A 53,643-nucleotide genomic window follows, 5' to 3' on the forward strand; every position below is an offset into this window, starting at 1 on the left:
GTGCGGCACCTTATGGCGTCACATCCTTTTTTCTTCTCTGTTAAAAAATATTTTTATTCTATATGTCTTGCAAGTTGTGTGTCTTGGTGTCACCCCCTAAATGGTTTCATCCGGTGCGGTTCACATAATATAGAATTTCTGAAATTTTTAACATAGTTGTCAATTGTATCATTTTTTCGATATATATATATATATATATATATATATATATATATATATATATATATATATATATATATATATATATATATATATATATATATGTGTATATATGGAAAAATAGTAAAGTAAATATTATTAAAAAATATAAATAATTAAAATTGCCACAGGCCCTATTAGGCCTACACTACTTAGGGGTCATCCATAAATGACGTCACACTCGTAGGGGGGAGGGGGGGTCCGTAATTTTGTGACGATGTGTGATGAGGGGGAGGGGGGGGGGGGGTCAGATGTTGCGACGTCACATTTTTGCATTATAAAAAAGCAATGTTAGAAAACGAATTTTAGACGTTATTTCGCGTTTTAGATAACTGTTTTAATAAATTGTAATAGTTTAGACAAGATTTTGGAAAAATATCGATGTTTTTAAAAAATTCAACTGCAATTTTGAGGGGGGTTGTAGGTTGAGGTGTGACGTCATTTTAGGGGGGGGTCTGGCTTTTGTGACGACGTGTGACGGAGAGGAGGGGGGGGAGGTAAAAATCGTCAAAAAAAGCGTGACGTCATTTATGGATGACCCCATATGTCATACCCCTCCCCATCTACCGTCCGCTCAACCCATGATATATAATGAACACCAAAATAGTATGCTTAAAGCAACAAACAAAAATATTATTTATTTATAGTAGATTGTAGAAAGGGGAAAAACACTTTTTAATTATACATTCAGATGTTTACAAAATAACAGAATTGGCCTTTCCTTCGATTTAGATAATGTTCATTTATTTGTTGATTGCCTAGCCTAAAGAATCAGAGACCAATGCGCATTCATCAACATCCGGGTGTTATCTACTTTGAAAACATGGATGCCGTCCCATCCTCTTCCTGAAACCATATCCTTGACTAATGCACAATGTAGTCGGCTTCTAATTAGCTAATTTAATTTAATGTTTAAAACGCTGAAAACACATTGATAGCCTTAGTTAACAATGAGTATGCTTATAATATATATTATCCTTAGATTTATAAACCTCTTTTGAAAGTATTGATCTAGATCTATCTGTATTTATTTAATATTTATTAATTCTAAATCTTACTTTTATGATACTTCTGGGCTGGGCCCTTTCTTTACTAAACTGAGTAAAACTAAAACTAAAAACTTGACTTGTGTGTAGTTACTGTGTAGGCCTACTAGAATCTAGATCTAGATTCTCTAGATCTACAACAGTACGCGAGAGTACTGCTAGTAGATGTAGATCTCTAGATAGTACTATTCTAGTCTATTAACTTCTATTAAGTTAGGTCCAGCTACACTACTTTTTAAAACTTTTACTTTAACTTTTAGTAGATCTACTTACTTACTCATTACTTAGATCTATTACTTAGGTAATCTATTGCTGATATAGGATAGGTAGTAGGTAGGCCTATGTATGTAAAATCGCCCACGACTAGTAATGTGAAAAACAGGTGACTCCTTACATTTTAATAATTATTTCACATTTTGAGGAGGTATTATGTTTTGAAAAATACAAAAATGTTTCCTTGTTACTTAATTAATTAGGCCTACCTACTTTATTAATATTTTATTTATATTAGTTATTCACCAAATAACTAATTCTACATGTCACTCTACTTAGCAGTAAATTCTAAGACTAGCTATTAGAGCCTAGTTTTATCTAGAATCTATAGGGCCTATATTTTATTGAAATTATTTTTATTAAGCCTTAATCTAGTAGATAGATCAAGAAGGGTTCTAGATTCTAAGATTAGATATAGGTAAAGGTATCACTGGAGTTTGAGATGATCATGCTCAGAGAAGCGTAAAAGAATTAAATTTACACTAAATGTAGGCCTTAGGCTGAATAAATAATAAATAGATCTATCCCATTATTTAGGCTAGTAATATTATTTAGTACATGTATAATCAGCAACTGTGGTATGGTGTGGTCTAAGCCATAGAGTGCGAGGCTTCTCACTAGCAAGTACCGAGTTTGAATCTGGGTCCAAGTCTGTAAAACTAGAACATTACATTCCTAAGTCCACCCAGCTCTGATGGGTACCTAACTCATGTTAGGAAAAGTAAAGGTGGCTGTTATAGTGCTGACCACACCTTCCCTTGATATGCTGAGGTCAAGAAACACTAACTCTACTTCATCTGCTCAATGGATCTATAGTTCTAAAGAGGATTCTTTACTATAATCAGTATTTAAATACTGGAGTTTTAGTGCTACCAGTACAAAAGACAAATAGGTGTGTTCGTTTGTTGTTAGGGCCTAATAAATTATTAGTGTCTGAGTTAAAAAAACACTTAATAGTATTTTCTGTAGAATACTAACAACAGCATTTAAATTGTAGAGTAGATATTGGTGAATGCAATCATGATTGCAATAATGGCATTCAGTATCAACTCTATAGGCCCTGTAAATTATCCTTTTTTACTTTTTTTTTACAGGTTTAGATTTACAGATTCCAATATAGAAATACTACTGATATGCTAAAGAGCTTTTCCAGCTTTGAAAAATAATAGTGACAGACTATTCAAACCTTGTTTAGCTGTTAATCCTTGAATTTAATCAACTCTAATTAAGATGAGTTCACAGTCTGCTGGGCGTAGAAGAAGCAATATGCGGCAGCAGTATTCAGCTGAAGATCAGGCTTTAAATATGATTTCAAAAGAAGTAAGCAATCATTTATTGAAAGCTGTTGCAAACTAGTATTCTATTTCTGTTAGTAAAATGAATAAAGGCTACATGTAGTGTATAAAAATATTCTATGCTCAAATTTGCTGAATTAGGTTCTTTCTTTTAAAAATTGTTTTTATAGTTTTTATTAGGCTCTCATATTATTAGTTATTGAATTAAAAAATTTTCAGTTCTACATATACACCATCCTAGGACATCTTAATCAGTTATTTTTAGGCACATCATAATTTGTCATAGGGATATTAGAAGAAAATAAGCAAGGGGATACATGTTTTTAAAAGTATTTTTTTTTGTTAAGCTACTGAGTTATCCATGTGAAACTATACAACATAACTAGTTTAAAACATATATACCCTAATAACATGATTGATTTTAAACTTTTGATTGATTTCTCTTAAATAAAAAAAAAAATCTATTGTAGGCAGAAGCACGTCTTGCGGCAAAACGGGCAGCTAGAGCAGAAGCTCGAGAAATAAGGATGAAAGAAATTGAAAAACAAGAGAAAGAAGTAAGAACAGAAATTAAACATATTTCAACCAAGAATTTTCTATTTAAACACATTGGTTCTTGGTTGATTATATCTGTGCATTCATGTATCCACCACATTAATGTATTTACAACAGAGATTATTTTTTAATAATTAATGTTGTTTGAACAAAATTATGGTTCTAAGCTAAAACGTAATTTTACATTTTTACTAAATGAATCATTTAAAATTCTTTTTCCAGTCTGAAGGCAAGCAAGATAGAGTATATGAGCTAACAAATGAACATGTATCTTCAAAGGTAATAATATCATTAATATTGAAAATAATAGCAGATGATAAGAATTCTGGTGTAGGAAGGCTTTTAAAAGTGATCTGTTTTACGTTCTCAGATGAGGCAGTTGTCAGGTTCTAGGTCAGGCTCCAGACGGGGGAGTACAGAGTCAAATGATTCTGATGTTAAAGATGTGGATTTTAAGGTAAAGTAAATAAGCTACAATCTGTACAGCCTACATGGCATGAAATAAGAAGAGCATGTCTTTATGCTGTTTATGGAAGTTTTTTTTTTTGTATTTCTGTTCATTATTAAATCATCATCTTTAAGGTGTTTATTTAAACTACAGTTGTTGGAGTATTCATTAGAGAATATACCTATAATTGTAATTAATAATTAAGGCTGTAACATTATCTTCTTATTACAATTTCTATAGCTTTTACCTCGCTACATGGGTAGTAGTTTCACTGCAGATGCAAATTAAATTTTACAGAGTTAATTATAAATATCTTTAAAAATAGGAAATCAATAAGCAGACATTAACAAAAAGTTATAAGTAGCAAGTAATAGAAAAAGTACAACTTGAAAACTATTTTTTAAACCAATCCCAAATTTGTTGGAACAACAAATTAAATATAGTTGCAGCATAAAAGGTTTACGGTATATCATCACTTAACAATAACATTGATCAAGGAGCGAAATAATGTATCCTAGATTTACACTTATTTTAAATTCTAACATTCAGAATAGAGGCAGGGGGTGGGTGTGGTTGAGTCGGTAAAGCTCATGGTTGCTAAACTAATAAGTCTCAAGTTCGAACCCTCGGGCAATGAGGCTAGTTAGCTGGGGACAGCCACTCTTCTAGGAGTGACAACTTCAAAATCAAACAACTGCTGCCTTGTAGTTTGTTTTTGTTTGGACAAAAGCTATGGAAGCAAATCCAAAAAGAAAAGCAGATAAGAAGAATTATCATTCATAGTTGTCTGAATTAATAAAAAAAAATGTATCAGAAAGAATAAAACTAGCATTAACATCTTTATAGTTCTTATTTTAAACTACATTTTAATTCTATTAGACTTTGTGTTTCTTCTAATTTTTATTTTATTTTTATAGTTACAATTTTATTTTACATTTAATTTAAACTATCATTAGGATCAATTGTGTTTTAGTGAAATTAATTATCTTTCTTGTCTCAACTCTTTTAAATGCATTGTTTTTGTACTAGTTTCTCTCCTGGTACTGACTTGTTTATATTACATGGTCAAAGTAGAGATGTTTTGTTTTTATTTATAGTGACCAATTAAACAAGTAGCTCTTAAAAATAAATCATGGAGTTATTGTCAGCTTTATGTTTTGATGTTTCAATTTATCTTTAATTTTATGATTTATTTATGTGTCTTTTTGTTTTGACATGACAACAGAAAAGAAGTGCTAAACTGGTAAGTGGTATGTGTGAAACTAGCAAACCCATGATTTTTCTAATCATGTGCATGAGCCAGCAGCCACACAGATGGATTTGTCAATGCATGTTCAAGTAGTGTTTCTCCTGTGCTTTAATATAATAATCTTTTTGTTGAACTACTAGATTTTTAAGTTGCATTTAGAGTTAAGTAGAATTTAAAACAAAAAATCATCAGTGTAAAAAATATAGAATATAATTTTCTATGTTCATGGTCCTGTCAATAAGCCAGGGTCAAATATTTTTAGCTTTTATTTCGACTGCAGAGTTGCCTTAGTTGAAATTTCAATATTTGCTGTTTATTTCCCTTATTATCACAGCTTCAAGTTTTAGTTAAAGTGAATTGTACTTTGATTTATACATCTTATTTATTTACAAACAATTTGAGTGTGTTGTTATCATAATACATTTTGATGTTAAATTCTACATATTACATTTTGGTATCAATTTTCTAATTGTTTTTTTTTTTAATTTGAAGTGAATTTATTTTGGAATGTAAATTTGTAAATGCATATTTTTAAAATTGACTGAAATTGATACAGAGAAATGTTTTTTTCCTAAACTAATAAAGTCAATAAATTTGTTAGACTGTTGAAACTATATGATTGTTATATTCTAGCAGTGGTTATAAAAACAAAATATAAAAAAAAATTCAGTGTCCCATATTTTTAAGTTGTGATACAAGATGGTTGAAGCAGGTGCTGTGGCAGAGAGCTCTTTTAAAACTCAAAATGACAGTCCTTAGGGCAAGGAAATAACATTCTCTTTGTCTTATCTTTGCTATTAAGCCAGTAGTTTTATTGTGAATGTATTCCATTACATTAAGTGCGCCTTGCAACCTTGTGACTCCTAAAATTTGCTCTTGTGTTCACTATTAGCATCTGCTTGTGATGTTCTTCCAGATGAGGGTTTATGGACTGCCAGTTTTCTGCTCTGGAATGTTACTTTTGTTTGCTTCTCCTTATGTCTTCCCTTTAGAGCAGGATATTTTCCAGCATTAGTCTGGCAAATTTCTTAAGAAAATGTACATTATTTTCAGTAAGATCAAGTCTTGACGTCAAGTTTTTGTCTAGTTAGATGATGTAACATGAAATGCTGTGTTTTCAGGCAGAAATTAGAGAACTGGAAGAGAAATACAAAGCAGCCATGATGACCAGCGCCCAGCTGGATAATGAGAAGCAATCCCTGGTGTATCAGGTGGAGCTTTTAAAAGATCAGCTAGAGGAGCAAGATGAGGGTTACACTGAGCTGCAGAGAGAATACAAAGAAAAAAGCAGGGTAAGATTTGTTGCACCTTAAGTTCAACAGAATGTTTAGACACACACATTTAGTAAATGACATTTATAATTATTAATATATTCATATGTAGAAACAAACCTTTAATTATACAAGGAGAGAGTAAATACTTTATTTACTTATTTTCACAACAAGCAGTTCTGGGAAAATTAGACCATTTAAAGTTTAATGCATTATAAAGCTAAATTTTCTCTCAGCCATAAATTTAACTATATCTGTTATTTTTATTAGGTTCCAACACTATTATCAATTTCACAGATCATTATTATACGCTTCACAGATCATCTAATTTTAGAATACAATGAATTTAGATCTACTCATAAATTAGATTTAAGCTATTTTTAGCTCTGTAGGAGAACAAGTAGATCTAGAATCTAGGGAAATCTAGGCCAAACCAAAATTAATTAGTTAAAAACAAAAAGTATAAAACACAATAATTGAGTTCTTTACTCAACTATTTTAGGCCTTATATATTGTATATCAATCTTTGTTTCATAGCAATAGAATAGGTTAAGTTAGGATTTAATTTAATTTAAAATATTTTGTGTAATTTTACTCAATGGCAAAGAGTGGCTTTGGAGAGTAAACTAAATAATACAAAATATTTTCACCAAAATGTATATGACTTGCTTGTCAAGATGACAGTGCATTAGTGAGCCTGTAAGTGGTATGGGTTTAAAGCACTTGTCAGTGTTGATTTTTTTGTTTTAATTTTACCACATAGAAATTGTAAAGTTGGAAATCACGGTGCACCAGAAACACTATGTAAAAGCAAATGCAAAAAAAAAAAAAACAACTAAAACACAAGCACAAATGCAACACACATCATTCAAACACAAACCTAAACACAAAAGAAAATGCAAAAACAAATATAATGCAAATGCAAAAAACGCAAAAGCAAACCTAATCTTAAACAATAATACATAATAACACATTACATGAACACAAACTTAAATGCAAACATAAACGCATAGTGGTCACAGTCTAACATGGGGTTCCAAATCACACCCTCACGGGTCACTGGCGGAACCGCCTGGTGCAACTTAGTAAACGATTATAATACCCCAACTTATCATAGTCTATTGCACTCACATAAACGAACGTGTGCGCCATAGCACTCACGGGGAGGTCCGAGGCGCCAAATAGCACTCTTTTGGGGCGCCAGAGGACGCCCTGGATTCTTCTTTCTTCTTCTGCGTTCTTAATTTTAGTATTGGAATGGATCCTCTCCAGCACAATTAAGTATACGTGTCAACTGGTTATGTGCCATTGAGGCCATTGACTCTGATTTCAGCCTGTTCTTTTTGGATTTACTTCCATAGCCTTTGTCCAACCAAGAACAAACTGCAAGGCAGCAGTTGTTTGATTTTGGAGTTGTCTCTCTTAGAAGAGTGGCTTTCCCCAGCTAACAAGGCTCATCTGCTTGAGGGTTCAAACTCTAGACTTTTCAGTTTAGCAACCATAAGCTTTACCGACTCAACCACTCCGACCCCCTGGATCGCACTGTTAAAATGAAAGTATGCACCATAGCGCTCACAGGATAGCCCAGGGCGCCAAAACAAGCCCTTCCCGGGCACCTGCGGACACACCTGATTCAATTTAGTGACCGACTATAAAACCGAAAGATAGTAGTAAACATTGTTATTAGGAGCGGGGTCTAAACTTTTATTGGTTAAAAATAATAGTTTGTAAACAGTACGTCAGTGTATAAAATAAATAAAACGTGATGAGTATGATAAAGTTGCCTATTGGACCTGGCGATACACTGGGCAGGTGAAGTAGAGTTCATCTGCTTCTGAAGGGATAGTGTGGTCAGCACCATGCTCAACAGAAATCTGTGTTTTTAAAAGATTAAAAGATGGTGGCTGATATGTGACATTTTTTTCAGATGTGGGGGTCTGGATTTTTGTGATGTGTGTGACAGTGGGGAATGGTAGGGGGGAAGAAAAAGTTTAAAACAGGCATGACATCTATTATGAACGACACCTAAACTCAGTTATGAATGACACCTAAACTCAGTTATGAATGACACCAAAACTCAGTTATACAAAGAATTATGGGTGTTCTAGAGTGTGTGTGTGTGTGTGTATATATATATATATATATATATATATATATATATATATATATATATATATATATATATATATATATATCTACCTTTATATATATATATATATATATATATATATATATATATATATATATATATATATATATATATATATATATATATATATATAAAGGTAGATATATATATATAGATAGATGTATACCTGTATAGATGGGAATAAAGGTTGAAAATAAAATACATTAGTAAAAAAAATAATATTTAATCAGAATTCATGCTTATTTTTAAAGTAGGAAATTCTAAAGTTAAATATTGCACTTACTTTTCTGTTTCCAGGAGTATGATTTCATGAAGAGGGATCTTAAAGCTATGGAACATGAATTAGGCATTCTGAAACAACAATTAGAAATTAAAGATCGGTTAATAGAGGTAAGTACACTTTAGTAGATAGGATTGTAGTGGTTGTTTGTGACAAGACCTACATACTCACATTGTGTTTAGTTTAACTGTCACAGGGTTTGTTTACCTAATAGTGAGTGTATTATTGCAACATACCTGTTTTGCCTTTTAAGTACTTAGATAAACAAGTCTATATAAAAACTAATATCTTTATGAATACAAATGACACAGATGGGCATACTATTTTATGTATTAACTAGAAATGTGCCTAGACAATGTGCTGTTCAGATTATATTTTACACTATATTTTACCCAACAATTCTGACACTTAATCCATGCTTCTCCATAACACAAACTTCCCTTGCTAAACATGGTTACTCTGGTGGTGTGGCCTACAAAATATGGTTAAGCAAGCAAGCACAGTTGAGTCCAAGTTGTTTCAACTCTACAAGCACTTTTAGTTAAATATATTATTTAACATGTTTATTTTTAACTGATAAAAAACATAAATAGTCTTAGCTTGAGGAAAATGAAATGGAGTTAGTAAAAGCTTAAGGAAGTGTAAGATTAAGATGATCATAAGACTGTAGGTGTACTGTGAATTGGTTACCACAGTTTATCAGAGCTAGAATATGGGATGTGACTTTTCCGATTTTTTGTGTGCAGAAATCTGATTTTTCCTTTTCAGTTGCAATTTTCCTCCGATAATTCCATTTTCAAAATCAAACCTAAGTCAAGCTTTTGAATTTTGGGGGGATTTTCGAATTTTGCAGATCTTAAATTTTTAATTTCTCTTATACGAAGTATAGAGGAAGTATTGTGATCGTGCAAAAAATTGAAATCAAGATTTTCACAAATCTCAATGTACAACTCTAAGTCGGAAAAACTTAGTTTTGCAATTTTGTCCGTATGTGTGTGTATGTCTGTGAGCACAGTAACTTGAGTACTGTTACAGCTAGGTAGATGAAATTTCATATTTGAGTATTATATCAGACGAGCCGACCCACGACGCATCATACGCCGCTATCCAGTTGTTTTATTCTCTACTTTTAAGTAATTCATAATTTGTGAATTCGACAGTACCAATGCTGCCACTGAAAATATTTGCTTTAAAATACTATCAGTAGGTTGTTAAGGACGATAGCCCCCCCCTCCTTTCCCCTACCCTACCCCCCCCCCCGGTGAAAGCAGCCTCCTTTTAGTTACCTCCCCTAAGTTTAAAATCATTTCAAACTAAATTATCTGCCCCTGATAGCCGTCACTAAACCCGGCTCTACGATTGTAAACATTTTGCGTGAACCAAAGCTCACCAGACCATGTAGGGGTGGGGTGATAGGGAGCGCGCTTACAGCTTGGTGTTTTCTAGCGGCTCCAAGAAGAGAATTATATATATAGATTTGTAGTTCTGTATCATTTTTTCAGCAATTTCCGGTAGCCTATAAATTGAGTACAGTTTCAGATAGATAAATGAAATTTCGCATTTAAGTAAATGATCTTATTCTCTGCCTTCTTTCAAATTTGAGTAATTTTTGTGTACTGGAAGTAGTACCTTAACTATTTCCCATTTCTCAAAAAGAGCATATGAATTTTTTAAAGTACCAATATTCAGCACATTATATTATACACAATGTTTGCTGTTCACTTGGTATGCGATTCTTTTTTCTACGAGATTCTATTCTATTTTTAAAAGTTTAAGTAATTAAAAATTGATTAAAAATCATGTCTATATCCAGAGTTGCATTCCTTGTAGTTTTATATAAGAAATTTCGAGAAAGTTTAGAGGAGACCAGTCCCACTTTATTTAGTCAGAATTTTCCGCTGATATATATTTTATTATTAAAAATATGGAAATGTAATCTAAACTGTTGCTGCTTTTCAAATGAAAAGTACATCTCCCGAGCCTGATTTCCTTACCATTTTTCTTGCATGACTGCTGGTCTAATGGAAGCCCAATTTATCTACCAGTATTTTAATTTACCCTCTGTTTTTAAATCTACCCCATCTACTGTTTCTTTCTGCCTTCATTTTTTTTCACAACTTCAAAGTAAAAATGAAGTCATGGTCAATCTCAAATAGTTATGTTCCTCCTATGAAGTATACTATAATGATTTCAAAACTAATGTGAATTCACTGTGACCCCAACCGCCTTGTTTGTTGAAGAAAAATATACCCACTATTTTTAATAACAGTCTATGGCTGGCTATTCCAAAAGCATAAATAACAATGCAACTTGGCTATCAAAATATTTTTTTTGTTTAAAAGTTTTTACAAGTATTAGATCTAATTCCAAAACCCTTTTAAAATTAAATATCAGACCCTTTAAAAATATCAGATCCTTTCTAATTTCAGCTGATCTAGTAGATTTCATACCATCTCATGAACTAAAACTTTCAAATTACAAGTGGTCTAAAACTAGATCTAGGCTCTTCACTGTTGAAGACTTACATATTTACCATGCCCATCATAAGGTGTAATTTAAAATAAAAAACAATAGTACAACTAGATAATTACAATTAAAATTAGCTTAATGCTGAAATAATTTTTTTTCCATGTTTGTGAAATTATAAAATAAAATTTTTAAAAAGTTATCTATAAGGGAAACCATTAAATTGCAGTAGACAGGTCTTCATTTAGAGCATGGGTTCCCAAACTGGGGGTCGTGACCCCAGGGTAGTCGCGAAGGGCTTTCTGGGGGGGTCGCCAACTGGTAGACTAAATTCGGCTTTACTAACATTACTGGAGATGAAATAGAGAAACAGTAGCACGGTGCAAAGTTGTTCTCAGTAACGAGTCTATAAAACCTTCAAACCTAAAATGTCATTTTGAGACGAGTCATTCGGAACACACCTACAAAGATGTTGAGTTCTTTCGTCTGCATGAAGCTATTAGCAAACGCCAGAGATTTGATCGAAAAGGGAAGTTATCACCAAGGAAACACTGCATTAGTACAAGCATCATATGAAATAGCCAAGCAAAAAAAAACTAAAAAAAAAACCTCACACACAGTAGGATAAAACCTCACCAAACAATGCGTGATGAAGATGGTGAAAAACTGGGGATTCCAGTGCGGCAAAGATGCAACAACTATCTTCCTAATAATACTATTCAGCGGTTTATAACAGGCTTGTCCGTAGATGTTAAAGAACAAATTTTGAATGAAATCAAGTTTTCACCGCTGTTTGCTTTTCAAGTTAAAGAATCAACAGACTTGAGTTCATGCTAGCAGTTGCTTGTCTTTGTGAAATATATTCATTCAGGTATGTTAGCAAAGAAGAGTTGCTATTTTGTGAAGATATAATGGAGAAAATAAATACGTTTTTTGAAACTGGAGGATTAAAATGGGAAAACGGCTGTGGTGCTTTTACGGATGGTGAGGTGCGTCATCTATGTTTGGGTCAAAATAAGACTTTCAGAAAAACGTAAAAGATTTAGCTCCCTAACCAAAGGGAATCCATTGCATGATTCACCGGTATGCCATCACCAGCAAGACTCTTCCGACTCCATTGCTAATAAAAGTCGTAAATTATATTAAAACTGGAGTCCTAAACAGTCATCTGTTTAAAGAACTGTGCAAAGACATGAATAACGATCACGAGGTTCTGCTTTTCTACACAACAGTACTCTGCTGCCAAAAGGAAATGTTGTGATCCAATTATTGAATTGAAAGATGAAATCAAGATGATCTTGGAAGTGAAAGGAAAACATGACCTTTTAATATACTTTAACGACAAAGAGTGGTTGGGGAGAGTATCATACCAAGCAGATATATTTGAACACTAACATAAGTTTAACCTGAAGTTTCATGGAAAATGAACGAATATTATCTTTTTTCGTGATAATCGCGGGGCATATGTATCTAAGCTGCTAAATTAGCAAAGAAAAATAAACCTTGGAAATATTGCCATGTTTGAGAAACTCTGCAGTGTGGTAGATAAATCAGAATGTGAAATAAATAAAAATTTGAAACTGCGACATTATTTTCCTCTGAGCTGAAAGAAGAAGTCTGCATTGACCCACTCTCTGCATCCCTTAAGTTTGCCAGCATTCCCGATGAATTGAAAGATGAAATCTTGGATTTGCAAAATGAATCCGCGTCATGTACACACTCAATTTTGGTGTAATATGCGCAATTCATACCCCAACGTGTAATTGATTGCCTTTCGAGTTTTAGTTCCTTTTGTGTCTACATATCTTCGTGAGAATAGATTTTCAAAACTTCCCCAATTAAAACAAAACAAAGAAATGAGTAAAATGCTGAGACATGAGGTTGGCTTTATCATAAACTCAACGGCAAATGTTGAGTCTAGATAATATCATGCAATTTCCTCATCGTATTAAAACAGTTATAAAAAATAATTCATATTGAAAGTCTACTAGAAAATCTTATTTTAGTGTGTATTAATTTCCTTACTAATATCGACTTTTTAATTCTTTGGGGGTCGCGGGTCACTTACTTTTTATAAAAGAGGGTCAACACTCGAAAAAGTTAGGGAACCACTGATTTAGAGTAACAGAATTTTTTAAAATATTTAAACAAAAAATATTAGCTATATTAAACTATAAATGAGTACCAAACAGTGTGAGACTGCTTTAACTGCAGTAAATCTTATTGATTTCCTATCTGTAAAAAAATGTCCTATTATTTTCCATGGCCAAATCACATCCCTGTAGAATGTTTTAAAATTTGTTTTAATTCTTACTAAAATATTTCCTTGAAATGTTACAAAAAAATGGGCAATCTGTGAATAAAGCTATTTATTTGTCTAATGAATATCATTTGTTTTTCTGTGTAGTAAATGCCCATTACATTTTTCAGGAGAGTGGCTTTGTTATAATGGCCAATGACAAGGGTGAGCCAGTCCTGGAGAAACAGTCTACAACTACCAATGGTCCACTACCTACCGGTGCTTTCTTGGTATCTTCTGAAACAAAAGATTTCTTGGAGAAGTCACCTGGTGTAACTTTAGGTACAACAGTCAGTGGCAGTCATTTTATTTCCAGTAGTGTTGTTGGTGTTGCCTCCTCTTGTCCTGTTGATGCTGTCCACCCATCTGAAAATGAAACTGATCCAGCTCTGACCTCAGGTTGCAGAGTTGGAGAGAAAGTTTCATCCTCAGGTGCTTGCAGAGACCGGGCGTTAGATGAGGCGGTGCATGTTAGTTGTTTAAACAGCATGGAATTGTTAGCAAGTGAGCATGAGAAAGGTAGTGCAGAGGCTTGTCCAGGAACAGGTCCTGATATGGTGGACTCAGTGGGAAGCTCCTTCTTACAACTTCCATCAGAACTTTCCTCTAGGCCTCGCAAATCAGGAGAGGAAGAGTCTGATGCTGAAGAATTTTATGATGCTATAAGTACTCCCTCCCCATTTGAAAAAGTTTCTACTGACTTTGGTTCAGATCCCGTAAAGAACAAAATAAATATTAGCTTAGAAGGGGGCCTGGAAAGTACTGAATCCTGTCAGTCTGCACTGGAGCTAGCTAGTCATAGTTCACTCAATGGAAATGATGACCACAACAAAGATGTTAAAAGCAAAATGGACAAATCTGAGCAAGCCATAGAAAGTTCAGAAACAGTGGCTGAAAATGAAAACAAAATGGACAAAACTGATGTTGAGCAAGCCATAGAAAGTTCAGAAACAGTGGCTGAAAATGAAAACAAAAAGGACAAAACTGATGTTGAGCAAGCCATAGAAAGTTCAGAAACATTGGCTGGAAATGAAAACAAAATGGACAAATCCGAGCAAGCCATAGAAAGTTCAGAAACAGTGGCTGAAAATGAAAACAAAATGGACACATCTGAGCAAGCCATAGAAAGTTCAGAAACAGTGGCTGAAAATGAAAACAAAAAGGACAAAACTGAGCAAGCCATAGAAAGTTCAGAAACAGTGGCTGAAAATGAAAACAAAATGGACAAAACTGATGTTGAGCAAGCCATAGAAGGTTCAGAAACAGTGGCTGAAAATGAAAACAAAATGGACACATCTGAGCAAGCCATAGAAAGTTCAGAAACAGTGGCTGAAAATGATAAAATGGACAAGTCTGAGCAAGCCATACAAAGTTCAGAAGCATTGGCTGGAAATGAAAACAAAATGGACAAATCTGAGCAAGCCATAGAAAGTTCAGAAACAGTGGCTGAAAATGAAAACAAAATGGACACATCTGAGCAAGCCATAGAAAGTTCAGAAACAGTGGCTGAAAATGATAAAATGGACAAGTCTGAGCAAGCCATACAAAGTTCAGAAACAGTGGCTGAAAATGAAAACAAAATGGACAAAACTGATGTTGAGCAAGCCATAGAAAGTTCAGAAACAGTGGCTGAAAATGAAAACAAAATGTACACATCTGAGCAAGCCATAGAAAGTTCAGAAACAGTGGCTGAAAATGAAAACAAAAAGGATAAAACTGATGTTGAGCAAGCCATAGAAAGTTCAGAAATAGTGGCTGAAAATGATAAAATGGACAAGTCTGAGCAAGCCATACAAAGTTCAGAAACAGTGGCTGAAAATGAAAACAAAATGGACAAAACTGATGTTGAGCAAGCCATAGAAAGTTCAGAAACAGTGGCTGAAAATGAAAGCAAAATGGACAAAACTGATGTTGAGCAAGCCATAGAAAGTTCAGAAACAGTGGCTGAAAATGAAAACAAAATGGACAAAACTGATGTTGAGCAAGCCATAGAAAGTTCAGAAACAGTGGCTGAAAATGAAAACAAAATGGACAAAACTGATGTTGAGCAAGCCATAGAAAGTTCAGAAACAGTGGCTGAAAATGAAAACAAAATGGACAAAACTGATGTTGAGCAAGCCATAGAAAGTTCAGAAACAGTGGCTGAAAATGAAAACAAAATGGACACATCTGAGCAAGCCATAGAAAGTTCAGAAACAGTGGCTGAAAATGAAAACAAAATGGATAAAACTGATGTTGAGCAAGCCATAGAAAATTCAGAAACAGTGGCTGAAAATGAAAACAAAAAGGACAAATCTGATGTTGAGCTACCAACAGAGAACTCTGTTGTTGAATCTGATGTTCAAACAGAGAAGAAATGTGAAAAAGTTGTCCTAGAAGAAACTGAAACATTAGATCCAAATGATAATATTAAGGCCACTGCCTTTGATGAGGAAATAACTGTAGAACAGCTGAGAGAAAAATACCCTGAGGTTGAAAGCCCCAGTACAGGGCAAGATCTAGTGAGATCACTGAGTCATGGAGAGTCTGAGACATCAGAAGCTCCAGATGATTATAACCTAGATGACATTGATGACATACTTGACACACCACTCACAGATGATGCTGCAAAGGAGGTTGATCTTGATGCATCCACTGTATCTGAAGATGCTCAGAAGGGTCATGTTGATGCTTCAACTTCAGTTCAACAATGCACTAGACCTTCAGAGGTTGTTCCTGAAAAAGTAGCATCTGTTGAAATGAAACCAGTCAAGCTAGAAACACCAGAAAAAAATGGGGCTGATAAAAAAGAAAAGCCTTCAAAGGGCAAAGGGAGTACAAAGGAAAGTAAAAAAAGTAAAGAATCAAAATCTAAAAGTAAATCAGAGAAAAGAGAATCTCAGGCTTCACTTGAAGATGATTTAGAAGGAACTTTAGAAAAACAACTTAGTGAAGCAGGCATATCAAAATCTCATAAGAAATCTAAAAAGTTCAGCTTGTTAAAAAAAGTTTTCAAGTAATGACTTAGCCTTAGCTATAAGATGTCATTTCTGATATTTTGCTCTACTTACTGCTTGTTGTAGTGTTTGCTATCTCATGTTGCTGTGATTTTTACTCATTCTTTTTGTGCATAGTCTTTCATATCCTTATTATACTATTATATTTGTAAGATATAAAATCATGTTTCCTAGATTTTACTTAATCAAAAGCTGTATTTTCCATTTTTAATCTAAAGATAACACTTCAACAAATGTTCTTCATATCAATCAGTTTGATTCTAGTTTTTACAAAAATAACTTGTGTCAGTAGATGCGTATCAAATACTCCACCCTTTAAAAAAATTTTCATAATGGTTTTAAAAATGTAAATGTAACAAATGTAAAATTTCATCTTGAACCAAGTTTGATAAATACTAGTAGATTATTGCTTGCTGCTCATGTAATAACCATGTGTGTAGTTTATTTTGCTGTGATTTCATTTTTTTGTATTTTATATTTACTTTTGAGGTATGTGCTGTATGGGTGAAAAAAAATTGAAATAGTTGTGGCGAGTCAATTGTTTAGGAACAATCACTGGATACATTCCCTCAGATTTTGTACTAGAAGATTTTACATTGCCATATATTTTGTTTTCATATATGGGATTTATTTTTATGTATATATTTTCCTGGAAAATGTAGTATTATCAGGGTTGGATTTCTGTGTTGCAATAAATCTGTCAGGCAGAGTCAAGTTAAAACCAGTTTTTAAATACTTTAGTCCATTCTTTTTATAGCAGTACTGAGAGTGTAATTTATCTCTCGAAGCACTTAAAACCAGTTTTTCAAGTATACTCTAGAAGCATTAATGCAAGTATACATTAACTCTAGAAGCATAAATTCATGTATACATTTGCTCTGATAGTTACAAAGACAACTAATTGGAATTCAAAATGAAGTTTTTGAAACTGTTCATGCTATATATTATAATCTTAATAATCTTAAATGACTTCTGTATCACTTAATTTTGTATCTGGATTTTGAAGTATATTTTAAATGTTTATATAAACATTTATATATTAATTGCTTTCACTAGCTGCATATGCTTTTGGCAATATTTTTTATACCAAGTTAAATGTCTTATATTGATGATTTCTATGTTAATATCAGTAAATTAAAAGCATGCTACTTAACCAAATCAAAAATTTCTCAATTACTGTCAAACTAGTGCATGAAGAATTAGGGCTCAATTTTTGTTTGTTTGTTGCATAATATTGTTTTATCCTGATTGACATATTCAAAAGTTTGAATTGGAGGGTAGATAACTTTTAAAAGACAGTGTATATTTTACTCTGATTTTGAATAAAGAAAATAATGGTATATATTACTACTGGTTTCAGTAATTATTTTCTGACTGGAGCTCCCATGTCACATGTAACAAGTGTTTAACTTGACTCTGGTTTGAACAGTGCATGTCTAGTGTTTAGTACTGCATGTCTTGGTGCTTGTAGTCTTGGACTGGAAGTCTTGATTTTAGAATGTGCTGCTACTTTAAACAATTTTTGTTTCCTCAAAAATGAAATGTTAATTTTTTTGTTTAGTTTTAGACTACTTGAAAACTGAGCTTAGTACTAGAAATCCCCAGCCAACATCAGAGTTAACTAGATTTATCTGCCAACAGTGCTGAATCTTTATTAAAATGTTGTAACAAGTAGGGCAGATGATCTCTCAAGATGTACACAAGTCAGCAGTTCTCAGAAATGGCTTGTTTACTTTTCTTAACATCCCCTTGATATGTCTGTCTTATGCTATCTTTGAAAATAGCCAAGAAAAACTTTTTTGTGTTCCCCAGATGATAAGGTGAAAAGTTATGCTGCAGAAAAAGCTTCCCTGTTAAAAGAGGTACTGTCATGTGAACTAGTTGACCTGAGCTATTCTTACTTGTGTCTAAAATATGTAAAGCCAGTCTCTAATGAAGAAATTCTGTTGTCGGATGCTGCCCTCAGACAGAGTGGGTCTCAAAACATGCCTTTACTACCCCATGGTTTTTGGGAAGGCTGGGCTTAGGTTAAAGCTCTTTCATGTGTCATTGCCAGAAAAACAGGTGAACTCTATTTTAGATGTGCAAACTTCAATCTAATCACAGTGACCGCTATTGTTTTACTAAGCTGCTGAAATAATTTTGAGCATGTGAATGAGTGATGTCAGTTGTTGGTTACATAGAATGATGAAAGCCTCATACACAGGAAGGGAGGAAACACACAAACATCATTGCTCTGCTGTGGTTAAGGCTGAGATTATCTGCAAGTGCTAAATTACTTGAGCAAGGTTTTATTTTCTGGGCTGCCTGAGCTCGTGAAATTTCCCCTGCCTGTTTGTAGTCTTCTAATAAACAACTTCCATTTTTATTGTATTCATAAGGTAGATAAATGGTACGGTAAAAAAGCTTTTGAGTCCAGTTGTCTTGCAACTGACCTGAAACTAATATTATTATAACTAATTTTTATTAATGGAGATAACAGTAGGATGTCATTGTATTTCTTTAGTGAAAGCGGGTCAGTAAGAAAGTATTATGCCTGAGATTGTAAAAGGCAAGTTTGGTAGCTAGTGATAAGTTGGCTAGTGACAAACTGTTGACTAGCTAGTGACAAGTTGGTAGCTAGTGAAATAAGTGCTTGTGATGGCTAGTGACAAGTTTGGTAGCTAGTGACAAGTTGGGTAGCTATTGAAATTAATTTGTGTCTGTGATGGCTGTGACAAGTTGGGTAGCTAGTGACAAGTTGGGTAGCTATTGAAATTAATTTGTTTCTGTGATGGCTGTGACAAGTTGGGTAGCTATTGACAAGTTGGGTAGCTATTGAAATTAATTTGTTTCTGTGATGGCTGTGACAAGTTGGGTAGCTAGTGACAAGTTGGGTAGCTAGTGACAAGTTGGGTAGCTATTGAAATTAATTTGTTTCTGTGATGGCTGTGACAAGTTGGGTAGCTAGTGACAAGTTGGGTAGCTATTGACAAGTTGGGTAGCTATTGAAATTAATTTGTTTCTGTGATGGCTGTGACAAGTTGGGTAGCTAGTGACAAGTTGGGTAGCTAGTGACAAGTTGGGTAGCTATTGAAATTAATTTGTTTCTGTGATGGCTGTGACAAGTTGGGTAGCTAGTGACAAGTTGGGTAGCTAGTGACAAGTTGGGTAGCTATTGAAATTAATTTGTGTCTGTGATGGCTGTGACAAGTTGGGTAGCTAGTGACAAGTTGGGTAGCTAGTGACAAGTTGGGTAGCTATTGAAATTAATTTGTGTCTGTGATGGCTGTGACAAGTTGGGTAGCTAGTGACAAGTTGGGTAGCTAGTGACAAGTTGGGTAGCTATTGAAATTAATTTGTGTCTGTGATGGCTGTGACAAGTTGGGTAGCTAGTGACAAGTTGGGTAGCTAGTGACAAGTTGGGTAGCTATTGAAATTAATTTGTGTCTGTGATGGCTGTGACAAGTTGGGTAGCTAGTGACAAGTTGTGTAGCTAGTGACAAGTTGGGTAGCTATTGAAATTAATTTGTGTCTGTGATGGCTGTGACAAGTTGGGTAGCTAGTGACAAGTTGGGTAGCTAGTGACAAGTTGGGTAGCTAGTGACAAGTTGGGTAGCTATTGAAATTAATTTGTGTCTGTGATGGCTGTGACAAGTTGGGTAGCTAGTGACAAGTTGGGTAGCTAGTGACAAGTTGGGTAGCTATTGAAATGAATTTGTGTCTGTGATGGCTGTGACAAGTTGGGTAGCTAGTGACAAGTTGTGTAGCTAGTGACAAGTTGGGTAGCTATTGAAATTAATTTGTGTCTGTGATGGCTGTGACAAGTTGGGTAGCTAGTGACAAGTTGGGTAGCTATTGAAATTAATTTGTGTCTGTGATGGCTGTGACAAGTTGGGTAGCTAGGGACAAGTTGGGTAGCTAGTGACAAGTTGGGTAGCTAGTGACAAGTTGGGTAGCTATTGAAATTAATTTGTGTCTGTGATGGCTGTGACAAGTTGGGTAGCTAGGGACAAGTTGGGTAGCTAGTGACAAGTTGGGTAGCTAGTGACAAGTTGGGTAGCTATTGAAATTAATTTGTGTCTGTGATGGCTGTGACAAGTTGGGTAGCTAGGGACAAGTTGGGTAGCTAGTGACAAGTTGGGTAGCTAGTGACAAGTTGGGTAGCTATTGAAATTAATTTGTGTCTGTGATGGCTGTGACAAGTTGGGTAGCTAGTGACAAGTTGGGTAGCTAGTGACAAGTTGGGTAGCTATTGAAATTAATTTGTGTCTGTGATGGCTGTGACAAGTTGGGTAGCTAGTGACAAGTTGGGTAGCTAGTGACAAGTTGGGTAGCTATTGAAATTAATTTGTGTCTGTGATGGCTGTGACAAGTTGGCTAGCTATTAAAATAGAGAACACAGGAATGGGCAGGAAACCAGAGGTGTGGCTAAAAGCTTAGTGCTCTGGTTACAAACATTTCTTTCAGATTAAGGCATTGAAGACTGAATTGGAAGATCATCAGTATAGTGCACGTAAAGGTGAATCCTCATCCAGTATACCACAAATGAATGGACCAGAAATGCAGCTTTATGAAATTCAGCGTAAGTTTAATACAGTTTCCTTAAACTATTCCCTTGATTTTGAATAAAATAATTTTTAAAAAATGATAACTTTAAAATGTTGACATTTACAATCTCCTGTCTCAGGCCAGTCCGACTATGAAAGAGGTAACGAGAGGCATGGGGTGTACAAACCAACACATTTTTCTTTGGTTCTGTTCAATACTGTACATTATTCATTACTTTGGAGTTACATGTTTGGATATTAGAATCACATGTGAATAATGTACATGTCATTTTTGTTTTTTCTTAGAGTATCACTTCTAGTGAACAGTTTCTTGGTTAAGTGACTAAAACTTCTGCATGCTTTTCCCCACAAAAGCTGACTTCTACTTTCATAAGTGCACCTTTTCTTTTTCTTCTGATTTTTTAAAAAGCAATAACACTTTGTTTTCCTTAGTGTGATTAGAACACAACTCGCACGGATGTTATTCTTCCTGTGTTACTTGGTTTATGTGCAAAGATTGTCAGTGTTTTCATGTCTCTTCTTGAAGCCTCCATGCAGTAGAGAGCAGAGATACCAACTTCCTGTTTGCATTGATTATACTGTAAATGTTGAAGTTTGAATCCAGAGCCTAGTAGAAATTAACATGTTATCACATCATGTGGTTTAAAGAGCAGGAGGCTCAGATCAGCAACAGACATTGTGACCTTTGATTTTTTTAGTTCTCAATGCAAGTTTGTGTTTCAGACAGATGTCTATCTTAGAAAATTTTAAAAAAGGGGTAAAAAATAATGAAGTTTATATCAAATCTTGCAGTAAAATTTTATTATCATTGTACTTAAATCAATTCATTTGACATTTAGTCATGTTTTATACAAGTGTTAGCAGTTGCATGAACTATTTGTTGCATGTACTAAATGATTGTGTCTATCTTGAAGGTGAAGCCAGTAAACAAATTCATGATTACAAATTCAAGCTTCAAAAAGCAGAGCAAGATATAGCAACTTTAGAGGGAATGGTAAACATTCAATTTTATACAAGCTTTTTCTTAACTCACTTTGTCAGTGGGTGGGTTTGTGCTCAAATTGTGCAGCTCAGTTTCTCATGCAGCATTTCAATTTAAAAAACTTATTTTCTATAACAATGAAAGAAAATCTTATTTTCTATCTAATCTATATGTATTAAAATGAAAGTATGCCTGCATGGATTTGCTGTCACAGGTTTTCATTCATTTTAAAAAGTGCGGTACACTACGAATAGGATAGGCTACTATAATAATTAACTAAATTGAATCAGGAGTGTCCTCTGGGCCCCAGGATCCCCTGTGAGCACTATGACGCCTACTTTTGTTTTAAAGAGTGCAATACACTATGGATAGGATGGGCTGCATGCAGATACTCTGAGGCCCTAGCTGGGTGCTATTTGGCACACCAGGTTCCTCCATGAGCACTATGGCACTTATGTTTGTTTTTAAGAGTGTGATACACTATGGATACGATTAGCTTCTATAATCATTCACTAAATTGAATCTGGCAAATCTGCCTCCGGTCTGGTGACCTGCAGAGACACGAGCTCCACCATGAGCACTATGGCGCCTACATTCATTATAAAGAGCATCGTATAATAGGGACACCGCACAAACATTCTGTGATTAAACAAAACTACGGGCTGTAACAGCGCCCCTGCGGTAGTGTAACTGGTGGCTCCCGAGAGTGCCCTGCTATGCCCCTGACTTATAGTTCGGGGTGATAAATGTACACTCAAGGCTTTTAAACAGCACGGCGTGGGGCATCTGGGGCGCTAGTGTGGACAAACCTGTACCATAACAACTCAGATCCAAGACATGATGAAATCCTCTTAAACATTGCATCAGCCAGTTAAATATCAAATGAGTCATTAAAACAATAACTATATTCAATAATGAAAGTATATGAACAATTAGTAGCAAACATTTGATCATTTGGGTGACTTGTGTTCATGGTTTTCAATTTGAAACCTGAGAACCTACTGCCAATTTTTATTAGGGACAAATAATAGTTGTTTAGAATTAAAATTGCAATCTTTTTAACTGTGTTTGAAAGAAATATTTTTAGTGATGAATCAATAAAGTATTAATTACTAATAGTTTTTAAAATCTAAATGTTATTTAAAAAAATTTGCCTGGTTTTAAAAAAATAAAAGCCACATATATAATAACAAGCCTTTAGATGCACTAAAAATAAGAAAATAAAAGAAGCTTACTCAATTTAGAGATAAAAGCATTGGTGGCTCATAAAATGTCTAACACATTTAGGCAATCAGTGCTTTTACTATATTATATAAAAGTTTTATACTGTTTTTTTTGGGACAAACTGAAAATAGTACATCAATGCTTTATCAAATTTTTTCTTCCATCTATAAATATAAAAATGAAAGTATGTTTGTGGGTTTGTCTTTTATGCATTACTACACCTTTCATACTATCACCATGAAACTTTTGCAAGTTGTTGAAAATACTCAAGGGGAGGTTTCTGCTAAAACTTTTAATTTTGCAATGGCTGTGCCTCGGGTTGGTGTGATTTTTCTCTGTACATGGTAAAAATTCAGATTTGACGCCGTTCATCCGAGTGCCATGTAACTTTGGGGAGTTGATGAGAATATTCCTGAGAAGGTTTCTGCTGGGAAAAATTAAAATTTCTTATGATTTTTGCTATCTTAGCACTTGGTATCCGTTAATTGGGCATCCTGCATAGCGGCCAAGGAATACTAATATATTCAGCTGTTAAACCAGCGATTGTGTGATCAACGCGCCCCAAGCTCCCCTGTGAGCACTATGGCGCCTACGTCATTTAAAAAAAAAAGGCTATACACTAAAGACATGATGGGCAACAATAATCATTGATTATATTTTAATCAGGCGTGTCCTCTGGCGCCCCAGCAGGGTTGATTTGCCGCTCTGGGCTTTACCGCCAACATTAGCTTTAAAGAGCACCCTACAATATTTACAAAGTGGCACACGACATCTTATGATTAAACCGAACCAGGAGCCGTACGCGGTGCCCCTGCAGTGGTGTAATGTGGCTCTCGAGAGCGCCTCTCTCCCTGACACCTGAGATGTTGCCGAAGTGTGTCCTAACTCACTATTAATGAGAGTGATGAACGTACACTCAAGGCTTTCATCACCCAGCATGCCCTGAGGCGTGCTGGGCGGTAGTGTGGGCAAACCCGCACCCGACAAATAAGATCCAAGAAATATAGTGCCGGCATTATTTACTTTTAAATAACTCAGTTTTAGAAAACAAATTCATGCGTCTAAGAACAAAGAATTGGTAACACTTTGATGAAACCCTCTTAAAATATTTCATCAACCAGTCATGCTAGTAGTAAATCAACACTTCACTAGGACTGGATAATGCAGTACACTTCTTTGAAGAGCTCTGTTGATTAGTTACAAGCTAGGATTGTCCTTGTCACTAGATTAGTAAAATCAAGCAGTTAGTCCTATGTTTGTGTATTAAAGAGTCCATTTCTTGAGCTTTGTTGACTGTGTCCTGCAGGTGACTAGACTAGAGACTCAGGTCAAGAGATATAAAACAGATGCTGAAAGAGCTGAAGGGGTGGAAGATGAATTAAAGCAAGAAAAAAGAAAATTACAGAAAGAGGTCTGCATTTTGTCTGATATATTTGTCAAATAAGATCACAACAATTTCTTAGATTTCAACAGTAAAGAAAAAAATAAAACTAAAATTATGTGTGCACTAAACTCAACCAATTAAAAAAATGATTTGTTCTATTTTTCAGTTACGAGAAGCTTTAACCCAAATAGAGGAGCTTCAAAACCAAAACAAGCATTTGACAGCTAGACTAGAGCGCATCAAGCAGACCCGGACAGCTTTAGGCATCCAATGATTCCCTGATCTCTGTGTGACTGCTTGCCCCTGTATTATCTGTGATTAGCCTTCCTGTGTGAAGGTCAAGTTGACCAGAACTCTGTGCCAGGGTTGGATTGTAAACTCTTTGAATTTCTTGATACTTTCTAATGCTGGCAGATACAACTAGATCTTTCACTAGTTTTAAACCTAGTTTTTATTTGGAATACATAGAGGAAATTAGTAAAAAAAAATGAATTAAAAATGAGAATTGAAATGCCATTATCATTAGCCAGCTTGTGCTAACCAACCCTTTTATTTTCTGTCCTTGATGTGTGACATGGGCTGGAACTCCTGACCATTTGTACTGAAGTGGTGCCTTGCTGTCCCATTGCCATGACAGCTTTCTTTGTGTGGATGGAGCTCCCCCTTGGGTGTGAAGATTTGAGTGCAGGGTGAAACCTGTAGTTAGTGTTGCTTGAAATGTGACATAGGTTGTGAGTTAGGCTGCAGTTGTAGAGTGCATGCTCAGAAACTTTGTAGATAACATTGTATGGAAACTTACCCTATACTTATTACTGTGTGATTCTGTTTGGTAAATAACTCAGCACATTAGTTGTAGAAAGTCTGCACTTGCTTAACCCATTCAAGTTGTGTGAGGTGTATTTTGGTTTGTTCATTCAGCCAGCCACCCCTTCCCCACACCTAACTACCAGTTCTGACTTGAGGAATGTATAGAATAGTCAGTTGCCTTCAGAGTGGCAACTCCACTAGGCAGTTGATGTTGTTCCCCACTGGCTGACCATTTCTTCCTATAATATGGAGTTGGGGGATCACATGGACCCCATTACAATTTGATGTAAACATGTTAGAAATATTATAATGTTATGTTTTTGTGATGTGAACACCACTGAGAAATATTTTTAGTTTTCTCCCCATGTTTCAATCTAACAATTATAGGTCCATTATAATATTTAGATGCAAAATGTGATGAATATTTCATAGTCCTTCTGTTTAGCTAAATTGATTACCTTTGTAATAATAATATATTTATGGTAGCCGAACCATTTCCTGGTTTGGTTACAGTTATTCAGTGGAAAAAAATGGTATATCATCCAGCGAACATTTGTTTTTCTATAGAATGTTTTCACCTCCATTGTGCTTTCAAGAGTTATCTCAACTACTTTTCACAGGGAATAACAAAAATTGGTAGACTGATTGATCTGGCTAATGAGGCAGTCATTAGAGCAACATGATGACTATATTTTGTCTAACATTGAAATGTGGTCAGACAAGATATGATGCACAGGTCTTGAGACACAGTCTCTGCTCTTTATAAATCAATTGTGCCATTGTAGACAACTCAGCAGAAGTATGTAAGAGGCTTTGAAAAATTACCTTTCCTTACTGATATTCTCACACATAGATCTATGTTTTATACATTTGGAATTGTGTCAAAACAAAACTCAAATAGTTTAAGGTCATAAAGGAAATGTTTATTGCAGTAGAATTGTATAGATCCAACCACCAAGTGCTCTTCATCTCTCTGCTTTGTGCAATGAATGTTATTGCTATATAATGTAATTGAAGCTTGAATCACTAAACATAGATACAATAGCTGAACACTATTGTTATGAAGGCCTCATAAAGAAAACAAAAGTATTGTAATGTTTAAAGTGATTCTTTCTCCAGTATCAGTTACAGTCAGTTCCAAATTAAATCCTGCACATTTAGTTTCAAGGAAGTAGCATTAGAGAAGAGCAGTCTATAAGATTGAAAAAAGTGCAGGAAATTTATAATAACCTAAGATACTTAAAAGTTATTCAAGTATTTTTCTACTAAGGAAAACAATGCCATATTATTATATAAATTCATGGAATTATGATAAGTTTTAAAACATCATATGTATTTAATTATGACAAAGGTTGACTACATATTATGTCCTAAAATTTGGCATCAAAGGCTACGTGAGTAACACATGAACCTGTGTCAAACTGCTCCCTTCTCAGCCTCTGATTCCAGTCTGTATCAGACTGTAGACTGTTGCCATCCTCTCAGTTAACGACCGTTTAACTAAAAATATAATACTACTAGTCATATCACTAATTAGAGATTTTGTCATTTGAACATGACTTTTTGTATATTATTCTAAAAATTATCAATCTTTTTCTCACATCAGAAATGGAAACGTAAAAAGGGTTGTAATGTACAAAATATATTTGCTTTTTTTGGTAATTATTGAGAAGGTATCAATATTTTCCAGAATTGTAACAGAATTCACTTTTTTTTAGCATTTATTCATATAGATTTTTAAATAAATATTCTTTTTTTTTGTATTTAAGTGATTTTGATAGTTTTCATTCATTGAATGTTGCTAAATACTTTCACCTCCATCCATTCATTAAATGCTAAAATTATGTGTTTTGAAAATTGATGGTGCTAATGAACCAGCACAAGGTAACTCTTCCATTTTTTAAATTTCATTCGATTGCCAGTTTGTACTTGAAAAAACTAATTAATTATGCCATGTAATGTTAATAGGAAACGGCTCAGATCTTTCCTCTGTCAATACTATTGGTAATATAATAGAATGCATTCATGATATCTATATATTCATTAAAAAAGACACGGTGATGGACCAAGAACACATTACTTTTAAAACCAAATGTCTCTTGCTTTATTTGTATTTACTGTGATGTGGCTACAGCAACACTTAGTCCACCATAAACCATAATGACAGCAAAACTTCTAAATCACAACCCCCAATTACACATTATTTTATTATTCTCCTATTTTATTTTCTCCCTATATTTTAAATATCAATAGAAGTAAGAATAATAACCACATATAGTGTTATTGTAAAAGATTGAGTTAGTGATTACAAGACTATTCTTAGTGCTCTTTCACAAATCTCCAAAATGTGTGCAGACAACATTGTAGTTTAACTGTGCCTTGACAGATTCAGATACTGAAAATGTATGCACTTTACAGGATTAAATATTGCTATATAATAACAAAACTCAACACATTTTCAAGTGAAGTGGCTATGTAAAGGTTGTTTTAAGGATTGAGAGACCAATATTTATAGTAAAGACACAATTTTGCAATGTTTTGTTTTTCTTCAGCAATTGGATTATTTTTTATGGTACTTTGTTTTGAACTGTTTTATTTTTTCAAACTATTGTAAACTAGACAAATATTTGTGTACATTATGCGTGAAATAAAAAATACTTGACTTTATTGATGAATGTAAGTAGCATCCAATCTTCTTCATGTCATTTTTATAAAATGATAACACAACAAATGATTGGAGACTAACATTGTTTTGAACTTGTTTTGTCCATGATTGTTTATTGACTTCTATTGTCCATGATTGCTTATTGACTTGTTTTGTCCCTAATTTGTTATTGACTTGTTTTGTCCATGATTGCTTATTGACTTGTATTGTCCCTGATTGTTTTGTCCATGATTGCTTAGTGACTTGTTTTGTTCCTGATTGCTTATTGGCCTGTTTTGACCACCCAGATGGTTGCGTGTGCTGTGTTTTCTATCCTATTTGCTACTGGGTATTAGTGTGCTCTTTTAACATTTTTAATTCCGCTGTGGACAATTCCAAGTTTTGTGGTCATATTATGTATTGTGACCTTTGCCAAGATGTAATTTAGGTTGAAAGATGATAAAACTTTAATAAAACTGTATATCAAGAACGTGTTCTTTTCTCTGTTCTGTAGTGTCATCTGTTCAATAGCTTTGAAAAGTATGTAATTTAAAAAAAAATCTTTTTAAAAATATGGCAAGTGGTAAATTAGTTACATCATTAAAAATAAAAACCTTTTGGAAACATCAATGACACACATTTTCATATTTTTGTACTGTAGAATATAAGTAATTGAAAAGCCATTTTGAATTATTTTATCAATTCAACTATTTTTGAAAAATGCCCTCAACCCCTTATTGAAGTCAACCAGAATGGCCAGGGAAAATAAAACAATGAAAGTCACAACGATCGTTTTCCATGATAAAATACATAATAGTCAATGGGGTATAGCCTAGTAATTTATTTATATTAAGTAATATACCATCCCCTATCACCACAACACCCGAACTCTACTAATCCAAATTAAAATAAAAGTGTTAGCTAAATTACTATTATATTAATAGTAATTATTTGTGTGAATATTTCTAGCCTTAATAAAAACCGGAAGTTATTCTGTACATATTTCACAAATGGAAAATATTCAATTTTGGTTGAAAACATTCTACTTCTCCACAATTAATATTTAGCATTTTTGTCTATTCTGAAAACAACCTCATGAATGTAGAACACCCCTTAGTGACTGCCCAGGTGTTCCAGGCATTGCAGCTGTCTCTTGAAAGCCACCTCTTACACTACTGTAGGGTGCCACTCCTGTTTCAGTTAAAGTTTGGTTGTAATAGCCCATTATATCCCTATTAGTAGGGCTCACTTTTAAAATTAATGTGGGGGTGGGGGGACTGGGGCGCTCAGGGTCACGTGATTATTTGTGGTGGAAAGATGCCCTGCTCATGCAATAAAGTATTAAGATAGTTTTTAAAAAGTCATTACAAAATAAATAGTTGATATTGACTGATCTTGTACCTTTTTGTATAGATATAGACTAGGTCCGTGGAAAATATAGTTTAGAAAAAACAAATAGACATTGTGAACTAGATCTAAGTACACTCTTGTAAAAATAAAGAAATTCCAAACTTATTAAAGCGAGAAGAACGTATGTTCCATACGGTTTTTGTTTAGGCTATTTACTCTTTTAGCTAGTTTCAAGAAAAATCTGGCTACAATTTGGGACCAATACCAAAATAAAGCAGTACGATTACTCTTGAGAACTCACTAGAGATAATCTAGATTTCTAGATTCTAGATTTCTATTTAATAAAACTAGATCTAGATCTAGAAATTATTGAGAATAGGCCATAGATCTAGAATATACTACAGAATTATTAAAATTTATTAGGCCCATTGATCTAGATCTAGAATAGTAAATTTATAAATTAGTAGGCCTATCACATTACGTACGGCTTATTTTCTACTTTTAGGTGCGTAAAGAAAATCGTCCGAGGCTAGTAAATGAGTAGGCCCCTAATGTAAAAAAAAGTTGCCTCATTGTTATTATGGCTTTAAACTTTAATACTAGAATTGAATTATATAATTATAAATATAATATATTGATTGTGATATATGGCAGGAAACAGATTCAACCCTCAAGCATCTACTTTTAGGGTCGATTTTCGCCAATTTTCAAAATAACAATTATTGACATATTATATATCAATTTTGTTGCTTAACAATCGAGGAATTCAAAAATATAAAAATTAATAGCACTAGACATTTACATCACGTTCAAAATGTAGATTAACCACACTCACTAAACTGAGATTTTTTTTTACATCTAAATGTAGTGAGGTCTAAAAATCCACGAAATTCACAAAATTAACAATATAATTACACAGAAATGTCACTTAGGCATACATTTATTTGTAAATGTGTCAAACTTTACAAAATATACCAGTTTATAGCTTATTTCTATAATTATTCTTGAGAAAAAAAACGACCGCCCTCCCCTTTAAAATTCTGGCTTTTAGAAACACTCTGGGGAAGAAAAAAATAACAGAGTTAAATATAGAAGGTCTATATAAAAAACATAATAAAATATGTCTATATGCCAATTTTTAATATAGTTGCAGCATTTACATGGCTAATTATAATTGTTTAGTACTTTAAACATTAATTTAAAGTTACGACTCTCTGTGGCGTCTTTCAAGTGTAGTGTCAGTGTAGGAGTGTAGGTGAACAGGGTGTTAGGGCCTGATACGATTTCATTAGAATTGGTAATGAACAGAATGTATAATTAGAACTGGCATATAAAAACAATGTTGATAATAGATGCAGTTGTTTTAATGCTACTTATAATAGATCAAAATGACAAACATAATTAAAACCCAAGAATCTGGAAGCGCTGACCTCATTTTACTGACACGGTTGTCAAATAGTAAGTAGATCTAGATCTAAAAAATAGATCTAGATTTACGTAATTTTGAAAATACGCTAGATCTAGATGCAAAATCACTTTTAAAAACTGAAGTTAGTGATTAGATCTATAATGAAATTGAAATCAACAACTGATATGTAAGTATCTTTTGATTTAAAAAAAAATACGCTTAGTTCTAAGAAAAAAAAAAATTCTATGGTGTACTCGATCCCTATCCCAAAACGTGCCAGCCATATCGCATGCGTAGTCAGCTACTCAGCTGCTTATCAAATCGATGAATTTTAAAATTATATAATAAAAGTAGGTCACCCTAAAAAAAAAGAGTAAAATGGCTCCCGTTTTCACGACAGCCGTCACTCGATTCATAATTTACAGAGTTATAAAGTTCTACTTTCTTTTGGCTATAGATTTAAAGAAATATTAATTTGTTATTTCTCATGCGTTCCAACAATTGTACCTAATTTTAATAAACATTGGATTAGTAAGGACTCGATTCTTTTTAGAATTAGCCCTCGACACTATACAGACTATTGCGAAGAAACAGACTCGCGCGAATGTCGTGCGTAGGCTGGTTCAGTGGGCGAAGATTAGAACCCAATCAGACGGAAAATTTTTACTTTGAAATAATTACATTATCAATTAATTTCGATTTAAAACAAATGGCTTAAAGTCAAAAGTAAACTAAAATTTAAAAACTTTGTTATTCGCAGTGTACTCAAGATTCTCGTGTTTTAAAGATAAGTCTAGTTTTACTACGCGTGCGTGCATGGTGCGAATATCGATTTTCCCCGACAGAAAATCATAAAACATTTTTTTTAAAGTATCTACGGCAAAATAATACTTATATTTTACAGAATTAAATACATTTAACTAAACTGTTATTTAAGTACATGCCTCGGAGGAAAAAAATACAATTTTATATCCGTAAAAAATTAACTGAAATCCCCGCTTTCAACGACGCCGATGTGTCGTAATTATGGCCATTCACTTTGTTCAAATTAAAGTAAAAAACACATTCAAATATACTTTTTTTTACTTTCATAATTTACAGCAATCATTTCTAATGAAAAATCCATAAAAATAATAGTTATTTTTACAAAATAGTATTTCTTACCTTATCAGTGCAGTACACGTACTTTTACAAGTAGATCCATTCCGTCCAGATTTGCATACTTCGCATCCTTCGCCGCGGCACAAAATGTCATAAAAAACGTATTCCACAAAAATGTTGCTAACGAAGCTTGTAAAAACATAGCTCTATTTATCAGTATAAACAAAATCCCCGAACGATGTCTGGTTAGAAAGTTTATGAACGGCGAAGATCGAATATGCATTTTCCGGTACTAATCTGTTTCCTGCCATATTTGTATCGAATTGATTCAAATGCTATTTTATAGTTTATACTAATAATAGTTTCGCTGTCTGTCTGTCTATCTATCTAAAGTATCTATCTATCTATCTGACAAGAACGCTATAGAGAAAACACAAGCAAATTAAAAACATGCATGGTAAAACGGAAGCGAAACATGACGTCACATTGGAGCATATAGAATTAGTCGAAATTAGTAATTAGTCTACAGCCGGAGAGTGCACACAGTAATATGACGTCATTGATTCTCGAGTAAACATTGAATTAAAAAGCCAATTTTGTCTAATCTTAAAAGTGGTTTGCGTGAAGAGTTTCTTTCATACAATTCTTCGGGTAGGGGCGAAGCCCATCCCCCGCGTAAGAACATCTAAGCCGACCCCCCCCCCCCCCCCCCCCCACCCCAACTCAAAAGAAATGTCATCATCGATACTCTATAATAAAATTACAGCCTAATTCATGTATCTAATCTAAAAAGTGGTTTGCGTGCAGAGTTTCTTTCATGCAATTCTTCGGGTAGTGGCTAAGCGCGACACCAGTGTTTCTTTCAGACTTTTTCCTTCCCGGAGAGAGGAACTTTTTCTAATCTAAAAAAAGTGTTTAGCGTGCAGTTTTTTTCATGCATCTCTTTTTATACCAGTGTCTGATAATATGGTCTTCCTAAAAAAAGGGTTGTTAGGTTACTGTTAGTTAGGGGCCTATAAACTAAACTTAAAATACACTAAACACATGGCTTACTAATGTCAAAGCTAACCCTACCCATAACTAACCCATTAAAAATATATTTGTTTACAATACATGTGCATACAGAGTAAATTTTTAAAATGATGGAAGAACTCAGTGATGAGCAGCCAGAGATGGTATCTCATGAAGAAGCTGTACTGGCAGAAAAAGAAGCAACACAAAATTTATCTGCTTCTTATTCAACTGGTATGCTTGTTGAAATAGAAGTTTTATTTTAAATGTGTTTTAAAAGTTATAATAGGTTTCAGATAAAGAAGACATCCTTTTTTTTTAAAGGATTGTGTGTTAGCCTGTTATCTCTAAATTAGGCTCTCCTTACGCATGGTTTCAACTAAATGTTCAACTACTTTCTAGGGAATTCTCCACATGTAATGCTCCCGCCAGCACCGCTTGCAGCACCATCACCACTACCAGCTTTTCTTAGTCTGTCACCTAAAACTACAGCAGTCAAGGTACTAGATTACAGTTTTTTTCACGTTTTCCTCAAATGTGAATTACGGTGGCTATGTTTGTTTGCTATTTACTATTAATTTTAATGTTGAATTTTAGAAGTTCTGACCTATCTTTAGAATACTATTGGGGTGTAATGCAATACTATTATAGATCCCATTTCATTTGCATATTGAGGTAGTCGGGAGGCGAGTCTAACCTGAAATTCATTATTTCTAATCACGGACTTGAGTGTCTATTGGATGTCCCCGAGTCCACCCAGCTGTAGTGAGTACCTGAATAACTTTAGGGAAGGTAAACGGGTTGGTCATAGTGCTGACCACACCTTTCCTTCATGTGGTCAAGAAACATATGAACTCTACTTATCTGCCCTATGAATCATTAAGTATTTTAAAAAAATGTGCAACATGTTAAAGTGTATTATTTTAGTACATGAGATTTTTCCCATCTGCAGTTGTCAAGTGCTCAGGCCACACCAGGCACATCTTCCAGTCAAGTAGCCCCTTCCAGCTCAGCTTCAAACTCATCAACTACAGCCCCAGGTACAACTGGCAATCTGACTTCTTAGCTACAAATTGTCTGCTACAAATAATAGTATTCAAAATTACTGCTGACAAATATTTGAGGTTTTTTTTTAATAATTAGTATATAATATACAATTTGAAACATTTTTTTTTACAAATAATAATTGCACTGTGAAAAGGAATAATGGCTAGACAGTTCAATATGATAGCTTAAAAGTTGTGAATTATACAAATTAAAAAAAAATATGGGACACTTTATGTGAGTATACAAAGCTATAGTGGCTTAGTGACAAAAATAATTCTGTGGGAGTGAAGCACCCCTTTTTTAACAGATGTATTTTAAAACTCCACACTAGGGCATAGAATTGTTCCACAATCTAGTATTTAGAAAATATATAGATAAAATATAATGACAATACAAAAACTATTCAGATGACATAAATAAAAGCATACAGCTATCATGCAACTTATTGTGAACTAGCAGTGGAAGTTAGTTTACAGCATAGGTTTTATTAGCAATATTTAATTAGCTGTCTTTTAAAATGTCACAAACTTACCTTTTTCCGCCATAAAGTTTCTTAGAAAGTTTTTGAAATTTGTTTTCAACTTACAGCCATGAACCCTTTATAAAGATAATAAATAAAAATATGTAGATAGTAAAACATTTTCAGGATTTTGTCTTGAACATGAGAGTAAATTAAATTGTTTGGGAACTAAATTGTTGAAAAAATGCAGTCCATAGTTTTCTTCAATATCTGTATGGTGAAATACTTTACAATTTCAATTATTAGAATTTCCTCAGATTCCTCATGAGGGAAAATCTAAGACTGTGGAAGAAGTCTCAGCTGTCTCTGCTAATGTGAATGTCCCATCTGGTAGTCCAGGCTTGGGTCTGTTTGGATGGATCTCCAGTAACAGTTTGGTCTCTAAAGTTGTGGAAAAAACAAAGGTACACCACTGGCCCTTTAGCTCTGTGTAAAAAACGCTTTAATCAGTAGCACAAAAATAGGGCTTGTAAGTCTCAGCCTCTCGTTTAAAATTTGATAAATCTTGTTAACTAAACTAAATTGTTTTGAACAAGACTTCTATTGATAATAAAAAACATGGCTTTTTTTTTTAGGCCTCACTACAAGATCTTAAAATACCAAGAGTACCCAAAATACAATTTAAAAGAAACTATGAATAGAATCAAATTAAATATCGGTAGGCCTAGGCTATTATCATTAATATTGTAACTACTTTTAGAACAATAGTTACGGATTCAAATAAATAATGTCAAACTTTACACTTCTTAAAAAAAAAATCTTTAAGCTAGCTTACATCTTGTAGTCTATCATTATCATTGTTTACGATTTTAAATAACTTATCAATAGCTGAAGTCACTACTCTATTTTTTAACAGATTTAAAAAATAAAATTCACATTTGGTATGAAAACTACTAGCTGGCAAGAACCAGAAGTTAGTGACCTGCTTACAAGCCCTATTGTTTTTCCTTTTCAAAGAGTTTACTTTTCAGACCAGTTGCTATTAAAACTTGAAGTGAATCACTCAGAACATAAAAAACATCTTGCATTTATTCTAGAGTTCAATGGAATCTGTGATCACAACACTTGATCCAGGAATGAAGGAATTAATATGTAAGTTTTTTTTTCAAAGATAACTTAAAAATGAAAACATGAAGTGTCTAATGTCATTCACCTGTTTTGTTTGTTGTCTACAGTTTCTGGGGGTGATGTCAGTGTTATTGTTGCATCATCTAAAGATAACAAACTTGTTCCTGTCAGAGAGGCATTTCAGAAGGTCTTTGGTAAAGCCACAGTCATAGGAAAGGTCTGTTTTATTTAAAGTGTTTAGTAAAGCCACAGTCATAGGAAAGGTCTGTTTTATTTAAAGTGTTTAGTAAAGCCACAGTCATAGGAAAGGTCTGTTTTATTTAAAGTGTTTAGTAAAGCCAAAATCATAGGAAAGTTTTATTTTTAATTTAGTGTCTAGTAAAGCCACAGTCATAGGAAAGTTTTTTTTATTACTACACTCCTCACCTTATCTTGCAGGAGTTAGTCATATTTGTTTAACCAGGAGAAAATTACACATAATACTAGGGGAGGTTAGTATCATTTAGTTAGACATGTAATATTTGTTTTACCAGGAGAAAATTACACATAATACTAGGGGGGCTAGTATCATTTAGTTAGACATGTCATATTTGTTTAACCAGGAGAAAATTACACATAATACTAGGGGAGGTTAGTATCATTTAGTTAGACATGTAATATTTGTTTTACCAGGAGAAAATTACACATAATACTAGGGGGGCTAGTATCATTTAGTTAGACATGTCATATTTGTTTAACCAGGAGAAAATTACACATAATACTAGGGGAGGCTAGTATCATTTAGTTAGACATGTAATATTTGTTTAACCAGGAGAAAATTACACATAATACTAGGGGGGCTAGTATCATTTAGTTAGACATGTAATATTTGTTTTACCAGGAGAAAATTACACATAATACTAGGGGGGCTAGTATCATTTAGTTAGACATGTAATATTTGTTTAACCAGGAGAAAATTACACATGATATTAGGGGAGGCTAGTATCATTTAGTTAGACATGTAATATTTGTTTTACCAGGAGAAAATTACACATGATATTAGGGGAGGCTAGTATCATTTAGTTAGACATGTAATATTTGTTTTACCAGGAGAAAATTACACATGATATTAGGGATGGCTAGTATCATTTAGTTAGACATGTAATATATGTTTTACTAGGAGAAAATTACACATGATATTAGGGGAGGCTAGTATCATTTAGTTAGACATGTAATATTTGTTTTACCAGGAGAGAATTACACATAATACTAGGGGAGGCTAGTATCATTTAGTTAGACATGTAATATTTGTTTTACCAGGAGAAAATTACACATGATACTAGGGGAGGCTAGTATCATTTAGTTAGACATACACATAATACTAGGGGAGGCTAGTATCATTTAGTTAGACATGTAATATTTGTTAAACCAGGAGTGTCCGGTGAATACAGCTGCTCAGCTTGTGGGCTTTACTGCTGGCCTTAAGGGTGCTGAAGAACGAATAGCAAACCTGCGCCAAAGTGGAAGTATACCAGAAGGTCATGCTGTTGTTGCCATCGAGGGTTTTATTGTAGAAATTTTACCTGAAAGGTATGTTTAACCCATTTATAATAATAACCCTTTTTAGTACACAGATAATGACAATCCAGTTTAATAAAGCACACTTAGTAAGTATGTGAAACTAGATTAGCACTTGTCTACTTGTTACCTAATGATGCACACAGAAGATATCAATTTTAGAAGAAAAAGCCAAAATATCTTTGTCTAGAAAATTGAATCTGTGCTCAAATTATTACCAGATGTTAATGTTTGAACTACTTACAGATGGTTTGAAATGAGCTGTCTGCTATTAAAAGATTTCTCTCATGGCATTGAACTTCAGACTTTCTCTCAACCAACTCTAATACCCACAGAATTTGTCCTAACTGCCCAGGAAAAAACACCTACAGATTATCCTCTCAGGTAAAGTAACTGGTAAAAAAATCCAGTTTAAAAATTACATGTAAAAAATCCACTGTTTTAATAGGCCATAGTTTGTAAACACATTTATCAGCCAAGTTACGATTATGCCTAAATGGTTAAGCTTTTGCCTTCCCTCAAAAAATTTAATTACACATTAACTTCCACTTTTCTCTGACATTACCTAGACATTTACTGCCACCTTTCTCCTGACATTACCTAGACATTAACTGCCACCTTTCTCTGACATTACCTACACATTTACTGCCACCTTTCTCTGACATTACCTACACATTAACTGCCACCTTTCTCTGACAGATGGGCAGGATACTCTGTGACTATTGGTGAAGTTATAGAAGCTGCTCAGCCACACATTGGTCATGCCGACTGGCAGATGGTGTTGTCAGGAGTGTCACGTCGTCAGTCACTTTTATTAGCAGCCCAAAGCTTATGTTACATGTATAAACAAAAGATACCCACATCATTTGTTTCATAATAAGATGGTCTTTATTTGGGTTAATGTCAGAATTGAACTAAGCTGAATTCTTACTAAGATATCTTTTAATTAAAGAAGTGTTTTTTACCTGCGGTGGACAACAGACCAAATTATTTGCTGTTAGATTTTTACTTGTCTACGTCAGTTATTATGGATATAATTGCATGGTTACAGTATAGAATGATAAAATTAAGTACACTTGTTTCAGTGGAATTCTTATTCTAAACCTTGTTATCTAAATAGCTTACTTTATTAAATTTTGTACAGACGGCAAACACCAACTGTATTGCATGCCTTCTTCACATACAAACTCCAGACCCCCCCCCCCCATCTTAACATTTAGCTACTAAGTCTAAGAACACATTGTTAAAATTATTTTTAGGAAGTAGGGCAACAGGCATAGTTAAATATATAAAAAAATCATTTAAATCTTCTTAATTTTTCTATAAAGTACAGTCTTGTGAACTGATCTAGACAATAAAAAATCTAACAAAAATTATTTTAGCCAAATAATTTTTATAGCAGCCTATTAATATTAGAAAGCAATATAATCTTGCTAAAAAAAATAAGACATGGTAACTCATCTAGTTGGTTTTTTTTTCTGTGACTTAATATATATCAGAATATATTTACAATATATATAGCATTTTGAAATTATTTCTTAGAAATGAAATAACCTAAAAATCAAATTAAATGTAAAAAAAAATAATTAAGTATTTAAAAACTTTTAATTTTAAGACCTATTTGTACCATAGATACTATTTTGATCTAATAATTCCAAATATTTCTAATGAGAGGCATGGTGGACAAAATTAACCAAAAATATATATATATTAAATATGCAGGTTGCTCTTTAATATTGCAAATGAAACATTGTAATATTCAATTATAATGAAGAAAAATTGATGCCACACAAATAAAAAGTATTTTATGTTTATCTGATGAATTTAATGTTTCTTGTAATGTCTATGAGAAGTAGCTCTGCACGGTCAATATATATTTCTATGTTGTTACAGATTGTTAAATAACTTTAAAATGACTTTTTGTAGATTTTTAACATAATTCCGTTTGGTGCAGTTTACTCAATGGTTGAGGTTGACCTAGAGAACTATCGGCAAAAGTTTGAAGATATAAATTTTTAAAATATAGAACTCGATCATTTCTTCTAGTCTTAGCAGTTTTTAAAGGATTTTGTTTTTGAATAACTTATTTAAAAAATCATATATTGATGTCTCTTCTGTGATTAGAGAGGGAATGGTGAGGAAAATATTACTTGCATGAAATTAATATTGGATGGCTGTGAAAAAAGATGGATTTCAATCGTCTGTAAAGTGAAAGATCTTTGAATTTTCTATTATAGTCTGTCATTTTTTATAAAGCTAATTTTAATGGCATTGGGTTAATAATATTTGTTTACTTAGAAATATTTTGTTTTTAATATCTTTTTTGTGTAATGTTTTTGATAATGAGTGCCAAGCAATTTATAAAGTTACCATTAAATACCATTTGCTTAAGGTAAGCTGTTACCTTTTTAGTTTACAAAATATTTACATTATAAATGTTAGAATTCAAAAATGTGTTTTTTTAATATGTTGGTAAAGAATGAATTTTATTATTTTTCCCCACATGCAACAAGTTATTGTTTAGGTTGTTAATTGTATTGATACACTCATTCAACCACTGACAGTTATCAGACACATTAGATAGAGATGGTTGAGCCTTGTGCTGAGAATGAGAGCTAGAACTGCTTTCAGATAGACGCAGGGCAAGAGAAAATGAGGGCAGCCAATAGAAAATGGAGAACAATGAAGAAATAGTAAAAGAGAGAGGCCTGACATTAAAAAAGGTAGGTTATAGCTAGAGACAGGACAAAATCACGCTCGCGTGTTGATACCTAGTTCACCAATGGGCTTTGAGAGATAATAATGATTAATTGTATTGAAAACCTGGAGGCTCAATTCAATACTTTACCTTTACTTCTATCATACTTATAGAAAAATGTTATTTACTATTATTTATTCTTGTTTCTAAAATTGAGGGTTTAGATTGGTTTTTAAAACATTTCTTCAATACTGCATTTTGGAAGTAGTAATTTATTAATGTATATCTTTGTTGGTGTACTCTAACATGTTTATTGATGGTTATTAAATAAAAATATGGTTTCAAAAGTATTTGTTATATTTTCACAGTGTGTTGGCTATTAAACATAATAATTGAGAAATGTTTCTTTTGAAGGGGGGGGGGGGGGGGGGGGGCGGGTTAATGTTTAGATTAGCATGTAAGCCTGCATACTTTTAGACCACTTAGCTAATACATTTGTCATGAATGATATTAATTTGTTATGCTACTTGCATTCCCTGTCATCTAGTGCTAGGGCCTTGCCGTGGCTTGGCAGCTTGTGTACCCCCAGAGCTAAATCAGAGGGAGTGTTAACTCCTGGCAGGTTCAACCAAGCTGGGGAGGTCTGCGGGGGTAGGGATCAGACGAAAGCTAGCACCCCGGTCATCCAGGTTGGGGGTTTAGCATAAGGTCAGCAACCTTATATAGTAAAAAACAACTCTCTACAGAAACGCAGACTAAGAGAAATACAGACAGCTCGGACCAGGGGAAGAATGGATCTCCTGAGGGAAAATTTATCAAGCCAGGTGGTGAAAGCCAATATGTATTGGAAACTACCAGGTCAACCACCATTGATGCACCTGGGGACAGCTGGAGAGACTAGCCCAGGACAGAAACGCCTGGAAAGCTCTTGTCAGCAGCCTATGTCCCAGGAGGGCGACAGGCAAACCTAACCTAACTTGCATTCCAAAAACATAAATGTGTGCCGCATAAGCAGTGCTCTAGAATTCAATTCACACACCACTGCAGTATATAAAGTATATTTTTTTTAAATGAATACATCTCATTATTTTTTGTTTATGTTGTGCTTTTTGTGTGAGTTTAGTTTAAACCATTATTTCAATCATTGGGCTGTGCTAAGTTAAAAAAGTATGAAGTTTTGTTTAGTTTTTAATTTTAATAGATTGAACAACTTTATTCTTTACACATTCAACAATGCTAATAAACAGCTTTGCATTTTAATATATTTTCACTTAATTATAATTAAAGATAAAGTGGTGCAATTTAGTTTTACAAGCTTTAATTTAACTTGCTTTCTTTGTCTGTCTGTTATGTTTGATTAGTGCTTCATCATGGGTCAATATTAGCAAGCAAAATTTTGACCATTTTAAACAGACTAATTTCTTTCAAACTTTTCACATGGATTAAGACCTGATGACTAGACAGATAGAAATAAGACTAGCAGAGATTAATAAGGATAGTGTAAACTTAGTTGATATTGATGATAGACGATTTGGTTCAAGAAAATGTGCACTTGTTTTATTTGTTGAATAGATTATGTGTAGCTACAAGGATAGCGATGACGTAGGACATAAGACTGAAGAGATAGTCGGGGGTTTTGCCATAGTATGAAAAAAAACTTGGTTGTATATTTTTGAGCTGTAGATCTAGTAATTAGTGTTTGATATTAAAGTTAATTTTATGCCATGATCGGAATTGTTGGTATTGTTAGCAGTGGCGTAGGCAGGGGGGGGATTAGGGGGGGTCATAACCCCCCCCATAGACCCCTCGGTATATATAAAAAGTATGAGGGGGGGTGCAAATCGAAAGTTTGAGGGGGGGTGCAAATCGAAAGTTTGAGGGGGGGGGTGCAAATCGAAAGTTTGAGGGGGGGTGCAAATCGAAAGTTTGAGGGGGGGGGGGTGCAAATCGAAAGTTTGAGGGGGGGTGCAAATCGAAAGTTTGAGGGGGGTGCAAATCGAAAGTTTGAGGGGGGGGGGTGCAAATCGAAAGTTTGAGGGGGGGGGGTGCAAATCGAAAGTTTGAGGGGGGGGGGGGGGGGGTGCAAATCGAAAGTTTGTCCCCGGGTAAAAATTGGAACCCCCCCCTTGAGACGATCCTGGCTACGCCACTGATTGTTAGTGTCGTCGGAAATAAGAGTGTTACCGTTCTCATCACATATCACGCATTCATTCCCCCCACCACAACAATGTAAAAGCAAATTTGACTTAATTGGGTGCTTAATTAACTTTTAAATTAATTAAAGTTCCCTAAAGTACTAATTTTGTTGCACTTTGTACTTACAATATTTGAGTTTATTCAGTGTGCTATTCGCTTTAGTCAAGAGATTCTACTGTTTGAAAATATTTTAAGTATTGAAAATAATTTAATAAAAACATTTTCATACAACTATATTTTAATACAATTAATTATGCACTAAAAATAAGAAAATGAACGATTTTCTATAGGTTAATAGTACCATATTCATCAATAATAATCTTCTACCTATATATAATTCTCTTCTTGGATACGCTAGAAAACACCAAGCTGTAAGCGCGCCTAGCAGCCCCCTCTCTAGGCATATCCCTACCACCCTCACATGGTCTGGTGAGCTTTGGTTCACGCTAAATATTTACAATCGCAACAATAGTGACGGCTATTAGTATTAGGGGCAGATAATTTAGTTTGAAACGATTTTAAACTTAGGGGAGGTAACTAAGAGGAAGCTGTTTTCACGGATGTGGTGGTGTGGGTGGTGTTATCGTTCTTAACGACCTTTTGATAGTGTTTTAAAGCAAATATTTTCAGTGGCAGCATTGGTACTGTCGAATTCACAAATTATGAATTACTGAAAAGTAGAAAATAAAACAACTAAATACCGGCATATGATACGCCGCGGGTCGGCTCGTGATCCAATATTTTAATGACTAAAATGAAAAGCAGCGGCCTACTAAAATTAATATTATGTCTGTGTACTTTAGCCTATTAAAATTTAATTAAAGACCCACTCTTTTCTTTTTAGTTTTTTAATTTGTGGTTTCTTTTTTATATTTTAAGAAAATCCTTTAATTTCTTCATTTTAGTGTCAGCTTTTGGTCAAATCTTTTTAGTAGAATTTGTAGCTGTCGGAAAGTAGTAAGACCCTAAAAACAATAACAACAATGGCGTCAACTACACGTATTGAGATAAACTTTAACAGATTATTAGGACAATGCCAGATAATGGCAGAAGATAAAGAGAATAGAGATTGGCGTTTTGAAAAGGTATACGGGTAAATTTAGATCTGTAGGCCCACGGTAAATCTTTTTTAAATGTACCAACTTGGGAACAGAACAAAACTAAACACAACACAAACTATGAAACTAACGCAAAAAAAAAAAAACACAAACGAAAAAACAAACGCAACACTCATAACATAAACACAATTTAAATGCAATCATAAAGGCATATTGCTCACAGTCTAGCCGGTAGCGCCAAATCGCGCCCTTTCCGAGCGCCGGCGGACACGTCTGACACAGTGAATGACTGCAAAACAGAGGTGTAGCGACCCTTTCCGGCGCCCGGGACAAACTTTCTATTTGACCCCCCCCCCCCTCAAACTTACGATTTGCAACCATGCTCATTCACTATTTACTAAATAGTATTTAGCGTCTAGTCGTAGTTTCTCTCCATTGCGCATGCGTATCTTATTCCAGCTAGCATCGGCCTTATTATTTAGTCTATAGTAATATAGTGAGTAGTAGGCCTAATTTTAACTAATTTAAATTATTAATAAATAATAATGTTGGTAATCTAATGCTTTAGGTACGCAAAATCGCCGCGGCTGGAGTAAAGTTTCCCCCGTTTGGACACCTTGCTGTTTTTTGCTTAAATAATTGTATGTATGTTTTATACGAAACTACAGCAAACAACACTAAGCTTGTCCATTTTTAAACACATCTGGGTCAAGTTCTTTTATTTCACTCAATAGAGAGATTAATTGGAATTTTTCAAAGTTGCGATGTATGACATTTTGTGTAGGGAACCTCACCCTGATGAAGAGCACTAGGCCCCGAGTTAGAGGAATAAATCAAACCAATCATAGCTTCGTTAAAACTGGGTTAACTATAAATAGCTTATATAAATATATAAAAAGCTATAAATATCGTAGTTAAGGTTATTGAAGCCATCTTAGAGGAAAAATTGGAGTGTCCGCATAAGGGATATACCTTTTTTGAGGGTTAACCTTTGGCGGACACTAACGAAAAATCAGAGTATATTTCTTACACTTTAAGTAAAAAGAAGCTTTGAACTAATCTTGATACTCCAGATTTATATTTAAACTTAAGTCTAAATCTAGATCTCTAAGTTTTTTGTAATGTTTTTAGGTTTTAAAAATATTTTAGATCATCAAACGTGTCTACTAAGCAAAAAGTGAAATAAAATCCTGAGTTTCTTTCAGGTATCACTTCAGCAGCCCCCCCCCCCCCCACGTACAAAATGGAATTCATATAGAAAACATACTTTTACCAGTGTCCCCTCTTCCCCGAAATATCAAGTGTCCGTCCGTCCCCCGTTCGTGTCGTCCCCCGTTGTTGTCCCCCCCCCCTGGAAGAAACACTGATCGGGTCTCACTAAGTGCGCTTAGTGTCCGCACAGAGTCTCACCACTGAAAATGTTAATACATCCAATGCTATGCGTATGAATACAAAATGAATCATATGTGATTAAACTAGAAATAATGTGGAGTAACAGTACTTTGGGTTTGTTTCTATGTGAAACGGTTATTGAATGGCACTCAATGGAAATCGGGAGTTCCGATTTTTTTGCTACGTCTGTCGGCAGACGCGACATTACTCTAGTATTGTACGAAAAAGTTTTCAAGGCTTTAATAGAAGTATATTGTGATATATTTGTGTCAAATATTATACATAAATGAATAATAAACCAAAATCAATGGCTAAAAATATCAATATATATTGGCCAGACATTAACTTTAAGACTTTAAACTTCAGTGTTTGCGAGCAAGATTTGCTATATAAAATAGTGGCTTCCCCTGAATCTCCAGCTATAAGTTTAACAAAATAAAACTTGAACAAGATGGCTACTATAGTAAATGAGCATGGTTGCATCTGATGAAAACATCGCTAGTCTTCATTTATTACTGAAAAGTTTTAATCCAACTGTTTAAAAACAGGTATATAAATGAAACAAGGACACATTTTTGTATTTTTCAAAACATAAATCCTCCTCAAAATGTGATATAATTATTAAAATTTAAGGAGTCACCTGTTTTTCACATTACTAGTCGCGGGCGATTTTACATACCTAAAACGATACAATATCGTAATGTCACATCATTGCTTTTAATGTGCGACAGAGTTGCCTCACTGTTAAGTAGTGTTGCTTTAATAGAAGTAGGCCTATATTGCGATCTATTTGTGTCAAATATTATAGATAATTGAATAATAAACCAAAATCAATGACTAAATAATAAATATATCAATATAGCCCAGACAGAAATTAACTTTAAACAGCAGTGTTTGTGAGCAAGGTTTGCTATATATTATATAATTATATATTATATAAACACTTCAGCCATTTGTAAAATAGAGTGGCTTCCCATGAATCTCCCACTATAAGTTTACAAAAAAAACTTAAACAAGATGGCTGCTAAAGTAGGTCCATAGACCTTCTTAGAATAACTTTAAAAAATTGTTTACCACGACTAAAATGTCGGGTTTTCAAGTTATAAAAACATGCTATAGGTGCCAGGGCTAAAAATGCCCCTTAGTAGTAAGTAAGTAGGCCTATAAATTTTTCAAGCACGACCATTTTTGATGATGAAGTCAGAAGTTTAATGAAGTAAGTAAGTACTAAGTAGCCTAATCAAAGTATTACTAGATGTAGATCTAGCACTGAATCAAACCAGAACAAAGGACTTGCTTGTCATATAAAATATAAAGAAAGTCATATGCATAGTTAGTTAACTATTAGCAACCAAACACCCCTGTTTAAAGAAGATTCTATTAGGGCCTATTGTGCCATAATTATTAATTAATAATAATTATGAATGAAAGTGTTGTACCAGTGTAAAAAATTCAGCTATATTTGACATCAGCCAATGAATCATATAACACCAGGGGAGCGGGTTTCAGGGAGATTCCATTATTGGACACGGGTACACATTTATTTTAAATTAAAATAAAGAGGCCTATATTTAATGTAGTCATTGGAACTACTTTCTTTTTTATAAAAAAGCCTGATTCAAAAGCAAAGGCACATTAATATGTTATTAAACTGTAGTTTCCAGAAAAAAATATCTTAACTAAAAAAATAAAAAACATCTAATAATCCTAATTTATAAAAGCCCAATGTGCGCACATCTCTCTCTCTCTCTCTCTCTTTCTCTGTCCGCAAAAAATTTTCGCCGGACATCACGTCAGAATCGGCAGCGATATATCGAGAATTTTTTACGGACTTTTGTTGAAAATAATATGTTAGATGTTTTAAATGTATAACCACAATTTTATTTAAAGAAGAAAAATAAAAATTTAAGGCGTATTCGAATGTAGAGAAACAGTATTATTTATGCAACCGGAAAAGCATTAATATATGTGAAAAAGAACGCATAAAACTGTGACGTCACTATTGCTTATACATTAACTATTGACGTCATCTGCCTAAATAGCGAAGATGTTAGTGTACATTAAACCACGCAGGTGGTGCGGGTTCGAGACACACCAAGTCAACTTGGTTAATGTATTTATTTTTATTATGCTCGGGCTAAACTTAAAAAAAAAATCTTTTAGGAATCTAGATCTAGATTGTCGGGTGTCCGATAGGGCACTTCCCGGCACCGCAGGCGCTTCAAATTTGGCAGGATCTTGCCTTGGGGCGACAGAACACGGGGGCCGGTTGGCCGAAAAGTCTACGATGAGGGGGTCAAAACTGACCTCGACTGACCGGTACCTTATATGAGCTATAAATCGAAAAAAAATGTCCACGGATTAAACCTCTTCATAACTCTTGAGGTCGTAGACCGACCCTCGGGCGAATTAATTAAGCATGCAAATTCTCAATGTTTTCGAAAGCCTAAGCGAAGCTGGGCAGCATGCCTAGTAGAAGAAGAAGAAACCAATATAAATAAAACTTATTATTTCCCACTCCTGCCGGTATCTTTAAAATCTCTAAACCAGTGAGACTTCCTTTACTATGTGTACATAATTTAATTATTATAGTGTGTGTGCAAATACAAATGCATCAGCTAGTACCACATAATTCAATTATAGTGTGTGTGTGCAAATACAAATGCATCAGCTAGTACCACATAATTCAATTCTAGTGTGTGTGCAAATACAAATGCATCAGCTAGTACCACATAATTCAATTCTAGTGTGTGTGCAAATTCAAATGCATCAGCTAGTACCACAAAAAAAAATTGTTCTGGTACAATTTGACAACCCTGATTCCCTAATCAATGAACCCGCATGTGCTAAGATAGCCACAGGGAACTCTGGATACCTAGCTGTACAATGTTGCTAGAGGATGCCCCACTGGGTTAAAGGTCAGCTTTTGTGTTTGGTCACATGGTTTGCAAAATTAAATTAAATTGCATTAGTACTTTCTGTGATTTTGTTTTTAATGCATCACCATGATTATGATTCCGCAGTATATTGGCGCACTGCAAAACCTGCTGTCAGAAGTCAGGAAGTCACAGAGGTTTGTTTAGTTCCTCAATTTAAAATTGTCGTTTATTGTTGATGGTAAAGAAGAATTAAACGGACAGAGGGCAGATAGAATGTGAGAACAGGCTGGGTGAGGGCAGATAGAATGTGAGAACAGGCTGGAGAAGGGCAGATAGAATGTGAGAACAGGCTGGAGAAGGGCAGATAGAATGTGAGAACAGGCTGGAGAAGGGCAGATAGAATGGAAGAACAGGCTGGAGGAGGGCAGATAGAATGTGAGAACAGGCTGGAGGAGGGCAGATAGAATGTGAGAACAGGCTGGAGGAGGGCAGATAGAATGTGAGAACAGGCTGGAGGAGGGCAGATAGAATGTGAAAGCAAATATTTGATTGCAAGCGGCCACACTTGACTGTATCTATTTATTCTCTACAGTAAACCTTCTCAGGAAACTTTGTTAGAATACCAGAAAAAGGTCGACCTTCTCAAAGGGCTGGCGGAAGCAGAAAAGCAGGTAAAATTTGAAGTATACCATATTTTCAAGTATACAGATTACTAATCATTATGTGCACTAGAGTTTTTGTAAATTTAATAAAAGCTAGTTTCAAGCTTCAAAAGGTTTTGTAACAGTTGTGTTGATGGTAGGTTGAACTGAAACTTTTGTAAGAATTGTATTGATGGTAGGTTGCATATGTCGGTCCAATGTTGAAATATTTTAAAATGTTATCAAATAGTCAATGGAATTAGATGTATAGGAATGTGATGTAGTACAATGTCCATATGGAATTATTGTAGACTTCAAATGCTTAAATTAACAACATTGATGTAAACAGGTTTCCATCAATTATGAAGCTCTATGGTAATCTTTAATGTTTCCATCAATTATGAAGCTCTATGGTAATCTTTAATGTTTCCATCAATTATGAAGCTCTATGGTAATCTTTAATGTTTCCATCAATTATGAAGCTCTATGGTAATCTTTAATGTTTCCATCAATGATGAAGCTCTATGGTAATCTTTAATGTTTCCATCAATGATGAAGCTCTATGGTAATCTTTAATGTTTCCATCAATTATGAAGCTCTATGGTAACCTTTAATGTTTCCATCAATTATGAAGCTCTATGGTAATCTTTAATGTTTCCATCAATTATGAAGCTCTATGGTAATCTTTAATGTTTCCATCAATTATGAAGCTCTATGGTAATCTTTAATGTTTCCATCAATTATGAAGCTCTATGGTAATCTTTAATGTTTCCATCAATTATGAAGCTCTATGGTAACCTTTAAGCCCACTTGACTTGTGTCACCAGCCGTGTGTAGCAGAGAGATCATTCATCACAGACAAGCTCAAGCCTGTCAGCATCAACAGTCCCTCAGCTCGTCAACTCCAGGTCAAGGCTAAATCTAAATGTGAACAAGATGTCAGAGACGAGCTTCTGGGGAGGTCAAGGTCAGGTGAGAGGTTTTAAACCAGACAGGTGAGAGGTTTTAAACCAGACAGGTGAGAGGTTTTAAACCAGACAGGTGAGAGGTTTTAAACCAGACAGGTGAGAGGTTTTTAAATCAGACCGGTGAGAGGTTTTAAACCAGACAGGTAAGAGGTTTTAAACCAGACAATTGAGAGGTTTTAAATCAGACAGATGAGAGGTTTTAAACCAGACAGGTGAGAGGTTTTAAACCAGACAGGTGAGAGGTTTTAAACCAGACAGGTGAGAGGTTTTAAACCAGACAGGTGAGAGGTTTTAAACCAGACAGGTGAGAGGTTTTTAAATCAGACCGGTGAGAGGTTTTAAACCAGACAGGTAAGAGGTTTTAAACCAGACAGGTGAGAGGTTTTAAACCAGACAGGTGAGAGGTTTTAAACCAGACAGGTGAGAGGTTTTAAACCAGACAGGTGAGAGGTTTTAAACCAGACAGTAGAGAGGTTTTAAACCAGACAGGTGAGAGGTTTTAAACCAGACCAGTGAGAGGTTTTAAACCAGACAGGTGAGAGGTTTTAAACCAGACAGTAGAGAGGTTTTAAACCAGACAGGTGAGAGGTTTTAAACCAGACAGTAGAGAGGTTTTAAACCAGACAGGTGAGAGGTTTTAAACCATACAGGTGAGAGGTTTTAAACCAGACAGTAGAGAGGTTTTAAACCAGACCGGTGAGAGGTTTTTAAATCAGACCGGTGAGAGGTTTTAAACCAGACAGGTGAGAGGTTTTAAACCAGACAGGTGAGAGGTTTTAAACCAGACAGGTGAGAGGTTTTAAACCAGACAGTAGAGAGGTTTTAAACCAGACAGGTGAGAGGTTTTAAACCAGACAGGTGAGAGGTTTTAAACCAGACAGGTGAGAGGTTTTAAACCAGACAGGTGAGAGGTTTTAAACCAGACAGGAGAGAGGTTTTAAACCAGACAGGTGAGAGGTTTTAAACCAGACGAGAGAGGTTTTAAACCAGGCAGGTGAGAGGTTTTAAACCAGACGAGAGAGGTTTTAAACCAGGCAGGTGAGAGGTTTTAAACCAGACAGGTGAGAGGTTTTAAACCAGACAGGTGAGAGGTTTTAAACCAGACAGTAGAGAGGTTTTAAACCAGACAGTAGAGAGGTTTTAAACCAGACAGATGAGAGGTTTTAAACCATACAGGTGAGAGGTTTTAAACCAGACAGGTGAGAGGTTTTAAACCAGACAGTAGAGAGGTTTTAAACCAGACAGGTGAGAGGTTTTAAACCAGACAGGTGAGAGGTTTTAAACCCAATCTGCTGAGTGAACCTAGCAGGTTTAGTGAAATGAATAGATTACTTCCATGTGCAGATAACTCAGTAGTTGTGAAGAACGGCCACAAACCTGCCTCAGAGGAGGATGACATCAACACCATCATGCACCACCATCACAGGCTGCAGGAAAAATTGGCAGAGGAAATGTTGTTCCACACTCAAGCTCTCAGGAGGAATATATCAGATGCTGGGAGGGTGGTCCGTGAGGATACAAAGGTCAGTAGGTCAATAGCTGGGAGGGTGGTCAATGAGAATACAAAGGTCAGTAGGTCAATAGCTGGGAGGGTGGTACGTGAGGATACAAAGGTCAGTAGTTCAATAGCTGGGAGGGTGGTCCATGAGGATACAAAGGTCAGTAGGTCAATAGCTGGGAGGGTGGTCCATGAGGATACAAAGGTCAGTAGGTCAATAGCTGGGAGGGTGGTCCGTGAGGATACAAAGGTCAGTAGGTCAATAGCTGGGAGGGTGGTCCATGAGGATACAAAGGTCAGTAGGTCAATAGCTGGGAGGGTGGTCCGTGATTATACAAAGGTCAGTAGGTCAATAGCTGGGAGGGTGGTCGTCCATGAGGATACAAAGGTCAGTAGGTCGATACAGGGAGGGTGTTCGTCCATGAGGATACAAAGGTCAGTAGGTCAATAGCAGGGATGGTGGTCGTCCATGAGGATACAAAGGTCAGTAGGTCAATAGCAGGGAGGGTGGTACATGAGGATACAAAGGTCAGTAGGTCAATAGCTGGGAGGTTGGTCATAAGGATACAAAGGTCAGTAGGTCAATAGCTGAAGGGGTGGTCCTTGAGGATACAAAGGTCAGTAGGTCAATAGCTTGGAGGGTAGTCTTGAGGATACAAAGGTCAGAAGGTCAATAGCTGGGAGGCGTGTCCTTGAGGATACAAAGGTCAATAGGTTAATTGCTGGGACGGTGGTCAGTTAGGGAACAAAGGTCAGTAGATCAATAGCTGGGAGGGTGGTCAGTGAGATACAAAGGTTAGTAGGTCATATGCTGATGATGGCTGCTATAAATCAATGTGTTGATCTGGTTTGTTTTCTAGAAAATAGCAGAAAGCACACAGCTAGCTGATGTAAACATGAGCAAGTTGAAGGTGGAGAGTGAGCGCCTTGAAGCCCACACCAAGACTTGCTCCTGGTGGATCTGGGTCATGTTAGTTCTTGTCATGGTTACTTTTGTTTGTATGGTGCTCTTTATGAGAATATTTTCTAAATAAACATGTTATCACTTGCTTGTTTGTCTGATTCCTTCAATTGTTTGTTGTGTGATTACCAATGCTAGTCCAAGGAAATAAACATCAGAGACGTAAGGTAGGAGCCCCTCATTATGTCTTGGATGAGGGGTTTCATGCTACAACTACAATATGAACCGAAAGAAACTTTATTACAGCTAGAAACTGGTTTTCTTTCTAATGTATTAGTCCATTAACAAAAACTAACTCGATTAAATTAACAACGATGTATGCATCCTTTTAATAAAGGGAAGTAACTATTTCATAGTTTAATGTCTTGGTTTTTCTCGATTATCTACCGTTCCACTAGTACTCCATTGTGGGCTGGTAATGTGTGTGGATGTTCGCTTTACTAGCTGCAGTCAAGTATTTGTTAATTTAAAAACCAAAGTATTTGTTAATTCAAAAAACAAAGTATGTAAAATTTAAAAAGCCAAAGAGAGAAAAGTAAAAGAAAATTAAAATAAAAGTTTTAACACGCTTTTATAGTTAAGGAGAAAATATTTTTTTTTTCTTCAAATATATAATAATACACTACTATTAAAAAGTTTAAGTTATTAAATGCATAATACCGTTACTCACACTTTTCTTTATAGTGATTTTAAATAGTGGTGTATTATTATAAAGTTAAAGAAAATCATTTATTTTCTCCTTTTTACAAGCTTTATTTAGTTCACAACATCTTTTTGTTTGTGGCAGGTTTAGTAATTTTTACCCACTTCTAATGCAGCGATTTCTTTCATACTTTCCAGATACTTTCCTCTTCGAATACAAAATGAAAAAATTAATTAAACGGTTTCGAAACTAAGGGGAGATAACAAAATAAAAGATAGTAGATTACTATATTCAATAACAGTAGAGGACGCGATCACCCTAACTGTCTGGTGAACTGTGGTTCACGAGAATGTTTGCAATCGAAGGGTCGGTCAATCTAGTGAAGGCTCAGAGGGGAAGATAAAAAGAGTTTTTAAATGTTTTGAAACTAAGAGGAGGTAGCAAGCTCGATGTTATCTATAAATTGTGGTCATGAACCACATGACAGATAATCGTCTTTCAGATATCGCGAGCTACTGATGATGCTTTAAAGCAAATATTTTCAGTCGTGTTGACTTCATAAATTAGAAATCACTAAAAAAAAAAATGGAAATAATACACATATAAAACAAACCGGGAGTGATCTCCCCTAAACTTTCTCGAATATTCTTATATAAAACAACAGGGGATGAGAACTCGGGCTATAGACATGATTTTAATCCATTTTAAATACTTAAAGTTTTAAAAATAGAATAAAATCTCGTAGACAAAAGAATTGCACACCAAGTGAACGCCAAATAAAAAAGTGCATAATAGTGCGCAATTTTATTAGTACTTTAAAAATTTACATTAGTTTTTTGAGAAATCGGAAGTAGCGTAAATTACTACTTCCGGTCAACGGAAATTACTCAAAATTTAACAGAAGGTAGAGAATTAGATATTTTACTTATATGTGAAATTTCATTTATCTATCTGAAATAGTACTCAAATTATAGGTTTTTGAAAAATTCAAAATAGAAAAAGTACCACTTCCGGTTATCGGAAATCGCTCAAAAGTTGATGCGGATCTACGATTTTGATAAAATACTTATATATGAAATTTCATCAACCTAGATGTAACAGTACTCAAGTTATCGTGTTTACACACAGATAGACAGACATACGGACAAGATTGCAAAATTATGTTTTTTCCGTATCAGTGAGGTGTAAAACGTCGAGATTTGTAAAAATCTCGATTTTAAAAAAAAAAATTTTTTGCACGATTACAAGACTTTCTCTATACTTATATATACGAGAAAGTAAAATCGGAATTCCGTCATTGTCATGGAGACGATAGCTTGAAGGAATATCCACACCAATGCGACGTAGGGCCTATACAAAAGGGACATGCTACCGCCACCCGCGCGTAGTACATTGCGGGCGCTCTGCCAGTAATTCTATAAAGCTTATAATAAAACATTTTATGTATTTTCTTCAATGTTAAAAAAAAATAATTAATTCAATAAAATTACACTACTTCAACAAATTGCGCACCAAATCATTTTTAATAGTG

General features: G+C 34.5%; 4 protein-coding genes across 11 annotated transcripts; all 4 read left to right on the forward strand.

Annotated features, from left to right (window-relative positions):
• Positions 1–998: 998 nt before the first annotated feature.
• On the forward strand, positions 999–17,865 carry LOC131956147 (myb-like protein X). 4 transcript variants are annotated; one of them, XM_059320596.1, is made up of 10 exons: positions 1,006–1,152; positions 2,612–2,837; positions 3,283–3,369; positions 3,590–3,646; positions 3,738–3,824; positions 5,041–5,058; positions 6,186–6,356; positions 8,782–8,874; positions 13,661–14,385; positions 14,824–17,865. In XM_059320596.1, the coding sequence occupies exons 2-10, from the start codon at positions 2,748–2,750 to the stop codon at positions 16,526–16,528; spliced, it is 3,033 nt and encodes a 1,010-aa protein (XP_059176579.1). In that variant the 5' UTR covers positions 1,006–1,152; positions 2,612–2,747; the 3' UTR covers positions 16,529–17,865. The 4 variants fall into 4 exon arrangements, with proteins under 4 accessions (XP_059176563.1, XP_059176557.1, XP_059176579.1 ...); XM_059320580.1 differs by having other exon boundaries at positions 999–1,074; positions 13,661–17,865; XM_059320574.1 differs by having other exon boundaries at positions 1,005–1,152; positions 13,661–17,865.
• Positions 17,866–18,218: 353 nt separating this feature from the next.
• On the forward strand, positions 18,219–24,939 carry LOC131954773 (leucine-rich repeat flightless-interacting protein 2). The gene is made up of 7 exons (XM_059318537.1): positions 18,219–18,228; positions 18,338–18,387; positions 20,975–21,089; positions 21,195–21,215; positions 21,990–22,069; positions 24,588–24,692; positions 24,832–24,939. Exons 1-7 carry the CDS (start codon positions 18,219–18,221, stop codon positions 24,937–24,939), a joined length of 489 nt encoding a protein of 162 aa, XP_059174520.1.
• Positions 24,940–29,700: 4,761 nt separating this feature from the next.
• LOC131956512 (protein PRRC1-A) lies at positions 29,701–40,222 on the forward strand. 5 transcript variants are annotated; one of them, XM_059321011.1, is made up of 10 exons: positions 29,701–29,743; positions 33,101–33,220; positions 33,389–33,486; positions 33,939–34,026; positions 34,800–34,957; positions 35,591–35,645; positions 35,729–35,838; positions 37,033–37,190; positions 37,425–37,562; positions 37,878–40,222. In XM_059321011.1, exons 2-10 carry the CDS (start codon positions 33,115–33,117, stop codon positions 38,053–38,055), a joined length of 1,089 nt encoding a protein of 362 aa, XP_059176994.1. In that variant the 5' UTR covers positions 29,701–29,743; positions 33,101–33,114; the 3' UTR covers positions 38,056–40,222. The 5 variants fall into 5 exon arrangements, with proteins under 5 accessions (XP_059176994.1, XP_059176985.1, XP_059177003.1 ...); XM_059321002.1 differs by lacking the exon at positions 29,701–29,743 and adding an exon at positions 29,750–29,971; XM_059321020.1 differs by lacking the exon at positions 29,701–29,743 and adding an exon at positions 29,750–29,947.
• A 2,792-nt stretch (positions 40,223–43,014) lies between these two features.
• LOC131956936 (vesicle transport protein USE1) lies at positions 43,015–51,557 on the forward strand. Its single transcript, XM_059321578.1, has 6 exons — positions 43,015–43,157; positions 47,546–47,595; positions 47,994–48,072; positions 48,870–49,014; positions 50,355–50,533; positions 51,369–51,557. The coding sequence occupies exons 1-6, from the start codon at positions 43,056–43,058 to the stop codon at positions 51,540–51,542; spliced, it is 729 nt and encodes a 242-aa protein (XP_059177561.1). The 5' UTR covers positions 43,015–43,055; the 3' UTR covers positions 51,543–51,557.
• The last annotated feature ends 2,086 nt before the right edge of the window (positions 51,558–53,643 follow it).

This window comes from Physella acuta, unplaced genomic scaffold, assembly GCF_028476545.2.
Source record: "Physella acuta isolate Inbredline_101_S28 unplaced genomic scaffold, ASM2847654v3 ptg000079l, whole genome shotgun sequence".
Lineage (NCBI taxonomy): Eukaryota > Metazoa > Mollusca > Gastropoda > Physidae > Physella > Physella acuta.

Bases quoted from the DNA above. Each gene is read 5' to 3' on its own strand.
- LOC131956147 (XM_059320580.1), top strand. From the start codon at position 2,748: ATGAGTTCACAGTCTGCTGGGCGTAGAAGAAGCAATATGCGGCAGCAG. The intron at 2,838-3,282 runs GTAAGCAATCAT...AATCTATTGTAG, and splicing joins TAAATATGATTTCAAAAGAA to GCAGAAGCACGTCTTGCGGC. The intron at 3,370-3,589 runs GTAAGAACAGAA...TTCTTTTTCCAG, and splicing joins TTGAAAAACAAGAGAAAGAA to TCTGAAGGCAAGCAAGATAG.
- LOC131954773 (XM_059318537.1), top strand. The intron at 21,216-21,989 runs GTAACGAGAGGC...TCTATCTTGAAG, and splicing joins CCAGTCCGACTATGAAAGAG to GTGAAGCCAGTAAACAAATT. The intron at 22,070-24,587 runs GTAAACATTCAA...TGTGTCCTGCAG, and splicing joins TAGCAACTTTAGAGGGAATG to GTGACTAGACTAGAGACTCA.
- LOC131956512 (XM_059321011.1), top strand. From the start codon at position 33,115: ATGATGGAAGAACTCAGTGATGAGCAGCCAGAGATGGTATCTCATGAA. The intron at 35,839-37,032 runs GTCTGTTTTATT...TTGTTAAACCAG, and splicing joins AAGCCACAGTCATAGGAAAG to GAGTGTCCGGTGAATACAGC. The intron at 37,563-37,877 runs GTAAAGTAACTG...TTTCTCTGACAG, and splicing joins CCTACAGATTATCCTCTCAG to ATGGGCAGGATACTCTGTGA.
- LOC131956936 (XM_059321578.1), top strand. From the start codon at position 43,056: ATGGCGTCAACTACACGTATTGAGATAAACTTTAACAGATTATTAGGA. The intron at 48,073-48,869 runs GTAAAATTTGAA...TTGTGTCACCAG, and splicing joins TGGCGGAAGCAGAAAAGCAG to CCGTGTGTAGCAGAGAGATC. The intron at 50,534-51,368 runs GTCAGTAGGTCA...TTTGTTTTCTAG, and splicing joins TGGTCCGTGAGGATACAAAG to AAAATAGCAGAAAGCACACA.